Below are 53467 nucleotides of genomic sequence, written 5' to 3'. Positions count from 1 at the left end.
TTCTTATTTATAGATCTATCCGTGTATAACTGTATATAAACATTTTCTTCCTGAAACATTTGAGGGTAAGTTACGTTGTCATGGCCCCTTATCCCTCAATTTTTCAGTGTGTACTTCCTAAGTAAAAGGGATGTTCTTTTAACATAATCACACTACAGTTAGCAACTTCATAAATTTACTTTATCACAACATTGTATTTAACCTAGTTTGTATTCCAGTTTTGTCAGTTGACCTAATAATGTCCTTCTTAGCATTTTCTTTTCTCCAGTACAGGATCCAGCTAGGGTCAATGTTGCATGTTGCCTCCTTTGGTCTGGAACAGTTCCTGCAGCTTTTCTTTGTCTTTTATAACACTGATGGTTTTGAAGAATACAGTACTCCATGCCACTTTTTAGAAAAGAGAACTTTCTTATTTTTGTGTTTGTCTAATTGTTCCTTGTGATTTGCATCGAGGTTATGTACTCTTGGCTGTTATGCCACGTAGGTGACATCATATTCTTCCTAGGGGATCAACTCTGCAGACACATGGTGTTCACCTGTTCCCCATAAGAGATTAATTTTGATCACTTGGCCAAGCTGCTCCCTGCTTTCTCCACTGAACATTTAGTTGTTTGTTTCTGACAACGAATAAAGTGTCCATGGGGAGACACTTTAAGACTGTGCTTCTCATCAAATTTCCCCCTAGATTTCACCTCCCCTCACAGCAGCACTTGCTTAGGAACTGTTGACACTGTTGTCCCAATGCCATGGGCTCTCTCTAACTAGCTGAAGCTGATAAAAAGCCATACACTTTGAATGACCCTAGGATGCCAGGCCTTTAGCAGACCTAAGTGAAGACCACTTCCTGACCATTGCTCAGTGGAACTTTTTTTAACATAGTAGTTCTCAACTGGGGAACATTTTGTCCCAAGGGTGGAGAGGCATTTGGCATTTCTGGTTGTCACAACTGGGAAGGTGCTACTGGCATCTAGTGGGTAGAGACCAGAGATGTTTCTAAACATCCTACAGTGCACAAGACAGCCCCTACACCCTCTAAACACACACACACACACACACACACACATACACATAATTATCCAGTCCCAAATGTCAATAGTCTGGTAGTGCTAAGCTTGAGAAATCTTGCCAACTATGTACATACCTATAACTCATTTCTTCTTCTTTTTTAAAAAATATTTATTTATTTGGCTGTGCCAGGTCTTAGTTGTGGCAGGTAGGATTTAGTTCCCTGACCAGGGATTGAACCAGGGCCCCCTGCATTGGGAGCATGGAGTCTTAGCCACTGGACCACCAGGGAAGTCCCCCTATGACTTTCCCCCTATGATTTCTATTCAGAATGTTAACTTTTGATGCATAATTAACACAAGTTTCGTGATCATCTCCTTTCTTTATAACACTTAGAAACTTGACTTTTCTTCTCGGTGAACTACTCAATGTTCTCAACCCTGGCCCGGTTAGTAGTGCCAACTACATACCAGGTGATGTTCTAGGTGCTAGGAATACAGCTCTGAAGAAAACAGATGAGATCCCTGCTCTCATTAAGCATATATTCCAATAGGACAGAGATTAAATAAGTAAGTAAGTAAGTAAAGTAGGAAAAATATCAGATAGTACTAAGTGCTAGGCAGAGAATAAAAAGAAAGTGATGCAAATAGAGTGATTTGGTAGCTGACTTAGACTTGGTGGTCAGGGATGGTCTGAGAAGTTGACATTTAAGCTGAGGTTTAAATGACAAGAAGGAAAACATTTCAGATAAAGGAAATAGTCTGTGACAACCCAATGATAGTGTTGACCTAAAATAAATAGACTTCCAGTTATTTCTCTAGCAAAAATGGGTTTATTCAGGATCAACAAAGAATTGCAATTTGGGATCTGTACCCTTGGCAAGCCATGCAAGTCCCATGCCACAAGGAGAGGGCTCTTATAGAGAGGGGAAAAAGCAGTTGGGAGGGCTATAGTAAACAGAGTCCTTTGGAGGAATTGAGAATTTGAAATATAGTGGCTTTTTATTGGCTGAGCTCTCGCCAGGTAAGAAGAGGAAGTCTCTCTTTTTCTTGTTGGGCTCTGCCAAAGTCACAGGGCATGAAAGCTCCCCTTTCTGACCTCCCGTTCTATTTTAATTGAGCTTCCTGTTTCTTAATTTTTGTCATAGGAATGAGCTTGTCATGTTCAGAAAAGCTGGTGTGGCTAGAGTATGGGGGGAGGAGGGGAGTAGAGATGAGATTAAAGAAATTGGAAAGGGTAAAATTACACAAGGCCTTGTAAACCAAGCTATGATTAGTGCAGTGGAAGGCTTTGGAGGATTTTAAGTCAAGGTGTGGCATAATCTATCATTCTGAAAGATTACTGTAGTCACTGTGAAGAGAATACACGTAGGTGGGGAGGAGACAGAGGGGGAAGCAGGAGGAGAAGAGAAGCAGAAGAGCCATTAAGAGGCTACTGTAGCAGGCAAGCCACAAGGTGATGGCTTTGATGGTACTAGTAGTGGTAGACAGAATGGGATAGATTCTGGATATATTTTGGAGGTAGACTTGCTGGGTCTTAATGGTTTACATGCTTGGAGTGAGAGAAAAGGGGTCAAGGATGACTCTTAGGTTTTGACTTGAGTAAATGAAACAGAACACTAACAGATGAACAGCTTTTAGGGTGTAGCAGGACATTTGGAATGCCTAGAGATAGACAAGAGGTGAGGTCTACTAGGCTGAGGCCAGGGTGGGAGCTAAAGCCTCCTTTGCTGAGATAGTATTTAAACTCTGATGCAGATGAGGTCATCTAGAGAAGGAATGTAAAGAAGAGTAGATGCCCAGGAGCAAGCCCCAGGGCCCTCCATTTTAAAGACTGAATAGAGAGGGAGAGGCCCTCTCTGTTAGGAAGTTAGGAAAATTGGACAAGAACACCAAAGAGGTAGGAGACCGAATAGTGGTGTCTCAGAAAAGAGAAGGCAGTGTTTGTCGGAGGGAGTAGTGGTTTAACATGGCAGAGTAAATATACATATTTATCTCTGTTTCTTCCTGAAGGCAGTAAAGGGATGTTTTTTTTTTTTTTTTTTTTTTTTTGCTGTACGCGGGCCTCTCACTGCTGTGGCCTCTCCCGTTGCGGAGCACAGGCTCCGGACACACAGGCTCCGCGGCCATGGCTCGCGGGCCCAGCCGCTCCGCGGCATGTGGGATCTTCCGGGATCGGGGCACGAACCCGTGTCCCCTGCATCGGCAGGCGGACTCTCAACCACTGCGCCACCAGGGAAGCCCGGGATTTTTTTTTAATGCATAAACTCTCAAAGATGGGTGAGGAGACAATAATGACACCATTTTAGAAGTAGGAAACACATTGAAGAGTATTAATGGAAATGCCAGACCAGGAAAGTTGGAATCTAAGCTGGCAATGGGAAGTAAAGAAGCAAACTGGTTCATGCTGTAGACACCAGCAGTCTTGGGTATTGGAGGCACCAGGAGTCTATGAAACGGGTGGTGTAGGTAGAGCTGAAAACAAGATTGCTTGATTTCCTCCTGCACTTAGGAGTGCAGTGAGAGTGCAACATCTTCTTGGTCCTGGCAGATGATTAGAGGTTTATGTTCTGGAGAGGCTGAACTAATGGAACTCTGGATTTCAGACGCCAGGCAAGCTGAGCGGGGATGAAGTGAAATTCTTCATCCCAATGGTGAGACCCAGTTCCCTCTTCCACTCAGTCCCCTAAAATGCAGGCAGCTGGGCCTCCCTGGTGGCGCAGTGGTTGAGAGTCCGCCTTCCGATGCAGGGGATACGGGTTCGTGCCCCGGTCTGGGAGGATCCCATATGCCGCGGAGCGGCTGGGCCCGTGAGCCATGGCCGCTGGGCCTGCGCATCCGGAGCCTGTGCTCCGCAACGGGAGAGGCCACAACAGTGAGAGGCCCGCATAACGCAAAAAGGAAAAAAAAAAAAAAAAAAAAATTGCAGGCAGCTGTACTTATAACCTCCTAAGTGAGATAAAAGCATGCCTCTCTGAGAAATGGACCAGCCCAAGAGAAAAGCCTTAAAAATACAGACGGTTAAGAAGGGTTACCAATGAAATGGATGGATCATGTTTAAAGTGACACTCACCGCCAAAACAATCTTGAGGGAAACAAACGGAACTGGAGGAATCAGACTTGCTGACTTCAGACTATAAGGCAAAGCTACAGTAATCAAGGCAATATGGTACTGGCACAAAAACAAAAATATAGATCAATGGTACAGGATAGAAATCACAGAGATAAACCCATGCACCTATGGTCAACTAATCTATGACAAAGGAGGCAAGGATATACAATGGAGAAAAGACTGTCTCTTCAATAAGTGGTGCTGGGGAAACTGGGCAGCTACATGTAAAAGAATGAAATTAGAACACTCCCTAACACCATACACAAAAATAAAATGGATTAAAGACCTAAATGTAAGACTGGACACTATAAAACTCTTAGAGGAAAACATAGGAAGAACACTCTTTGACAAAAATCACAAGATCTTTTTTGACCCACCTCCTAGAGTAATGGAAAAAACAAAACAAAACAAATGGGACCTAAAGAAACTTAAAAGCTTTTGCACAGCAAAGGAAACCATAAACAAGACAAAAAGACAACCCTCAGAATGGGAGAAAATATTTGCAACGAAGGAACGAACAAAGGATTAATCTCCAAAATATATAAACAGCTCATGCAGCCCAATATTAAAAAAACAAACAACCCAATCAAAAAATGGGCAGAAGACCTAAATAGATATTTCTCCAAAGAAGACATACAGATGGCCAAGAGGCACATGAAAAGCTGCTCAACATCACTAATTGTTAGAGAAATGCAAATCAAAACTACAATGAGGTATCACCTCACATCAGTCAGAATGGCCATCATCAGAAAATCTACAAACAACAAATGCTAGAGAGGGTGTGGAGAAAAGGGAAACCTCTTGCACTGTTGCTGGGAATGTAAATTGATACAGCCACCATGGAGAACAGTAAGGAGGTTCCTTAAAAAACTAAAAATAGAATTACCATATGATCCAGCAATCCCACTACTGGGCATATACCCAGAGGAAACCATAATTCAAAAAGAGTGATGTACCACAATGTTCATTTCAGCACTATTTACAATAGCCAGGACATGGAAGCAACCTAGATGCCCATTAACAGATGAATGGATAAAGAAGATGTGATACATATCTGAGTAATGGAATATTAGTCAGCCATAAAAAGGAATGAAATTGGGTCATTTGTAGAGATGTGGACCTAGGTACTGTCATACAGACTGAAGTAAGTCAGAAAGAGAAAAACAAATATCGTATACTAGCACATATATGTGGAAGCTAGAAAAATGGTACAGATGAACTGATTTGCAAGGCAGAGATAGAGACACAGATGTAGAGAACAAATGTATGGACATTTGAACTGATTTGGTACAGATAAACTGATTTGCAAGACAGAAATAGAGATACAGATGTAGAGAACAAATGTATGGACACCAAGGGGGGAAAGTGGGGGTGGGGGGTGAGATGAATTGGAGATTGGGATTGACATATATACACTAATATGTATAAGACAGATAACTAATAAAAAAAATTAAGTGACACTCACCATTTGACATACTTGTACACTGACAAAGAGCTTCTAATCAATGTTTTAAATTTCTTACTCTTAACTATTAACAGCCAGACAAGGAGCACTGGACATTTGAGGAAATCCTCCAACTTAAAAGAAAGAGACCTAACAAACAAATATAAAAAGAAACTCCAGGGGACTTCCTTGGTGGCACAGTGGTTAAGAATCTGCCTGCCAATGCAGGGGACACGGTTTTGAGCCCTGGTCCGGGAAGATCCCACATGGTTCGGAGCAACTAAGCCCATGCTCCTCAACAAGAGAAGACACCGCAATGAGAAGCCCGCGTAGCACAATGAAGATTAGCCCCTGCTCGCTGCAGGTAGAGAAAGCCCTCACGCAGCAACGAAGAACAGACAATTCAAGGAGAAGAAAGCTAAAAAATAAACATAAAAGTTATTTATATCATCAGAGAAAGAAAAGGTAATAATGCATCCACAAGCAAGTTTTAGTAAGAGCTCTGGGAAATTAAAAATATGATAACAAACATTAAATATGCAATAGCAGGTTTGTAAAAGAAAATCAAGAAAATTTCCCAGAAGAAAGGGCAAAAAGACAAAGAGATGAACTATAGAAAAGATAAGAAATTTAGAGGATTATTCCACAAGGTCTGACATACAACAAATAGCAGAGTTCTAAAAAAAAAGACAAGAGAAAATGCAAGGACGAAATTATTAAATAAATAATACAAGAAAACTTCCCAGGACTAAAGGACATGAGTTTTATAAATCCATGTCTGAGTGCCTTGCACAATAAGTGAACCAAAGACTCATCTCATGGCACACTGTGCTGGCGTATAACATTTAGAATAAAGGGAAGACCCTAAAAAGAAACAAAATCAGATAGCATACAAAGGATCTAGAATCAGAATGGAATGAGACTTTCAATAGCAATGTTGAAAGCTACAAGATTCTGTGGGAAAATGATTTTCAATCCATAATTCTGTACCCAGCCAAACCATGAAACAATCATGAGGTAGAATAAAGGCATTTTTAGATTTGCAAATTCTAAAATTATCTCCCATGTACCCTTTCTTAGGAAGTTATTGGAGTGTGTATTCTCCTAACAAAGATGGAAATTTTAAAAGAGGAAGGGGAATTCCCTGGTGTCCAGTGGTTAGGACTCTGTGCTTCCACTGCAGGGGGCATAGATTCGATCCCTGGATCCCTGGTTGGGGAACTAAGATCCCGCATGCTGTGCTGTGCAGCCAAAAAAAAAAAAGGAAGATCTGGGATCAAAAAAACAGTAGTTCCAACACAGGAGAAAGGCAAAAGGAATTCCCAAGGCTTTAGGTGATCCTAGGCTGACACTTTTTAGTTGGCCTGAGGAGCAGTCAGTGCACGTTGGAATAGAATTATAAGGAAGGTGGTTTCTAAGTGGGACATCTCCAAGCAAAATAATGAAATTGATAACTTACTTGAGGTATTTGAATGTACTGAGAAGAGATTTACACTTCTGGTGGAGTTGGAGATTAATGAGCGATAGGTACAGAAAATCTAGGCAAATCAAAATAAGCAAGGCACTATTAAATCTGGAACAAACTAGCTGTTAAAAGAAAAATTGGAAATCTAATCATAATACGGTACTTAGGGCACTTTGGTAAATCATATGGTCATAAAATAATTAAAACACTGAATACTGATTTAACCCCAAATTAGGGTTCAATTATATTGTAACGGTGGGGAGAGAGAGGGGGGTTGTGTTTGAGTGTGCATATGTGCTGATGGTATAAAAGAGCTAAACCCTCATCTTCCATTGTTAGAAGTTAGTGGGTAATGTTTAAAACTGTATAACAGCTACCAAAAAAATAGCAATAGAAGAAATTTATTGAGAATTATGACTGTAAACAGAAAATCACACAGTTAAAAGAATAGAAAATGATTCTTTTTAGAGAGCAGGGATGGGAGACAGGGGTATGTTGACTTTGTTATAAGTTTAAAAGAACTATTTGACTTTTTTTTTTTTCCCCCCGGTACGCGGGCCTCACACTGTTGCGGCCTCTCCCGTTGCGGAGCACAGGCTCCGGACGCGCAGGCTCAGCGGCCATGGCTCACGGGCCTAGCCGCTCCGCGGCATGTGGGATCTTCCCGGACCAGGGCACAAACCCGTGTCCCCTGCATTGGCAGGCGGACGACACTGCGCCACCAGGGAAGCCCCCTATTTGACTTTTTAAAACAATACACGTATGTAACTGAAAAAAAAAATTAAGTTTAAGGACTGAGAGTGGTTGATTGTATTGAGTGAAAATCAGACACATTCACACTAAAATGTTGATAGAAACAGGAGTAGAAAAAGATGACAGTATACATAAGAACACCATAAAATAACTTCCTCAGTTGCATACATTGACTGTATACATTTGTAGAGCTGATGTATATTTTAACCCCTTACCACTGTCCCTTAAATTGTTGATAGCACTGGGGGAGTTTTGCCTTTTTTTAAAAATTTAATTTAATTTTTTTTTAGGTTTTAGGTTTTAGATGCTATATTTAATATTCAAGGAGGCTATACAATAAAGAGTTAGTCCACCTCCACAAAGGAAAATATATTAAAAGATTCTTGGGTTTCTTTCAAAAATATTCTATGCACATATAAGAGTACATACTTTTTTTTTTTGGCCATGCCACGTGGCATGTGGTATATTAGTTCCCTGATCAGGGACCGAACCCGTGCCCCCTGAAGTGGAAGCACGGAGTCCTAACCACTGGACTGCCAGGGACTTCCCATATAAGAGTACATAGATTGCCTCTCACTGTTGTGGCCTCTCCCGTTGCGGAGCACAGGCTCTGGACGCGCAGGCTCAGTGGCCATGGCTCACGGGCCTAGTTGCTCCGCGGCATGTGAGATCTTCCCGGACCAGGGCACGAACCCATGTCCCCTGCATCGGCAGGTGGACTCTCAACCACTGCGCCACCAGGGAAGCCCAAGAGTACATAGATTTTAAAGCTTCAAGATGCTTCTGCTCCTACTCCTACCCCACCATGGGTGTGTGGGCATGGAGAACACAAGAATTGGTTTACAGAGGTAAGGGTATTAAAGAATTGGTATTTGAGAAGGTAGTGAAAAATTATTTTTGTTATATTTAGAATGTGGTCTGTATATATTTATTTATTTTAAAATTTTATTTATTTATTTTAAAATTTTATTTATTTATTTTTGGCTGCGTTGGGTCTTCGTTGCTGTGTACGGGCTTTCTCTCTAGTTGTGGCGAGCAGGGGCTACTCTTTGTTGTGGTGCACGGGCTTCTGATTGTGGTGGCTTCTCTTTGTTGCGGAGCATGGACTCTAGGCGCACGGGCTCAGTAGTTGTGGTACACGGGCTTAGTTGCTCTGGGGCATGTGGGATCTTCCCAGACTAGGGATCGAATCCATGTCCTCTGCAATGGCAGGTGGCTTCTTAACCATTGTGCCACCAGGGAAGTCTGTCTGTATATATTTAAACTTTTCTTGAATTGGCCCTCATGCAAAAACATCCTATCGCTGAGGCTCTATTTATTGTGATGAAACAAAATTTACATTTTAAGGCAGGGCAAGAAAATTTAAACATAAAATTCTCCTTTCCTGTCTGTTTGGGTCTCCTCCCTCCCTCCCTAATGTGCAGTGTGCATATGCATTACACATTAACTAGAACTTCTTAAAGATAGGAGTGTCTGCTCAACTGTAAAGATCAATTTTCTTCCTTTCTTCTGACCCTAGCAGTGTACCTTCAGAAAAGAACAGCGTTCTTTCCCGACTGTGTAGGGGGTCATGGTGACTTGCTGCTCACTTTGTAGGAGCTTACCTGGACTATGTATCTTTGGTGAACTTTACGTAGAATATCAGTATGTCACTTTCATGTATGATCTTTTGTCTCGAAAATATATATGATTGTGGCTTCGACTTCTAACTGCGCAACAGTTCTCAGAGCTTTCTGAGAGTCTGTCTCCCAGGTTATGATCCTTAGTTTAGCTCAAATAAAATTCCCTTTTTTCTTCTTGACTGTAAATTGAATTTTTGTTGACAATTGTGATTAATTATAGCAGTCCAGCAAGGGAAATATATATATATATATATATATATATATATATATTTTTTTTTTTTTTTTCCTACAGACACTACTCTGGGAATAAGTTATGCCCCATGAGGTGAAGTATTTCACAACTAGATGTCTTATACATGTGAGAAATCGACTGTAAAGCCTAACTTCAGACCTCCTAGGACCTTCAGTTTGCTGAGTTAAGTGATAGTAAGAAGATGGAGACAAATAAAAGGGAATGAAGAAGAAGGGCAAGTTATACAAGAGGTCCAAGAAAAAAGTGATGGAGAATGAGAGGGCCATATACTGGTGCTGGAAATTGAAGAAAGGATTCTCTTCCACAAATCACTCCTGCTGTATCTGTCCTTACTCGGTTTGCAGAGTAATTAGTCTTTGCACAGTGAGTAGTCTTTCTAGAAGGCTGAATAGCCTGAGATTCTAAGACTGGGGCTGAGTCACGTGGGCTACAGTACAGAGCAAAATTAAAAGCACAGTTTAATAGTCTTTTGTTGGTGCCCAGCTGTACTTTACAGTTGGCTGTTTGGTAGGGTCAGAAGTGGAAGCAGATGAAAGATGCTGCTGATGCCCCCAGAACTCCCTGGTGCTCCTAGCTGATAAGCCTGAAGTTCAGAGTTTAAGCAGATTTAATTTTTCATGTAGCCAAGATATGGACAAGTCAAACTTCAAAATCACAGTAAAGTGCACTGATTTTTCCCGATTATTGAAAATGTATGTCCCCTCCTCTGTAAAGGTTTTTGTAATCTTCCAAGAGAAAAAGTTCTCTTCCTCCTCGGAACTCAGAGCAATATTACATTTACCTTTCTCTCAGCGTGTATCTCTTTCCTGCTTTTTACATATTTTTATATGCTCAGTAACTATTGCCTTCTTGTGAGGGCAGAGACTGTATCAGACCTCTTTGTATCATCCACCCGGCTTTGTACACTTTAGGCATTTAATGCATCTGTTGCCTTTAACAAAAATGGTTCCCACAGATTAATTTAGGACTATTGCCTTGGGACGGTGATTAGGACTCTGTGCTATCACTACAGGGGGCTCAGAACTAAGATCCTACATGCTGCGCGCGTTGTGGCCAAAAAAAAAAAAGGACTATTGCCTTGATTGCATAGGACTGCAAGGGCTTGATCACCTTATATTCACTGGATCTAAACCCTATCATTTTAAGGCAGAGAATAAGCAACTGGCCCTTAGACCACAGCTATGGGGGAGAGTCTGACTCCTAGGCCAGCCAGTGTCCTGCCCACTATATCAATTGCAGTCTTTCATATTAGGCATTCCTATCCTGCTCCTAGGGAAAATCAAGGCAACCAACAATAGGAAACCCTACTTGAAATAAGGCGTTTGAAGAGTATAAGTCACTGTATCTTACCTGATGATTTTTACAGAGCTGGACAATGAACCCCCATATGATTACCTAACAGGTCTGTGGTTAACTTTTCCTTCCTTCCCCCCTCCCTTCCTTCCTTCCTCCCTCCTTCCCTCCCTCCCTCCCTCCCTCCTTCCCTCCCTCCCTCCCTCCTTCCCTCCCTCCCTCCTTCCCTCCCTCCCTCCTTCCCTCCTTCCCTCCCTCCCTCTCTTCATTTTGGTTGTGCTGGGTCTTAGTGTGACAGGCAGGCTCCTTAGTTGAGGCTCCAGGGCTCCTTTATTGTGGCATGCAAACTCTTTTTTTTTTTTGCAGTACGCGGGCCTCTCACTGTTGTGGCCTCTCCCGTTGCGGAGCACAGGCTCCGGACGCACAGGCTCAGGCCATAGCTCACGGGCCTAGCTGCTCTGCGGCATGTGGGATCTTCCCAGACCGGGGCACGAACCCGTGTCCCCTGCATCGGCAGGTGGACTCTCAACCACTGTGCCACCAGGGAAGCCTGCATGCAAACTCTTAGTTGAGGCATGCATGTGGGATCTAGTTCCCCGACCAGGGATGGAACCTGGGCCCCCTGCATTGGGAGCGCGGAGTCTTAAGCACTGCGCCACCAGGGAAGCCCCATGTGGTTAACCTGTAACCTGGTATTCAAATAGTCTCAATGCCCTGCTCCTAACCTTCGTAATCATAGGCCTACTAACTCCACACCCACACCCGAGAGCCATGCTTGTGCAAAACTGAACTACTGATGGGTATACACACTTTACTCCAGAGGAAACTAATCCCCTTGCCTTCTATTTCCAACCCCACTGGTCTCTTTGATCTATCAAATGCCACCTCCTTTGTGAAGCCTCACCCTCTTCCCTTCAGCTAAAAGTAACTTTTCCATTCTCTGAACTTTGCCGCTCCCTTACGGCACCAAATCTAAATCTTGAATTATAGTTACATACATCTTATCTTCCCTACTGTAATAAGCATAGTGAAGGCAGAGTTTGTGTCTGATTTTTTACCTTAAACAGTGAGCTTATGGGTAAGAGGCAATGAACATGCTGCTTAGTCTACCCAAGTCCCCATCCTCTCTCATTTAGGCTTGGGCAAAAGCCTTCTAACTCTTCCTTGGATTCCACTAGGCTCTTCTATCCTGATCCTTTTGAAACACATCAGCTCGAGTTAGTTCCTTACTCAAAGCCCTTCACAGACTTTCCATGTCCTCACTACACCACTTGACTAATTTTGCTGCTATCACACTGGCCTTCTTGCTTTTCTTCTATCATGCTAACCACCTCCTGCCTCAAATGCCTTACATTTGATGTTCTTTCAGGATAGAATAGTGGCTATTAATAGAATACGGGACTTCCCTGGTGGCACAGTGGTTAAGAATCCACCTGCTGACGCAGGAGACACGAGTTCGAGCCCTGGTCCGGGAAGATCCCACTTGCCGCAGAGCAACTAAGCCCGTGCACCACAACTACTGAGCTTGAGCTCTAGAGCCCGCGAGCCACAACTACCGAGCCTATGTGCCACAACTACTGAAGCCCATGTGCCTAGAGCCCATGCTCCGAAACAAGAGAAGCCACTGCAGTGAGAAGCCCACGCACTGCAACGAAGAGTAGCCCCCACTCGCCACAACTAGAGAAAGCCCGCGTGCAGCAACGAAGGCCCAACGAGCCCAAAATAAATAAATAAATAAATAATAAATTTATTTAAAAAAATAGAATACGGTCTAAGATACTAGGTACCATTTGCTTCCTTACTCAAATCAGGTTGTCTTCCCCCCCTAGAGATCCTTTTTGGCCATTCTCTAGCACCCCTGTTAAGGGTGAAACCAGAGTGCCTGGTTTGGACAGTTGGCTTTACCACTTACTGGGTGTATGATGTGGGGGCAAGTTAACCTTTTTCTTCCTCAGTTTCCTCATCAGTAAAATGGGGATAATAATTACACATATTGATTGCTTAGAACACTGCCCACCTGGTACACAGCAAGGGTTCAATAAGTTATTGCTTTTCCTCGTAGTGCTCATCACCATCTGACATTTTTACATATTAGTCTGTCTCCTACACTTGAAAGTAAGCTCCTTTAGGGCAGGACTGTTTTATTGGTGATTTTATCCCTAGCTCCTAGAGCAGTGTCTGGCTATAAAGAACTTCAATGAATTTTGTTGAGTATGAATGGATTTATTCAATGTTTAAAAAAAAACATAACCTACTGAATTGTATTATTTTCTTAAAAAGGCTTTCCATACTATGTGAATATTAATATTGACAGATCTATGTATTGTACTTTGTTGCAGAGGAAACCTCCTTGGCCTTTAAATTCAAGTGGAAAATAGCCACAAAGAGGAACAACGTATCTGAAAAAAATCTAGTCCACTATACTGTGTTATTGAACTAGATCAGTTATAGCTAACTTATTATGTGATAATACCAGAGTACTAGGAGAAAAAATGGATAATTGTGTGCTTACCACACAGTAGCTTCGAATGATTACTAGCAAATTACAAAAGCACTTGAAAAAGAGAATGCAGAAGTTATACTTAAGATTTTGACAATTGTATACACCTATGTAACCACCACTGTGCTCTAGATATAGAACACTTCCATCACTCCAAAAAGATCTCCCTGCCCTTTTTTTTCTAACAAACTCCCCGTCTTTGCAAGGCAAACACGTGGCAGGCAAAATAACGACCCCCAGAAAGATGTCCTTGTCCTAATGCCCAGAACCTGTGAATATGAACATACCTGTGACTATGTTATACGGCAAAAGGGACTTTGAGATAGGGGATTATCTGGTATATGGGTAGGCCCAATGTAACCAAAAGAGTCCTTAAAAGTAGAAGAGGAAGGGCTTCCCTGGTGACGCAGTGGTTGAGAATCTGCCTGCCAATGCAGGGGACATGGGTTCGAGCCCTTGTCTGGGAAAATCCCACGTGCCGTGGAGCAACTAGACCCGTAAGCCACAACTACTGAGCCTGCACGTCTGGAGCCTGTGCTCTGCAACGAGAGGCCGCAATAGTGAGAGGCCCGCGCACTGAGGTGAAGAGTGGCCTCCACTTGCCACAACTAGAGAAAGCCCTTGCACAGAAATGAAGACCCAACACAGCCAAAAATAAATAAATAAATAATCATATTAAAAAAAAAAAGTAGAAGAGGGAGACAGAAGAGTGAGTCAGAGAAAGGTGCTACAGTGGAAGAAGAGGCAGGAGAGATTTGAAGTATAAGAAGCACATGACCTACTCTTGCTGGCTTTGAGGATGGAGGAAAGGGGCCACAAGCCAAAAAGTACAGGTGGTCTCTAGAAGCTGGGAATACCGGCAAAGAAACAGGGACCTCAGTCACGACCATTAGGACTGAATTCAGCCAACAACTTGAATGAGCAAGGAAATGGATTCTGAGAGCCTCCAGAAAGAAATGCAGCCCGGTGGCAACTTGATTTTAGCCCAGTGAGTCCCATACTGGACTTCTGACCTACAGAATTGTAAGATAATAAGTTTGTGTTAAGCCCTAAGTTTGTGGTAATTTGTTATGACAGCAATTGAAAATTAATGCTCTACTGAAAATTTCTATGCTCTATCACTATAGAGTAGTCTTCTCTGTTTTTGTACTTTATATACATGGAACCATATAGTAGACTTCTTTTGTGGCTGGCTTCTTTCAATTATATGTATACACACACACACACACACACACACACACATTTTTTTGTCGCACCCTGAGGCATGTAGGATCTTAGTTCCCCGACCAGGGATCTAATCCGTGCCCCCTGCATTGGGAGAGCAGAGTCTTAACCACTGGACTGTCAGGGAAGCCCCTCACTTATAATGTTTTTGAGATTCACTTATATTGTTTGTAACAGTAATTTTTAAAAAACTGCTGAGTAAGTAGTCCATTGTAAATACACCATAACTTACTTATCCATTCTCTCGATGATGGACATTTGGATTCTTTCTGGTTTTGGGGTCTCATGAAGATGTACATTCTTGTACCACTCTTTTTATAGACATGTTTCCATTTCTCTTGGGTAAATACCCAGCAGTAGAACTGCTGGGTCACAGGAGAGCTGTATGCTTAATGTAAAAAGAAATTGCCAAACGGTTCTCCAAAGTGGCTGCGTCATTTCAAATTCCTACTGGCAGTGTGTGGGTTCCAGTTGCTCCGTATCCATGAATTTGAGCAGATTGTATTCTCATTTTAACTTTTCTTTTTTTTTTTTGCGGTACGCGGGCCTCTCACTGTTGTAGCCTCTCCCATTGCGGAGCACAGGCTCCGGACGCGCAGGCCCAGCGGCCATGGCTTACAGGCCCAGCCACTCTGCAGCATGTGGGATCTTCCTGGACCGGGGCATGAACCCGTGTCCCCTGCATCGGTAGGCGGACTCTCAACCACTGCGCCACCAGGGAAACCCTGTATTCTCATTTTATGTATGAGGAAAAAAAAGATACCCAGAGAGGCTGATTTGCCTAAAGCCATATGGTTTGTATGAGCCAGAACCAGCACCCTGGTGCTCTCCATACTGGAGTTTCCCTACTTTCTATCTGCACTCCCTCACCCTTCAGTGTTGCGTTCTCTCTCATCTTGATAGTTGTCCATCACATTAGTTTAATTTTCTTGCTATTTTTATGCCTTCCAAGGGAAATGACAATTTAAAAAATGATGTAATATTTATTGTACCTATCTACTTAAAATTTTTTAATGTATAAAAATTACATTAAAACATCAATATGCAATTATTTTCCCACCACTCAAAAATTTTAATATGTATTGAAGATTCTGGACCAGAAAATGTGTAAAGAGAAGACAAGGAATATCAAAATAACTTATAACAAATTTCTAAAACCTCTCACATTTTAAAATTTGTAAGACAAAAATATGATTTAAATACATGTTTGCCATTATGGTATAGATAAGAAAATAGTATCCATACTAAAATTAATTCATCCTACTTATCAAAATTCCTAGTATAAGAGTGAAAATACTCAGATGCTTATAAATAGGTATTCAAAAGTTTCTCTTGGTCAACATTCTTTGGTGTTCATAAAACTGCATATATTATTATGTATCTATTTATCATACAGTCTTTTCAGACTATACATTCAGTTTAAATTGGAAATGAAAAAATATACATATTACTATAGAAAGTAGTTATAGAGTAAGTATTTTGATTTCATAGTGCCTAAGGGTTTATGAACAAGATTTACTTATTAAACTTTAAAATAACCACCTAATTCTTTGATATTTCTTCTACATCTACATGTTCCAGAAATTAAAAAAAAAGTTACATCTATAGGCAGAAAATTAACTCTGAGTTGACAATTATTTATGACTCTCTCCACTGGCTGTTCTACAACATAGGAAAAGATGAAAAGCCTAGCATTGCTTGGATGCCAGCTTAATAAGCAACTTGGAATGCCAGATGCATAACAAGAAATGGAATATTCTACTTTAGAGGAAGAAGACAGAGTGAATAACATGAACACAACTTAGTCTAAGTTCTTTACCCTAATAAAGTAATTATTCATGTGCAAATATTACCAAAAGTAAAAAAAATTTATTTTACAGAGTGGTTGGCTTTTGTAATACATCAAAGACTGTCATGTTATCCTTCACTATTCTCACTGCTGCCTCGTATCAGTGGTTGAAGTTTCTCCCAAATAATTTAGTTTACATTTAAAGTGGCAATACAGGTTTTACTTAATGGATTTAAGTTATAATTAGAAACCAGTTTTATATACAGAAAATCCATAAATATAGAACTTTTATTCCTATTTTACCCTAGGGCTATGCAAAAAATTGACTAAAAATTTTTCATTTGGGTCTTTGTAATAAACATGTAAATACATTATTTACAATGGAGATGCTTTCTTACAGAAAGTAAACACACAGAAGTTATTTTGGTCTTCACTAGAATCCATCATTATATGTTCACTTTTGAAGATATGATACATCATGTTCACTTAAATTTTAAGTTTCCTGTTTTACACATAATTTAAACAATTATTTTATACAATTAATGCTTCATTCTGTATTTAAATTTCCTTTAAGAAAGATTCCTTGATCCAACTGTAGGGAGCTTTTTTTTTTTTTTTTTTTTTTTTTGCGGTATGCGGGCCTCTCACTGTTGTGGCCTCTCCCGTTGCGGAGCACAGGCTCTGGATGCGCAGGCTCAGCGGCCATGGCTCACGGGCCCAGCCGCTCCGCGGCATGTGGGATCTTCCCGGACCGGGGCACGAACCCGTGTCCCCTGCATCGGCAGGCGGACTCTCAACCACTGCGCCACCAAGGAAGCCCTGTGAGGAGCTTTAAAATTTTTTTCAAATACCACAAAATGTTTCTGTACAATTATGTGCAATTTTCTTCTGGTGATATTATAAATACCCGGTCATTTCATCTTCATTGTTCATACCCCAGGGGTAATTCCCAAGTTATCTCACATGATGTAAGTACCATCTTTGTAGTATTTCATGGACTCCATTTGTTTTGTCATAGCCAGAACATCATGAAATCCAGTACTTAGGCCAGACATATGTTGAAAGTATGCTTCTTTTTCCACTTGAATTGTTAAGTTGTTTACTCCAGCATCTTTAAGTATTCCTGTAACCTGTTATAAAAATCCATACATTTAAAAGCATTTAGATTAATGCATTTAGTGCATTTGGATTAAATAATAGATATCACATTTTTTTGAATAGCCATAGATAGTCAATGATAAGTCCTTAAAGTAATGTTTATTATTTAGCTGGTCAAATATTACATAGGATCTTTTAGAAGGCCAGTAAATCACTGACCTGACATTCAAGGTAGAAAAGGAAAACAGCTACTGTTTCCAATTTGGTAGGTCTAGAATAGGGATACAGGAACTGTTTTGATCCTTATCTCCAACCATGACACATACCTGCCAACTTTATTATTATTATTAACTTAGGACTATATTTATAATACCTTATTTCTTGACCATCTATTGGGAACCAAGGTGGATTACAAATGAATTTTTTTTTTTTACATTAACTTAAGCTTGTTCTCCACATACTAAAACTTGACTTTATTTTTTACTACTTTTGGATATAAAACAAATCTAGATGTAAAAAAATAACTTATCCTTGGACAGCTGTAAGAATGATATTTTTAAACAATTAAATGACTACTGAGCTGTATAACTTACAATGTGTGCAATTACCTCAACTGAAATTATTTTAAAAACTTAGGATTATTACCTGCTGTACTATTCTTTGTTCCAGCACATCAGATGTCACCTGTATATGAATTGTTCCTGCCACAATACTGGCAGAATGACGCCAAAAATGTGGGTCTCGGTATGATATTATTCCTTCAATTTTCTGTAGCTGTCAAATAAAAGGAGAGGTGATATAAATGGATTTGAAGGCTAATTTACTGAACACAAAGCAGTCTTTTTAGTCCAGAAACCATTATTAACCTGATTTAAAAAAAAAAGTAATAAGGAGAGCCCAGAAATGAGAAAGGAATGGGAAGGACAACTAACTTCAAGTAAAGGTGTCTAAAATATTTTGACCTGGCAGTGATGCCAGGGAAGGAAGTTTGGAATAGGAAGTGAACAGGGTTACACAGGTGACTTTACACCCATTTTCACCGATATAAGATGTACTTTGCCTAGTCTAAACATTGGATACGTTCAATAAACCATGTTGTTTCCTTTATATTGATACAAACATTCCAGTATTATTTGTTATATTTGAGATAACACATGCAAAAGATATCCTTCATGTTCAACAATGGAAGGCTAGTCAAATAAATTATAGACTATCCACACAATGTAACACTACCCTGTCATTAAAAATGTATTAGACGGGCTTCCCTCGTGGCGCAGTGGTTGAGAGTCCGCCTGCCGATGCAGGGGACGCGGGTTCGTGCCCCAGTCCGGGAGGATCCCACATGCCGCGGAGCGGCTGGGCCCGTGAGCCATGGCCGCTGAGCCTGCGCGTCCGGAGCCTGTGCTCCGCAACGGGAGAGGCCACAGCAGTGAGAGGCCCGCGTACAGCAAAAAAAAAAAAAAAAAAAGAAAAAAAAATGTATTAGACTATTTATCAACATGACATAATTAAGTGGGGAAAAATTTACAAAGCAGTACATTTTTTTGGCCATTTTTATTTAAAAAATATTTTTATACAGAAAAACGACCCAAAAGCGTTTCTGGGCTTCCCTGGTGGGGCAGTGGTTAGGAATCCACCTGCCAATGCAGGGGACATAGGTTCAAGCCCTGGTCCGGGAAGATTCCACATGCCACGGAGCAACTGGGCCCACGCGCCACCACTACTGAGCCTGCGCTCTAGAGCCTGCGAGCCACAACTACTGAGCCCATATGCCACAACTACTGAGGCCCGCGTGCCTAGAGCCCATGCTCTGCAACAAGAAAAGCCACCGCAATGAGAAGCCCACACACCACAATGAGGAGTAGTCCCTGCGCACCACAACTAGAGAAAGCCCGTGCGCAGCAACGAAGACCCAACGCAGCCAAAAAAACAAACAAACAAAAAAACCAATAAATAAATAAAGAGATAAATTTTTTAAAAAGTGTTTCTTTCCAGGTAGTGAAATTATATGTGATTATTATTTTTTTCTTTTTTCTACTTTGAAACTTTCTGTAATGGATATGTATTATTTTTGAAATAAAAAACTTTCTTTTTTAGTAGGATGTATTAGTTGCCAATTATGAGAAAGTGAGAAAACTTTACTAATTTTATTTATGAAACCAGTGGGTTAAGATGCTATACCTTAAGTGTTCAAGATGCCAACTGTTCATCAACAGATCCTAATTACTTTAATATGATATGTCAGGGACTTCCCTGGTGGTGCAATGGTTAAGAATCACCTGCCAATGCAGGGGACACAGATTCGAGCCCTGGTCCGGGAAGATCCTACATGCTGTGGAGCAACTAAGCCCATGTGCCACAACTACTGAGCCCACGTGCCACAACTACTGAAGCCCGTGTGCCTAGAGCCCGTGCTCCGCAACCAGAGAAGCCACCGTAATGAGAAGCCCGCGCACCGCAACAAAGAGTAGCCCCCACTCACCACAACTAGAGAAAGCCCGCGCACAGCAACGAAGACCCAATGCAGCCAATAAATAAATAAACAAATAAATAAATAAATAAGATATGGCAAACCACAAGCTGAAATAACATTCTATTCTGTGTTTGGTTTTTCTATGAATTGCCTGTTTATGTTATCAGTCCATTTTCCTACAAGACTGTCATTTTCATTTCTTATTAGGTCAACTTATTTAATTTCAAATACTATTTTAAAAGGAAGAAGACTAGTAAAGAAATTATACACAGTACCTTTTCTAAGGCAATATGTAGTTCTTTTTCATATTCTGGTGGCAGTCTCAGAAGGAGAACCTGACAGGCATCCTTAATCAGTGGGACAACACTGAGAAATATTAATATAGCGATAAAAAGAGAACAGAGGGGATCAGCAATGAACCATCCAAACTGCTCTATAAGAATGGTGGATACGATCACACCAATACTGCCAAGTGTGTCTGCCAAAACATGTAGAAATACACCTACAAGTAAGATACATAAAATATTAAAAATTAAAGCACATTTAATTTAGTTCTTTTATTCATTGTACTGATATTACGAGGTACCTATTATTCACCAGGCACTCTGCTAGGGGCTGGTACTTCAAAATGACTAAACATGGTCACTTCCATCAAGGAATTCATGGCATAGTGGTGAAAGTAAGGATGTGGGCAACTATTACCAGTGTGGTGAGTTTTATGATGGTGTCTGGGAAAGCTTCCTAGAAATCATACATGAGCCAAGTTTTGACGTTACCTAAATTATTTCTACTAAATATCAGAATAGGGAATTCTCTGGTGGTCCAGAGGTTATGACTCTGCACTTTCACTGCTGAGGGTGAGGGTTCAATCCCTGGTTGGGGAACTAAGATCCCACAAGCCATGCGGAGTGGCCAAAAAAATAAATAAAAAAATAAAACATCAGAATAAATATCTCAACATAAATGATACTTCCCCCATATTTTTTTTCAGTACAATAAAAATTTCTTAGGTCTTTTATAGTGAAAGTGCGTAATGCACAGTTTCCCTTGCAACTAATATTTACTCAAATGTCACCATGAAAAGGACTCTATAATTACAATAATTTATTTTAAAAATTTGACATTTATGAACAGTTGTGAGCATTTTCTGTAACAGATGACTTTATACCTCTTTTTAGTTACAGGTTGGTTTTTTAAAATAAAATTGTTCCAAGAACCCAATACTTAATACAAATAAACAATGTCAATTCAGAACACAGTTGAAAGGTAGGACAGTATCTGGCAAGGACTCACCCCTCATGTTAGCATTCATGCCTCTGCCTGCAGATCCGTGGCTGTGACCGTGCCCATGGTCACTGTGTCCATGCACATGGTGAGAATGGCTGTGATCAGATGAGTGACAGCTTCCTTGAGAAGCTCCATGGGTATGGTTATGGGCATGGCTAAAGGCACAGATACCAATAAGGTTTACTATCAGCCCTCCAACTGAGACTGGCTAGCAAAAAAGAAAAAAGAAAACCTTTAAATTTGTAATTAAAAAAATAAACTTGTTATTTAAAAGTTATTATGTAGCTATATATGGTTTTTGGTTTACAGTTTTGAAAATATTCATAGTAAAACCTCATTAAATTCAATAAGAAAATTTTAAGTGTGAATTTTAGAATATTTTAGAAGAAGCATTTAACTTTCAAATACCAAAGTGTTGACAAGTAAAAGGATTTAGATTTGCTTTAATTAAATGATTAAGAATAAAAATGTACTTGATTCAGGGTTTATGAATAAATAAATGATGCTAAAGTTTTGTTTTGTTTATTTAAATAAAGAGTTTGAAAGTACTGCTTACTAGAGCAAGTATACATTGTACCTGAAATCTCATTTATATTACTAGGTAAATATCAATACTTTAAAAGGCAATGATTGTAATTTACTAATGAGTGGATTACAAATAAACACAGTCTTACTGTTTCTTAACTATAGTAAAATTTCCCAAAGTAAAAAAAGTACAATGGAAAAGCACTTTTTAAAAAACAAAGTAAATGAGATTATCTTGATTTAATGGTGCCACAGTAACACCCCAAAGGATACTTACCCTTGATTATCCCCTCTTACAAAAATGATTTTGAATAGTAGCTCTAGCTCAGGGCACTATTTAATTTACATACATCTACAATTTCTCCTTTAGAGAAATCCATTTGTTTTATTTTTAATTTTTTAAATTAAAAAAATTTTTTTAACATCTTTACTGGAGTATAATTGCTTTACAATGGTTAGTTTCTGTTTTATAACAAAGTGAATCAGCTATACATATACATATATACCCATATCTCCTCCCTCTTGCGTCTCCCTCCCTCCCACCCTCCCTAGCCCACCCCTCTAGGTGGTCGCAAAGCACAGAGCTGATCTCCCTGGGCTCAGTGGCTGTTTCCCACTAGCTATCTATTTTACATTTGGTAGCGTATATATGACCATGCCACTCTCTCACTTCATCCCAGCTTACCCTTCCCCCTCCACGTCCTCAAGTCCATTCTCGATGTCTGCGTCTTTATTCCTGTCTTGCCCCTAGGTTCATCAGAACCATTTTGTTTGTTTTTAAGATTCCATATATATGTGTTAGCATACGGTATTTTTCTCTTTCTGACTTACTTCACTCTGTATGACAGACTCTAGGTCCATCCACCTCACTACAAATAACTCAATTTCATTTCTTTTTATGGCTGAGTAATATTCCATTGTATATATGTGCCACATCTTTATCCATTCATCTGTCGATGGACACTTAGATTGCTTCCATGTCCTGGCTATTGTAAATAGAGCTGCAATGAACATTGTGGTACATGTCTCTTTTTGAATTATGGTTTTCTCAGGGTATATGTCCAGTAGTGGGATTGCTGGGTCATATGGTAGTTCTATTTTTACTTCTTTAAGGAACCTCCATACTGTTCTCCATAGTGGCTGTATCAATATACATTCCCACCAACAGTGCAAGAGGGTTCCCTTTTCTCCACACCCATTCCAGCATTTATTGTTTGTAGATTTTTTGATGATGGCCATTCCGACCAGTGTGAGGTGATACCTCATTGTAGTTCTGATTTGCATTTCTCTAATGATTAGTGATGTTGAGCATCCTTTCATGTGTTTGTTGGCAATCTGTATGTCTTCTTTGGAGAAATGTCTATTTAGGTCTTCTGCCTATTTTTGGATTGGGTTGTTTGCTTTTTTGATATTGAGCGACACATATCTTAATTGTGGAAGAATGAAAAACTAAACAACAGTTACAAGTCAATGTTGCTAAAAGAAGATTGCACAAGATACAATGGGAATATTCAGAAAGGGAAATCTAACACAGTTTAAGGTGGGAAGAGAGGGACTAAGGGAAAGTATCCCACCAAAGGCAACTTTAGAAGCAAAGCCTAAAAGGGCAGAAGTGATGGAAGGGCGTGAGACCTATAAGGAACAGCGCATGTAAAGATTTGGAGGTACAGGGAAAACATTAAAAGTTGCCATAGCAGTAATTTAATCTAGAGTAAAGCCTTTGAATATTTCCTCAGGTATTCAAAAACACATCTTCAAACAAAAACGTTTAATAAGGCAGAAAAGAAACTGTTTTAGAATATTATCTAATATTTGACTACTAGCGTATTAGAGAAAAGTATATTAATTAATTTCGAAGAGTCAGCAGTGTAAATGTAAATAGCAAGATAGGAAGTTATGTTAATTTAAATCAAAAAAAATAAATAAAACCTTCCTAGGTCAATAACTACAAGTAGTTAAACTTTTGCAGGGAAAAAGCTGTATGAGTTTGAGTAGAAATTCAAATAGGAAAATGAAAAGACTTACTGTTAACATGTGTGTGTCTAATTCCGGAGGATCAATTAATCTAGCCACTGATTCCATAAACACGAAAAAAGCTATTACCACTAGAAAAAGCCCATTAATAAATCCAGAGAGAATTTCTATTCGGCCATACCTAAAAATGTAGAATATATTTTTAGAAAAGGAAAATGACAAATATTTTTAAAGTATAAACATTATTATGTTACAAATGACGAAATGATTTTCAATGACAGATTTTCAATTACGCAAATAGTAAGAGTAGGAAATTACCAAGATTATAAATATCATACTAATGCTGGAAGGTTCTTTCCATACATATATGTTTGTTGAAATTTTATATATTTATCAAAGTCCTTCGTCAACGTCCCTTCTTACACAAAGCCTGTCCTAATTTCTTAGCAAGAAGTTATTTCTCTCTCCTTTAATCCTTTGTCGTTCTCTGTATCTCTGTCACAGCACATAGATTTGGCTTTGTATCAAAATTTTTTGTAATTTTGGGTCATCCATCTTTCAAAATATAAACAGCTGAAAGTAAGAGCTGAATTTATTAACCTATTTACAATAGTTCTTATCAAAATATCTTGCACAAATCAGGGATTCTAATATTCTCTGAACTGAATGATGACTTAGTGAAAGGATACTGCATCATTTCACTAATGATGACTTAGTGAAAGGATACTGCATGCATAGCCACTTCAAATTTTGAATTCTCTAACTGCAAAGATGTGAATGACCATGAACATTCCATTCCTCAAAGAAACATTGTTGGCCAAATAGCTCACTGTTTAACTGATTTTTTGCTATCTACCTATGAGAGGGATTTGTCAGGGAGTATATAGTCTTAAGCTTACTGTCATTCAGTATTTATCAAATGCTTGGTTTAGTTTCTCTTATCTACTTTAAATTAAAGAAAAATGAAGCTCTGAAAAATTAAATTTGTATTAAAAGTAGTAAAATTTTATACTATAAGATGGAATTTGCTACAAGCCTTGACAGTCAGTGTACCTACCCATAGGAGAAAATCCGAGTTGCTTTCCATCTACTCATCAGGGCTGCAAAAAGTCCCATGACCAAAGCAGAGCAGTCAAAGAGCATGTGAAATCCATCTGAGATCAGACCCAGACTATTGGTCAACACGCCATAGAATAATTCCACAAAGGTAAAAAGCTAAAACACGTTTAAAAACAAATAGGAGAGGAGTATGTTGGGAAATACTGTTTCAAGAGAGATTTATCAGAATTTAATCATAAGGATTTTAACCCTTAGTTACCCAAACCTTACTTGAAGATATTATATAACTGTCTCTTTCGTTATTTAACTGGTTCTCATACAAGAAACCTCATTTCATATAAACTATAAGAAATCAAGCTAAATCAGATATGTCTATCTTATAAACTATTTAAAAGGAGATAGTTTTATTTATATGTCTGTAGAACTAAATAAACTTGACTATAAAATGTTAGCAATCTGGTTGGTAGTGAGATCTTATAAGGAGTAGATAAAAATCTTTTTTTCTTTTTGGCTGTGCCGTGTGGCTTGTGGGATCTTAGTTTCCCAACCAGGGATTGAACCTGGGCCCCTGGCAGTGAGAGCAAGGAGTCCTAACCACTGGACCACCAGGGAATTCCTGATAAAAATCTTTATAAACTACTATATCTACTAATTTGAAATAGCACACTAAACCAACATTTTAAAAATACTTCAAAAAATTGTTTAAGTAGTATGAATATGATCCTGTAATCTTTCTAATACTTAGAGAAAATATCATTTTAGCCCATTTCTAATTACTAAAATTATTTGGGAATTACTAAAATTATACCAGAACTGTCAAAATTAAAAGATTAAGCTTTTAAGATATGCCACTAATATTTAAAACTCTTACCAGATTCAAGCACAAGAAGTAAAAGATCTGCCTAGAGTCATTCTCCTCAAGAATTTGTTTTAGTGATTCCTTAATAAACCTAGGGATTGACTGGGAGCTATGCTGAAAAGCATCACCCATGAAGTTATAAAGAGGTATTCCTTCAGGAGAATATCCAATTAGGGTACCTTTCTGTCCTCTCTTAGAAGGAGATGATAAGATGTTGGCAGCTAAAAACAGAAGAAAAAAAAAAAAAGATATTATAGAAGTTCAAAAAATTTAAGCCACCAAAACCCAACACGGTATCTATCAGCACTAAATGTATGAAGCATTGAACAAATTCCCAAATTTAGTAAATGACTGAACATCAGAATCCATAAGATGAAATTTGCTAAGGGGAAAAATGCTTACACAATATGAAGAATATAGCGCTCACTACCACTCCTCCAGAAAGGACGTGTTCCGTGCTCTCCTGGTGTGCTGCTTTGTTCATGGCCCGAAGCTGGTCTGTTATTGGATGCGTCCAAAAATTTCCAAAAAGTAGAGCACTAATAAAAATGGGAAAGGATCCATATCGGGCACATTTGGAAACTTCCACTTTGACTGAACAAATGGAATCGACATAGAAATCCAGGATCATGACAAAAAAAATAACCGTTGTGAAAGGTGTAATGAGAGAAAACCAAGACTCGACTTTACTCTAGAAATTAAAAAAAAAAATTGTTAATACCATATGCGTATAAAGTTCACATCTTATATTTTAGTTAATCCCTTTATGTATAAACAAATATTCCCATGATTCAATATGATTTGTAAAATGCCAAAATATGAGTTATAAGATATTGGCACATTTTCCTAGTATTCCCCAAAGTATTAAAAAAAGGAGCATCTGTTTAATAATTTTATAAATACTTGGTGATACACAATCCTTGGGTTTGTGGGTAGGTATTAAATTATTATTAATATTATTATTAGTATTTATATTAATATTAGTATTTAACTGATTCCTATGGGCCACAGGAATGGGAGGGATATATAAATGTAATAGTACTTGATAATTTAAAGCCACTTGCAACATCAAATTGAAATAAAATACAATGTACTGAACTAAAATCTATAAATAACAGCAATTTATTTTGCTTATTACCAATAAATTCCTGCTCTTACCTCAGTTGTCACAGAAAGAACAACGACCCATGGGCATAAGAGAAGCACAGAAACAAGATGGGATAAAGCTTGAAGACGTTTGGTTCCACCAACATCTGTAGAGAGTTTTCTGGAAGCTGTATGAAAACCAACTTTACAACACAAAGCCAGTACTAGCAATAATACTCCACCCTATGAGTAAAAGTAGATAAGTTGCATTAGAAACACACAGTTCAACACTCAAGCCTTAAATACATAATATTTAAAGAAATGGAGCTAGCATGTTTTTTCCATAACCCAAATTACTGAACAATTTAAATGGCTGGCAGTACTGTAAATTACTGATAACTTATTTTAAATGTACTTTTAAAGTTACAGTTGCTGTAACTTTTCAGAATCTCTTGATCACCTTAGGAACAAAGAAAAGAACATACCTTGTGATCTGCCACACCTAAGAAGGCAATGGCTGTGTAAAGCATGTGAGTTAGAGCACTGTCATGATGTCCTTCAGCTAAGTGAGTTGGAGTGAAGGAAAAAAAAAATCCAAATATTAACTCTTTGAATCCTGAAGTCCTCCTGGAATTTTAGCTACATTATTTTGGGTTGACTATACACTAATCGGAGGGCAAACCTGACTATCCTCAACAATATGTTTCCCTTAAAAACAAAAGAAAATAATTAAAAATTTAATTTTGGGACATGATTTATAAATTAGAATGGCCTCTATATATTTCTTTTGTTGTCTCTAAAACAATTATAATAGTGCTTAAGGCACAGTTGTTAACTTTTAGTACTTAACCTCCAAAAGACCTATGCATGCATACTCTAAAGAGGACAAAGGGACAAGAGCAAGGAACCTCCTTAGATCACTCTTATCCAATGGAATTGGATATGCCATGTAAAAATCAGTCCTAAATCTGTTTCTAAGCCACTGACCACATAAGCCTCAGCAAAACAAGCAGCAAGCAAAAGAGGGTACAGTGGGCAACAATTGTCTAACAATCAACCTGGAGTTCTGCAAAGTCATGCTGTCCTCTTTCACTGTCTGTCCTCTTTCACTGTAACAAAGTAAACTGACATTAGTTAACTAATAGGTTTTACAGCAGTATCAGTAACCAGAAGAATCAAAACTGGTGTTCTGAGTCCTGCTAAATGGAGTGGGCAAGGGTATGTGGATAGGAAGGAACAGTGCATGACTGCAGAGGAAAATGAGTAGATATATTTGATTGGAAAGTTGGGTTTATATAAGAGATGAGTTGGGGCTGAGTTGGAAATAATAATTTACAGCAAGAGAGTGAATACCAGGTTAAGGGATTTGAACTTCTTCTTTCAGGCAAGATGCCAAAGGTTTTTCATTTAATCTCAAAAAAGTTTACATTTAATAATTGCCACTGACTTCTAAAAGGAGCATTTAAATTGTTAAATTACAAGAGAGCAAACAGATTGATTGTGTTGAGCGGTAAATCACCTATTTTTTTTTTTAAATAGCATCAGGACATTCTAAAATATTCTTTCATTGTCCCTAAATTTCTGAAAACTTAGGGTGCTGTAAGAGATATTGAGATGCTATAAAATATTTAATTTAGAATGAATTTATTCATTATTTGAATACTGATTTAGAATACCTACATCAACCTATGAAAGTTTCATTCATGATTGATCAGTATAATTCAGTCACTCCTTCATTTCCCATTGTGCCAGACTAAAAAATTCCGATCTTTTGCAAAAGGATACGGTGTTCAGCCATTTTAGCCATGAGATCATCATTGTCGAAAAGCAATAGGCAGATCACAGCAATAATGAAAAAAGCAGCCCCTCTTGTCTGAAAATGAAGAAAATAACAGCAAGAATAGCTTTTTCAAGTGTTGATTTTTAAGACCATGACTACACAAATGCTAAAGAAAATTTTTTTCAGATAAATATTTAAAGAAAAAAATAACATCTGACATTAAAGTCCTTATACTGTACAATATAAATTTACAGTATTAACAGTAAGATACAGTAAGATACAAAAGTAAAGAGCCCCAACAAATTCTGTAGGGTAATTTTAGGGCACTTGACAATTTGACAACTTCAATTGTCTCCTTGCTAGTACTGATAGGCATGTTACCATGCACAAACCATTAAATGTTCACAGAACTAATCTTCCTAAATGTTACTTTGCTTCTGTTTGAAAAGCCCAAGTAACTAAGGAATAATTAGTAGTGACCTAATTTATTATACAACATGCAAGTAACAGAGAAGACAGCTGATTTATAATAATGTCAGTAACCTAGTTACCACTCTTCTAGGGAAAAAGAACTAAGAGGGCATGTTAAGAAAATTAGCAAAGTCATCTCTAATAGCTAGTAAAGGTATTAAGAGCTGAATACACTTCTTATGTTCTCATTCCAGGGAAAGGATTTTGACAAGAGAAAATTATAGAAAGGACATACTATCCACGTTTATGCAAATACTTCAGAATTTTTGGTACAGAAGCAATCTAAATAGCATTATTATACATTCTCTATTTACAAATTTACAGGTGTAATACCAGATACTTCGATAAAATAAAAATTTTAAATGAAAAATGAGGATCCTATTTTATTCATTATACGACTACCACTATATTTGATAAATTCACTATTAGTGTGGTAGGTATTTTGACAAAAGTTAGTATACATAAACCACATAATTTAAAATTTCATAATTTTCATTGAATCAGGACATGGTAACATTAACAATACTCAAATATGGAGAATATAACTTAATCTTTTCTTAGCAAAGGGGGCAATTGAGAATTTTGTGATGCTTCAGAGTCAGACTAAGAAAAAAAAAAAATCACAGTCCTGGCGAGATGCCCAGATTCATTATTGACACTATTGACAGGATATTAAGATCCATACTCTCATTTCTGATTAGTGCAGTAAAATGTTTGTTTAATGTTTTAAAGTCATTTGTATTTCTTTTGTGAGTTGTCTTTTCCTGTCCTTTGCTCATTTCTATTGAGGATTTTCAGCATTTTTTAAAACTATTTGAGTGATTATATTAAAAAAAAAAAAGTAGGGGCTTCCCTGGTGGCGCGATGGTTGAGAGTTCGCCTGCCGATGCAGGGGACACGGGTTCGTTTCCCGGTCCGGGAAGATCCCACATGCTGCGGAGCAGCTGGGCCCGTGAGCCATGGCCGCTGAGCCTGCGCATCCGGAGCCTGTGCTCCACAACGGGAGAGGCCACAACAGTGAGAGGCCCGCGTACCGCAAAAAAAAAAAAAAAAGTAAAACTTTTATCTGTGGCAATTTGTTATTGTTGTTAGTTTGTTGTTTGCACAATGATTTCTGTTACATAGATGCTTGTAATCATTATGCAGTCAAACATACGTGGTTTCCCCTTTGTGATTTTTTTCTACTGGTTTTATGCTCAGAAAGTTCCTCTCCGTCCACAGATTAATTATCCATCTATATTTTATTCTATGCTTTTACAAATATCTTTTTTTTTAACCACAAAAATCTTCAATCCACTTGACATTTATTTTGGAGTACTCTGTGAGTGAGGGGAAAAGATTAAATAGTGGCATATGCTTTAATACCCAAGGATCCAATTTGAAATCTACAGGCTGGGTAGACTCTGCTCTACTTGGCATGTTACTTTGTTCACTTTATTTTATTCATCTGCCTCCATTATTTAGCCTGAAAGCCCCTTTCAGAACAGAAACTATTAAACCTTATTTGCCTTTATTTCTCCTTTCCTCTGTAACGAGCACAATGCGTCATGCATAGGAAGCATTTAATCTGGTAAATAAAAGTATTGTAGCTTTAAGTTATAATTGCACATTGGTGATGCATTTACTGAAAAGAAATTAATACTTAAATTATGGAAGATGAACAGGGTCACCTAGTTGGCAAAACATTCATCAGACTTTGAATATAACAAGTTCTTAGGGACGTATTTCCCAAAAATGATGTATAGGAGTTAAGAATGAGAGAGGGGAGGGATCAGGTATAGCATGAAGGAGATGTCTGTGGTGATCAATCAGTCCTGCAGCTTGACTGTGGTGATGGTTACACAAATCTACACACACACACATATACACACGAGTGTATGTAAAACTGGTGAAATCTGAATAAGGTCTATGGATTGTACCAATGTCAATCTCCTGGTTTTGATAGTGTAAGAGCTGGTTAAGAAGTTACTGTTGTAGGGGTAAAACAGGAATAAAGACACAGACCTACTTGAGAATGGACTTGAGGATATGGGGAGGGGGAAGGGTAAGCTGTGACAAAGCAAAAGAGAGGCATGGACATATATACACTACCAAACGTAAGGTAGATAGATAGTGAGAAGCAGCCACAGAGCACAGGGAGATCAGCTCGGTGCTTTGTGACCGCCTGGAGGGGTGGGATGGGGAGGGTGGGAGGGAGGGAGATGCATGAGGGAAGGGATGTGGGAACAGATGTATATGTATGACTGATTCACTTTGTTATAAAGCAGAAACTAATAAAAAAAATTAAAAAAAAAAAAGAAGTTACTGTTGAAACTGAGTGAAGGGCACAAGGACCTCTCTGTACTATATTTGCAGCTTCCTAGGAATATACAATGATTTCAAAATAAAAAGTAAAAAACAAAATGTTTGTGAGAAAAATTTATAATTAGCAGAAAAAGCCTCTGCATTCTTTTAAATGGTAAAGGATACTATTTTACTGCCTTAGATAGTATTTTACATGTACACTTTTCCATTTTCAAGTAACGAATAATGTAAAATTCTACCTTTGCTGGTCCTCCTCCAGAACTAGTGAACAAAACACTGAGCAGTGAGATGACAACAGTATCACTGTGCTCGAATAGCAGCAAAGTCCTACAAAAATAAAACGTTATCGTTCATGAAATATATCTGATCGTTATCAGGAAGCATGAATTCAACTAGAGTAAGGGAGAAGAATCCTCTTGATTTTCATAAAACATTATGGGAAAAATAAACATGTACAGCTGTTTTGGAAAATATTCTGGCATTATCTGCCTTAGGAAGGTTGAAGCTACAAATATCTAATAATACCACTTGTAGGATTATATCATACAGGTTTCTTGTATATATGTACCAGGAAATACTTATAAGATACCAGCATTGTTTGCAATAGCCCCAAACTAGAAACAACCTAAATACCCACTGATGAGAGAATGGATAATATAGTTTAGAGTATATCCATTCAAAGGACTATTATAGAGTGGTAAAAATGAATGAAATTCTATGAATATATTAAGAAACAGAATTGTATACTTTAAAAATGCTACAAACTGAATGTATGTGTCTCCTTCTCTCCCCCATTCATACATTAAACTCAGTCACCAACGTGACAGGTATTAGGAGGTAATGAACACCTTTGAGAGGTGCTTAGGTTATGAGGATGAAACCCTCATGAATGGGATTATTGTCTTTATAAAAGAGACCACAGAGAGCTCCCTCGCCCTTCTGCTATGTGAGGTTACAGTGAAGAGACAAGACGGCTGTCTATGAACCAGGAAGCAGTCTCTCACCACACACTGAATCTGCTTTGCCTTGATCTTGGCCTTCCTAGCCTCCAGAACCATGAGAAACGAATCTGTATTTTTTAAAAGTCACCCAGCCCATGGTATTTTTATTATAGCAGTCCTAATGGACTAAGACAAAAAGAGTGAATTTTATTGTATGTGAATTACATTTCAAAAAACTAATACAAAAGTGAATGAACTATATATATATATATGTATACACACACACACACACACACACACACCACACACACATACTCTACATGCATCAAAATGGGCAAATCTCAAACACAACACTGAATGGAAAAAGTATGCTGCACAAAAATACATGCAATGTAATTCTATTCATATAAAGTAAAAAACTTGCAAAAAAAGAAATGTGTACCTATATGGTAAAACTATAAAGAAAACCAAGAAAATGAAAATCAAAATTTAAGATGCTGGTTACATCCAATGGTAGGGGGAGAGGGGGATACACAGGGCAACAAAGGAACTGGTAAGGTTTTATTTGGGGGGATACATGAATGTTCATATTTATTTATATTTATTCTTTTATATGTATGAATATTAAAAAAATTAAGAACATTACTGCCAGCTAAAGGGAGCTTATGGGATCTACATGGGAACAGATTTTCAGCTGCTCATTAGAAAAATTTTCATTTTTCCTCCTTATTCAAAAATCTGTAATGAGAACACAGCAGTGATTATTTTAGTTCTGTTAATATTTGGGAGATTACAATTAAAAAAATATATATCAGCAGAACGATACTAACTTAAAATAAGACAGGTTATGAAACACCAAAGGAGTCTTTCTAATCAAGAAACTGCATGACAATTTTAGTAAAAGAACGAGAGGGACAGTGTTGGCAGAGGAGCTGGTGGTGGTGCGTGGTTGTAAGGGCAGAGGTAGATGACTAAATAAGGAGCCAAGGAAGAATTTAACAACTTTCCCCCTTCCTTCCCTAGCCTAACACACAGGGACAGTGATTTAGTAACAAACAGACCAAAAGATCACGTCATGAATAAGAAATTACCACTCAGTCGTATTCAAGCATAAACTGGAAAGGTTTTCCCCAAGCTGAGAAATCCCAGCCAGCTTTCCCACCACGCCAGGAAGCTGCTGCTGTCACGGACAGGGATATGACATTGGAATTATATACACCCCTCCTTTGACAAAGCACAGAGTAAACAAGCCAAAGGGAGCCAAACCCAGAGCTATTCTATTGTCTGGGAGAGGAGAAAAGACTTTTCACAAAGCATTTCCCACTGATCACTTTCTACTGTCCATTCCATCATCCTCAGTGAGATTCTTCAGAACACCCTTCATCTTATTCCTTACTTCTTGTCCCATGTTCCGCCCCCGCCTCATCAATGGCAAGGCACTTCTGCTTATAATTTTGAGATAGAGAAATATTAAAAGAAGACTTATGCACAGTTGCACCTGTTATAATTCCTATTAAATTAAGTGGGCCTAAAGCATTTTCCCCCCCCCGAACCGACCAATTTACATAAAAAGATCTATAGAGACTTAAGGGAGTATGAAATGAGAGTTAAACTTATCTTTGATGATTGGTACACTATTCCTAAGACATCTGTTTATAACCATATCTTTCAAGCCATCTTCTGTGGGCAGTAGAGGACTTTCAGAGTTGGTGGGGAGGGGGAAGCATTTTTTAAAGATTTTCCTTTCCTCCTGATTGGTTGATTTTATTTACCATTTCAGACTTTTTATTTCTAAAATCAGCTGCTAAAAGGGATCACCAATGAAGAAAAAGTCACGTATCTTAAATTTTTCTGAAACTGTTTGGACTCTAACTAGTAAAATATCTATAACAGATCATGAACAATATATTAATGGTATTCACCAAAGAACTAGTCCACAAACTAAACAGGTCCTCGATATATATATACTCAATGAGCTGTACCCAATGCTATAGAAGTGAAAGAAGCATTTGTACATAACTGACAAACAGTTGACATAAAACATAATGGCATAAAAACTAATACTCAAAATGAAGAAACATAAACATTCAAAATATGCATTTCTATTTACCTTAGTGGTCCACAAAGAGTGAGGCCAAAAAACCACAAAAGTGAAATGATACACCCAGCAATTGCATGTTTAAATATTTTGATCCACTAAAAATGGAAACAAAAAATAAAAAATTTCAGTCATATGTTTTGCCAAATATCTCAAAATCTTAAATAAAACACATAGGGAAAGATAATGGTAACACAAACATTTTAATGGCCAAATAGTTACATATTTTAAAATTAAATAGAAATTATTAAGATCCCTTGACTAAATCTAGATTTGAAAGATAGTATTCTGTTTTTCATTTTCCATATTCTTGTCTGTTGCTAGATCCTGAAATCTTTTTCTATAGCATACAATTTTCTCTGTTTTTTACACTAGTTCTCACTAGTTTGCTAGGAACACTTAATGTTTTAGTTTTTAAATTCTTCTCCAGCAGGGATATTCAGTCCTTCAATTATTTGAAAAGAGAGGGAAAAAAGTTAAGATGGGGTTTAAAATATTAATCCTGTTTTAAAAAATGTTCTTGGTCTCTAAAACAGAGGTACTTAAATTCGTCTAATAAAAAATCATGGCACAGTTTTCTAAGTTGTGGCATAAAGCAAATATGTAGTAGGGTGTAACTATTGTCCAAAGAGGTGATAATACGAGATGATGCAGAATGAAGGACATTTCTGGTATGCATCCTGAACCTCAGATGCTTAAAGGGAATAATAACCATGAAGAGGGTGACAGCTGATATGTACTGCATACTCACTATACGCCACGTACTATTTTAAGAACTTTACATGTATTAATTCATTTATTCCTTATAGCTCCATTAGGAAGGCATTATTATCTCCATTTTACAGGTCAGGAAATGAAGGTAGAGAAATTAAGTAACTTGCTTAAAGTAAGGTTTGTAATTAGAACAGCCATGAATTTGTCTGACTCCAGAGGCCTTCTTCGTAACCCCTATGCTTTATCTGCTTCCCAGTGACATTTATCCTAGGCTTGTGGGCATGTCTACATGTCTGATTTGTAAATCTTTTCAGCATATGGATCCTGTATTAAAAAAATAATTATATGCATGCTTGAAACATTTTCTACCCTCATCTACATTTTTAAACACTTCATTATCTTAGCACTTTAGCATTTACTCTTGAAACCTCAGTTCTGAAATGATAAGTCAAGGGCAAGTTAACTCTGGAAATGTTCTGCTGAGCACTTAAAATCATTCAGTAAGTAACCCTGATCAAGCAAAGAACACTGCCTCCTGGTCTACTGCTAGGACAAAAGGATTCTGCAAAAGACTTACCTGGCGTTTGGTAATACTTTTCCCAGAAGAAAAAGGCTTTTGAGACAAAACCATAAAAAATGCAGTCCTGTGAATATTGAAACATTAATATATTAATATTAATTAATCTTACATACAAGGTGTGGTTTTAAGTAAAGACACTTAAACAAATATACTAGAATTTGAAGGGTATGTTAACCTTTAAAGAAAATATACTAGAGAACAATACTTATTTTAATAAGGCTTCCACTACAATATTTTGGGAACTCTTCTTTCTTTTGTATCTGCCTTCAGAACCAGTTTACAAGCCACAAAAGAAGTCTCAATATTTTTTATACTTTACCAAAGAAAATAATTCGTATCTTCTCTAAAATTTAGTAATAACAAATCTTGAAATAGAAATGAAGTACTAATCATATATCCCTACCTTTCATATTCCCAAAATAGTTATATAAAAATATATTCAAGTGGTGCTAAAAATTTCCTAGTCAAGAATCACTTTCCATAATTACTAAAATTGCCAGGAGTCTAACAGATTCTTTTCTTTTTTTTTTTTTTTGTCTGAGTTGGGTCTTTGTTGCTGCGTGCGGGCTTTCTCTAGCTGCGGCGAGCGGGGGCTACTCTTCATTGTGGTGCGTGGGTTCTCACTGAGGTGGCTTCTCTTGTTGCAGCAACTGGGCTTCAGCAGTTGTGGCGTGCAGGCTCTAGAGTGCAGGCTCAGTAGTTGTGGTGCACGGGCTTAGTTGCTCGCAGCTTGTGGGATCTTCCATGGACCAGGGATCGAACCCGTGTCCCCTGCATTGGCAGGTGGATTCTTAACCACTGCGCCACCAGGGAAGTCCCTAACAGATACTTAGTAATACAGAGGTTGGTCACTATCAATCTCAAGGTCCAGAGAATCTTTACTTAGACAGAATTTCTTACTAGATGCAGAATAGTGTAAAATTTATACTGTAAGAGGACCCTATACCATGAAGGGACATGTAGTGAACATAGCCCAGCATGGTTTAACTTGGAAAATAAGGAACATCTGTGCCAAGACAAGTCTCAGGTGACATTCTATGCCTGCTGGAAGGTTAGACTACGCCAGTAGGATGGTCTGGGAATCCCTAGGGCCCCTGAGGCCCTTTTAGGGAGCTGTGAGATCAAACTATTTTTTTCTTAAACATTAAACAAAATTATTTAAAAAATATTTATTTATTTTTATTTGGTTGCACTGTCTTAGTTGTGGCTCATGGGCTCCTTAGTTGTGGCATGCATACTCTTAGTTGTGGCACGCATACTCTTAGTTGTGGCATGCATGTGGGATCTAGTTCCCTGACCAGGGATCGAACCCGGGCACCATGCATTGGGAGCTCGGAGTCTTAACCACTGTATCACCAAGGAAGTCCTGAGGTCAAACTATTTTTACAGAAGTATTAGGATATTATTTGCCCTTTTCACTCTTATTCTCTCAGGGGTGTATATTAGAGCTTTTCAGAGGCTAGTTCATGTGAGATACTGCAACAGACTGAATACTGACTCAGATATGGGGATCCAGCTGTATTCTATTAAGCCAGACATTAAATATGCAAAAACCTCATTAACACAAACTAAAGCAAAAGCTGATGTTTTGGCAAGCAAATAGAGTATGATAATCCTTTTTTTTTTTTTTTAAATCCAGTCTCTTGGTACCTCTAACCTTAGGTATTCTGTCTTTAAAAAAAAATTATCAAGTACTTGTCAGGAGGAATAAAATGCACAAAATATTCTATGTAAAATATCCTAAAGATACTCAGTTAAAACAGGATTTTCAAAGAAATTAAAAAACATTAAGGAAAAAAAGAACCATACACACTCACCCAAGTTTTAATATAAAAATAAACTGAACAATGTGAACTACTTTTAGGAGGTCATATGATTCAAAAAGCCCCACAGCCTTCAAAAATTTAGTGACACATAGTAATACAATATATTTCGTTAACCTGAAAAATAAAAACAGAAACAAGTTTCAGTATCATTGAAATCACAAAGAACTCTGTAATCCTTTTTTTCTTATTATACAAGTAATAGGGGTCTTTATGAAAACCATAAATATAAACAAAACATGAAACAAACAAACACTCAACTCACCCCTCCACGTGATAACTACTATTAACACTTTGGTAGATATACTTTCAGATTTTTTTTTTTTTTTTGCAATATACATGGACATATTATGCATAGATACAGTCTATTAAAGCAAAAAAAGGCCAAACTAAAAATAAAAATGTTCTTGATTGAGTTGCCTCAACTATTTTCTAATGTGTTTTTTAAACAATTACTCCAAACAAATAAAGAGAATAAAAACAGAAACCAAACTATCTGTCATGAAATGAGACTATGATATAGGAAGGGAGGGGGGAATGGTGAATGCCTTAGGTTTACCTCTCCTCTGCTTCGCTAAGTGACTGCAGTGAGTCACAGTTGAAGTGACCTGACCTACAGAGTCCTGAGAAGGCTCAGGAATCTGAAGCACCTCAGAAAGGGTGTAGAGAGCTGAAAGAGGTGGATCATTAGGAAGTCTGCCAGGTAGTTAGGTCCCCAGAATCCCACCCAGCACAGCCAGGCAACCATCCCTCCTAAATCATGACAGGGCAAGAGCTTAGCCTTTGGAGAGGTCTAGACATAAGGCCAAGGGGAAAAGAGGGATGAAGTGTTGGACTAAAATCATGGAGACTAAAAGGAAGTTTCCCTTCTTAACCCCACCCCACCTGCCTTCCCCCATTTAACTCTAACATCCTAACTGCCAGGCTTCAATCTCCCAGCAGGAGAGCCCTTCTTTGGAGAAGGCCACCAGGGGGCAAGCCCCATACAGGTCTTCTAAGTAGCTTTTTGGGCCTCACTCAAATAAGAATGGCCAAATATGGATAATCAATCCTTTACGATAAGCCTATAATGAGACCAAACAAACTAAAACAGCAAAGAAATTTAAAAGATTCAGAGATCATAGGGAATAGCAGAAAACAATGAAGAACTATAAATAATATTCTTGGATAAGAAAGAAAAGTTCATCCATGAAAAAATTAGGCTGCCATAAAAAGAAACAAAAAAGAAGCTCCTGAAAGAGCAATCAGAAAACAGTGAAGAAATTATCTCAGTTTTCCAGCTTAGTAGTTTTCTTTGGTCATATACCTCTAGTAGTAAAAAAAAATTTTGCACCTGAAAACCGATTATTTGTACATTACAAACATGTACTACTCTCCTGATATTATGTTATAAAACATACACAAATTAGAAATGAAAAAGAATGAGATAAAAAGGTGAGAACTTCTAATATCTCCCCGCAACAGATCATCTTTGCAAGTCATTCAGGAGACTACTTTCTAAGTTTATATCTAACAGGTGTTAATATATTAAAAAGGAGATATAAGGGATGTCCAAAGCCAGCACACCAGCAGGAATGAGAAGTCTCTACCAATGGGAGAAAAATACAAAAAAGCAAACACAGAAGTTTAAGGGAAACCTAAGTCATTCAAATAGCAGTTAAAACAATTTGATATGGAATGATATCAATGTATGTAGGATGGTATAAAAATCAATGAGTGTGAATCATTAAGTCCCATGGCACTGAATCAACAAACAGCAATCTGCTTAAGAAGGCATGAAAATATATATTTTTGGAAGATTTTGATGCAACTACGAAAATAAATTTCAGTCCTTGAAAGAATGAATCTCAGCAATTCCAACATCTTCACTGTCCGATGGCTCATTTTCTGTTTTAGTCCAAATATCATAGTATATTAAAGAAAATCAGATTTGGAACAAAGTGGTTTTTCTTTTCATGAACATAATCTGGGGGGCTTTTTAATAGTACAATCTGGGAGTTTTAACAATGTGACAATTAATCACCAAGAAGCTAATAAAAATGTTATTGTGGAATAAAGTAAGTCAAATCCTAAAGCACAGAAGTTCCTACTTAATCTACCTGTAGAATAGTATAGACACTGAAACTTCTGTTTAAAAGATCAAGCAGATTTCTGGGGTGATAAAAACGTCCTATAGCTTGACTATGCTGAAAGTTACATGGGTATGCATTTGTGAAAAATGAAAACTGGTACCTTTAAAATCTATGCATTTTATGGTAGGTAATTTTATCTCAATGAAAAAAGGAGTATTGGAAAAAATAAATAAAATTAAAATTATGGCTATGATAAAAAAAATCGAGTGTATTTTCTTTCTGGATTGTTTGCAGACTGGCTGAAAACACACAGTACAACATGAAAAATCTACCAAATTTCTAGTAATTGTCTAGGTATTTACTAGAAAGTAAATGTATATATGCTAGAAGAAACAGAACACTAATATTTAAAAGCTGAAAAACACCTTAGAGATTCTCTAGTCCAATTCCTCTCATGTCACAGATTGGGAAGTTGAAGTCCACAGAGTTAGCTAGGGTTAAGTCCATGTCTCTTAAGTATGCTCTTTTAATATGTCACACAGAAAACCAAAGTTCATCCAAAAGGCTTTGAGGATTCCCATCTTCTAAACTGTTCCCAATTATACACTCACAGTGGCCCACATATAGGGTAAAATAATCTTTAAATATGAAAAACAAAATGCATATTAAAACCTAAGATTAATGTCGATTTTGGCCCATTTAAGCTAGAGAAAAAAGTCAGATAAACTTAAGTAAATTAACTATATTAATGTTAATTAAATACTCCAGTCATGGTAGCAATTTATAATTAGCAAGTAAAAATACTACTCTTGAGCTAGAAATCTTCTGTTTATTCAGTTCTTAACCCAGGGACTTGCATAATATGTGCTCACCAAATGTTTACTAAATGAAAGAATGCAAATTCTACAATTACACTTGTGTGATACAGTAATATCTAGCACAATAATGTAGACAGTGCAGTAGTACAGTACATAGCTGGCAGTCAAGCTTCTGGCAATTTAAACTGTCATCAACCCAGTTATGAATTCAGAATGAAAGACAGACATCAAGTAGAGAGAGGAAAGCTCAAAACCTCAAGTGCTTCACTGCTAAAGTTCTTAACTAGGTGTAAAAATAAGGCAGCAGGATAGAAGCAAGGATACAAAAAACAACACTGTCAACAAGACAGGGAGGGAGAAAACAAAGACCAGGAAAAACTGACAAAGGTACATTAAAAATCACAGCAATCTGGGAATTCTTGAGGTCAGCAAAGAGCCTTGTATACCCTCATGGGACTATTAAACCATTCTTCAAATATTCCCTGCTCACTTACTATGTGCCAGATGTCATCTGTGGCTAATGAGACCTGTCTGTCAGGGTGGTTTCAGGTACTACAGCCTTCCCTCTTCCTGATAAAAGGGCCTGATGCAGCTGGAACTAGTTCTGCATTCTTTCTGACTTCAAAGGAGGACTTTTATCGAAAATTTATCTTAAAAATGTTATCAACATGTTAACATTCTCTAAAAAATGTCATCCATTTTATAATAAGCCTGAATATGAGAGCCACACTTGGGATGGCAGAGAGCAAAGACCAAGAAACTGGTCCCAGATGGTACTGTTGAGGGGCTGAACAAATACCAGCAACCTCTGGTTTCTTTTATGTGAGAAGAATATATCCTCCATATGTGCTTAAAGCTCTCTCAGTTTGGTTACTCACAACTAAATGCATTCCTAGGTGTTATCCAAGAAACTAAATGTGTAACAGAGGCCCTGCCCTCAAGGAGTTTGAGGTCTAAGGAAGACAGGCAAGAAACAAGTATTTATGTGACCCAAGTAAGTAGCAGAGATCTAAAGGAATAGATGTGGAAGTAACTAATTGTAACTAGGGAAGCAAAAGTCATCTTCAGAGTCTGAGATGTCTAAGTGTGTTTTAAAGACTAAGTAGAAAAAACAAACAACCCAATCAAAAAAATGGGCAAAAGACCTAAATAGACATTCTCCAAAGAAGACATACAGATGGCCAAGAGGCACATGTTATCGCTAATTATCAGAGAAATGCAAATCAAAACTACATGAGGTATCACCTCACACCAGTCAGAATGGCCATCATCAAAAAGTCTACAAATAATAAATGCTGGAGAGGGTATGGTGGGGATGTAAATTCGTGCAGCCACTACGGAGAACAGTACGGAGGTTCCTTAAAAAACTAGAGTTTCTGGGGAATTCCCTGGTGGTCCATCAGTTAAGATTACAGGCTTTCACTGCTGGGGGACCAGGTTCGATCCCTGGTCAGGGAACTAAGATCCTGCAGGCCACATGGTGTGGCCAAGTAAATAAATAAATTAAAATGTAAAAAACAAACAAACAAACAAAGTTGCCATATGATCCAGCAATCCCACTCCTGGGTATATATCCAGAAAAGACGAAAACTCTAATTGAAAAGATGTGTGCACCCCAATGTCCACAGCAGCACTATTTATGATACCCAAGACAAGGAAACAAGCTGTGTCCATTGACAGATGAATGGATAAAGAGGATGTGGTATGGGCTTCCCTGGTGGCGCAATGGTTGAGAGCCCGCCTGCCGATGCAGGGGACACGGGTTCGTGCCCCGGTCCGGGAAGATCCCACATGCTGTGGAGCAGCTGGGCCTGTGAGCCAGGGCCGCTGAGCCTGCGCGTCCGGAGGCTGTGCTCCGCAATGGGAGGGGCCACAACAGTGAGAGGCCCACATAGAGCAAAAAAAAAAAAAAAAAGTATTAACAAAACTTAAAAATTTGGCACTTTAATGGCATGATTCAGTCACATGGAACATTAAGTATAATACTTCTTGACAATATTACTATTATGAAATTTCTGACACTTTATTCCCTTTTTAATTTTTAAAAAACAGATTACGAAAGTAATTCCTGAGTGTTGGTTGTTATCAAAGTTTTAAAGAAAACCATTCCCAATTTCCTCCTCATAGGTGACCAACTGGGGACATCCTTCCACACCTTTTCCTTTGCATCTCCATGTATGGACAAGCACTTATTTTAGATACAATCACGTATTCACCATTGTACAGATATTTTGAAATTGTTATGTGACTTTTCATGTAATATATAGTGAAGATCTTTTATCATTATTAATTAGGAAAATTATTTTAACATTTAGCTAAAAGGTAAATACTTTGATTTTTAAAGTGTCAATTAATGAAGTCTTCCTGTTGGGCTAAAGACAAAACACTACCTAGCTAAGGCCAAATAACCATATACTAATAAGTACACAATCCTAGTTCATGTTGTGGCGGAAAACATACTAAGGGGGAAAGTTGGGGTGTGAGGAAGGGAGGCTCTTAAATGGGGGCAGTGGCCCCTGAGCCACTCACTGACCCTTTGGGCAACTTAGCGGGATCCAATCCACTTCCCCTTAGTACCTGACATGGCTTATATATCATTATCTGCCATTAACTAGTCTCATCAGAAGTATCACTGGTATTTTCTGTGAAGGGTTAGAAAAATCTCTGGTTCTTTAAATCTGAAATTACTGAAATTTGAGTTTGGGTTCAAACCTGTTTCTTGGGCTTTGCCCACTGTAGCAGCTCACAGTTCTCCAGTTAAAAAAACAAATTCAGTGTATGTAATTCAAGCTTGATACATTCAATAAATATTTAAGTGTCCACTGTGTAGAAGGCGCTATAAATGAAGTTTGAGGTAGCTGACTCCCAGATTAGTTACTAGGTGTGTGACCTTGGGAAAATTACTTTTCTATGTCCCAGTTACCTGATCTGAGACAAGGATGCAACTAATGAGTCTGTAGTGCTGTTGTAAGGATTAAGTGAGATGCTGCACGCAAAGTACCTGGAACATAGGAAGTACTTAATAAATGCTGGCTGTCACCCTCTGCCCTTTCCTGCAAAGAGGACTTATTGAAGCCAGCATAGAAACATTTTTTTTTTTGCGGTACGCGGGCCTCTCACTGCTGTGGCCTCTCCCGTTGCGGAGCACAGGCTCCGGACGCGCAGGCTCAGCGGCCATGGCTCATGGGCCCAGCCGCTCCGCGGCGTGTAGGGATCCTCCCGGACCGGGGAACGAACCCATGTCCCCTGCATCGGCAGGCGGACTCTCAACCACTGCACCACCAGGAAAGCCCAACATAGAAACATTTAAAACAATTCATATTTGTGAGTTCAGGAATAAAAATATCCACAATTAAAGGATCTGTTAATTAGCTTTTGTTGCAGATTATAACCATACTTTGATTTTTAGTCTACATAAAGGAAAACTCTTGCAACCTGGAATCTATTCAAAATTCAACCAGTCCTGATTTGAATTTGATTCTGCAATGAACTACAATAGGAGGGCAGCTCTGCTAAGCAAATAATGAAAATAAGACGGCAAAGGACTGTTGACCACATCCAAGATAATGAGCTCTTGAGTAAATAAAAAATTTGTATTACTTGTTTAAAAATAATTTCAAGTTACAGAAAAGGTGCAGGAATAGTACACTCTTTACCTAGATTCTCTAATTGTTACATACTACCTTATTTGCCTTATTATCTCTCTCTAAATACAAACTTTTTTTTTCTGAACTATTAAAGAGTAAGTTACATACATCATCCTCCTTTTCCCCTAACTACTTGTATTCCTAAGCCCATGAACATCCTTTTATGAAATCAGTAGAGTTACCAACTACAGGAAATTTAACATGGATATACTTTTATCTAATCTATGGTCCACATATCAATCAGTTTTGTCAATTGACCTAGTACTATCCTTTACAGCATTTTCCTCACTATTAAATCTACACCAGAATCACTTATTGCATTTAGTTGTCATGTCTCAGTAAATAATACCTGATAGGCATTGCTTTTTGTTTGTTTGTTTGTTTGTTTTTTGCGGTACGCGGGCCTCTCACTGCTGTGGCCCCTCCCGTTGCTGAGCACAGGCTCCGGACGCACAGGTCCAGCGGCCACGGCCCACGGGCCCAGCGGCTCTGCGGCATGCCGGACCCTCCCGGACCGGGGCACGAACCCGTGTCCCCTGCATCGGCAGGCGGACCCTCAACCACTGCGCTACCAGGGAAGCCCATAGGCATTGTTTTTTACAAAATGAGTTGCTCATAATAGACTAGAAAATTAAACTTGTAACTACAAAAATGCAGCTGATTTAACTTCTGTTCCAGCATTTCACACAAAAAGTTATGTTAGAAATGCTATTTCTACAGTTCCAAAGAATTTACCGAAACAACCATGTCTCAAAAGGAGGTATCCAGGAACAAAAAATACTGAACTAATCTCATTAACCTTATTAAATATAAAGGCAATGAAAACCAGTTCCAACCAAACTGTTGGGCCATATTTTATACATCTTGCGACACTACCTCAGAAATTAGGACAGGTCAAGAAGGACACAATGGAAAGTGATCACTGTAATTACTTACCTCTTGGGGGTTCGTGGGAACATTGCGGGGAGGGGGGTAATGGAGACTGTTTCCTTTTTTATTCTACGAATTTCTGTACTGTTTGAATTTTTTGACAATGAGCACACATGTCTTACTTAATAATAAAACAAAATAAGCGAAGAAAGGAAAAGAAAAACTAGATGGCGGGGTGGATTCTTGTTTTGCGAGGTTAACCTGAACATCAAAGTCCATCTGTTTGTACTTTTGGTTTCTTCGCCTGAAGAGATGAGGGTGACCCTTTCTCTAACTTACACAGGTAGACATCAGAAAGGTTAAGTATCACCAAACTACTATTTCAGGGACAGAGAGCTAACAGAAATGCTTCTCATAGGTCAGAAAAACCTCTCACGTGAACTTGCGGCAGCTCTAAGGTTAACGGTCTGCCCTGAAAACCAGAAACTCAAGCAGAACCTTCCCGGATCCTAGAGCATTCATTCTGCAGCGGGGAATGGCGGAGCCAATGAAAGCTGTCGCGGGAGGGAGTACGGAACCGAGGAGGGGCGTTCCGGGCTGTCAGCCGGACGGGAGGGACGCCGGGCCCCGCGCGCACCCGGGAGGGTCCGGGCAGCGGCCGGGGAACGTGTGTCCGGAGCGGTCGGGCAGGCGTGGGGAGAGAGCGGCTCCGGAGGCAGGAGCCCGATCGGTCCCTTACCGAGCGCTGGGCACGTCCACCGGCCCGAGGCCGCCGCTGCCGCCGCCGGGGCCGGCTAGCACGTCCCCGCCGTATTTCTCCTCCATCCCGGGGATCAGGAGCCGCCGCCGCTGCCCCCGCTGCGGGGTCTCCTCATGTCTCGCCGCTGCAGCGGAACACCGGGCGCAGGCGCGTCACTCCCCCATGCCAGCGGCCCCGTCGGGTCCCCGTAGGCCGGGCCGCTGCCGCTGTCCCCGGCTCCGGCTCACAAGCACACGCGCGTCGGGACTAGGCCGCGGACAGTTCCGGCGCCGCCGGGTTTCCCGGAGGCTCACCGGATCGGACGGGGCCAGGCCACGTCATCGGGCCCAGCAGCCCTCACTCTCGGGGGAGTGCCCGGCCCTGCGCCTGCGCACAGTACAACACTCGCCGTCCCCTCCCCTTCCTAAGGCTCTTCCTACCGCTGGGCTACGGAAGGAATCCTCGCCCCGTATCAGCTCCCCCCACTGACGAGGCCTGAGCACATACCTGTCCCTGCAGCGCCACCTATGGGATGTCAGGAATACAGCGGGTTCTTCTGGAGCGGAGGTAGGGGACATAGAAAATACACAACTTGCGATTAAATCGAATAGAATTTCTTTTAAATTCTGGCTCCTAAACTGTATTACTTAATCCTTGCACATCAGTAAACCTAGGCAGGTAGGACCAGGCTTTATTAGAGTTATTTGTCTGTTGCTAAAAAGTTAAGAAGGTGGGCTCCTGTGTCTGTGTTGGTTAGAATCCCAAATCTGCCACTTACTAACTGTGTCACTTGGCCTTTCTGTACCTCAGTTTTCTTATCTGCAAAGTAAAAATAGTAATATCTATATCGTAGGGTTGTTGGGAGGATTGCATGTGTTAAAATGTGAAAAGTGTCTATAACAGTGAACGATACATAGTAATCAATAAATGTTAGCTATTATTATTTATAGGGAAATTTGAGGACTGGGATATGGAGATGAAAATGGGGTTTTGAACAGTGTAAATTATGATTAGTTTACAATACTCCACTTAATTCGAATGTACATAAAGACTCTTGGTAACATATAAGAGAATGAGGAGTCATAGTCTCTGCCTGCTGGGACTTCATAATCTCTTGTGGAAAATATTTAACAATTTGAGAGCAAGACCTAGTTGGCAACATTACAAATTAAAGGCACAAATGCTAAGGTTTCCCAAATAAGGTGTGATATGGGTATAACCAGAAAAGACTCACTGATAGAAGCTGACCTGGAATTTGGATAAGGTTTTGGATATTGGAGAAAAGCATTGTGGGAAGATGTATCCTATGTGTAGAACACAGAGGAAGGCATGAACTTTAAAAGCTAAAGATACGTATTTTGCCGTTTGAGGCAAAGAAGAGAGCAAAGATACAATACGCCATCAGTATGTTGGGGTTTTAAATTCAGGATGTTTGCTTATTGAATTTGTACAGAAATGTCCATATCTTTTGCCTGCATTAGGTGATAGTCATTGACTTAGAGTGGAGTAGATCAGGTAAAGCCTAACAAAGAGTGACATTTTTGCTTCACTTTCTTGAAGTGACTTTTTTGTAGCATTTTTTTTTTTTTGGTAGCAGTTTCTTTGCAGAATTGCTATTTTCTAACCCAAATGGCAGTGGTAACAACTAACTATTGTGTTTTTCTAGAGCTAATTCCATTCCTTTGGAGTTCAGAGAACTAGTTAAAATAACATGTATACATTGAGGTTAATTTTTATCCCCAGTGGAGCTTGAATTCAGTTGATACTTGATTTGGTTAGAATTAAGACATTTTTCTTTTAGGCTAATATGTTTCCTGTTTTTTTGCAGTGGAAGGAAAAGTGTCTCTGTTTTCTTTTTTCCTACTCACTTCTCAACCTGGCTTCTACTTTCTTCATTCTTCTGAAGCAGCTCTCTCGTGAGCTACATATTACCTTATCTCTCTATAGCTTTCAACATAGTTGATCTCTCCCTCCTTCTTGAAACATTCTCTTTCCTTGGTTTCCAGAACCCCACATTGGGTTGTCAGAGGAAGCTCAAGTTCTTTATGTCCAAAACTCATATCTTTCCGCTAAACCTGATCCTCTTTTAATGTTTCTTACTTCATTGGATGACACCATCTATTCAGTTTAGCAAACCAAAACGCAGGTGTCATCCTTAACACCTCCCCTTCCTTATGGGTCTATATCCAGTCCATCACCAAGTTGTGTCATTTTTTACCTTCTCAATATTTCTTGAATCAATCCAAAATTTCCCATCCTCATCTCCACCATCTAGTTTAGATGACCCTCATGTTTTATTTAGACAACGACAGTAACCTCCTTACTAGGCTTTCCAAGTTCACTCTTTCCCTTTTCTACAATCGCTTTTCCACATTCTGCCACAGTAACGGTAATCTATTCCAGTTGCCAATCTTATCATGCACTGCCTGCCCCACCCCCACTCTACTCTCCAGCCTTCCAGCAGCTTTCCATTACTCGTACAACAAACTCAAATCATGAACATGGCCAACAGCATCCTGTATGGGCTTGCCCTAACCTATCTTCTCAGCTTCATCTCATATCAAGCTGCCTTCTCCTCTCTGGATTCAAGTCATCCTTTTCCCCCTTCAATTACGCTGTCTCTCTTCTAATACAAGACTTTTCTCAGGCTACTTTTCCTGTGTAGAATGCACACCGTCTCAACCTTTGCTTGTTAAGATCCTACTCACTCTTTTTGTTTCAGGTTGAGAAAGGAAGCAGACTCTGAGATGGAGTTTAATGTGCAAGATATTTATCAAGGAGTGCTTTTGGGACTAACAACTGTAAAAGAGAGGGAAAGGAAACATAATTGGGCAGAAGGAGAAGTTGAGAAATGGTGCAGTCCAACAAAAGCCACAGTAGACCTCATGGAGACATTGGGAGCTAAAATGATCCTTGAGAAATATCTTACATTTTTTTCCCCCTAATACAGTCTTTTATAGGTCCAGGATTCATCCAAGATCATGTATTGCATTTAATTGTCATGTCTCATTAGTTTTCTTTTATCTGGAACAGTTCCTGGTCTCTCCTTTTTTTCATGACCTTGACGTTTTTGAAGTGAACGGGACAATTACTTTGCAGAATGTCTGTCAGTTTGTGTTTGTCTGATGTTTCCTCATGATTGGATTTTAGGTATGCATCTTTGGCAAGAATAACACAGAAGTGATTCTATATTCCTCTCAGTGCATCACATCAGAAGGCACATGATGCTGACTTGTCTCATTAACTGGTAAAGTGAACTTCTATCATTTGATAGAAGATGTCTATCTGCCAGATTTTTCAATGTAATGTTAATGAATAAGTATTTTGTCTGGAGATACTTTGAGACCATGTCAAGATTCTGTTTCTGATCACACTTTCACTCATTTGTATTAGTATCCATTTTTGCTCCTTGACCAAAACAATTATTACTATAAAGTTTTCCAAATGCTAGTCATCCCTTCCATCATCTCTTCTACATTTATTAGTTGACCCTCTACTGTCAGGTAAAACTTTCCTGTCCCCCCCCACCCCCAGCCCTACCATTTATCTATCTATCTATCTATCTATCTATTTATCTTTGTATGAGCTCATGGGTTCCTATTTTATTAAACAGATTATAATCAACTGCTGTCATGCTTTTGATGCTAAAATTGTCCCAAATTTAGCCAGTGGGAACCATTTGGCTGGTTCCTGTGCCATTTTGACATATTCCTATCATTCTTTCAGAATTTCCATACTTTCTGGTATAAGATGTTCCAGGTTTATTATATACTTTCCCTGCCTTAGCTCTGGAATTAGCCATTTCTCCAAGGAGCTCTGGTTCCTTTTTAGGAGAATGGTATTTAGAAACCAAGGTCTATAGATGCATCTAGAGATTATCATACTAAGTGAAGTAAGTCAGAAAGAGAAAGACAAATGTCATATGATATCATTAATATGTGGAATCTAAAATATGATAAAAATGAACTTCTCTATGAAACAGAAACAGAATCACAGACATAGAGAATAGACTGGTAGTTGCCAAGGGGGAGGGGGGAGGGAGAGGGATGGTTTGGGAGTTTAGGATTAGCAGATGCAAACTGGTATATATAGAATGGATAAACAACAAGGTCCTACTGTACAGCACAGGAAACTGTTACGGTGATAAACCATAATGGAAAAGAATATGAAAAAGAATGCATATATATATACATGTATAACTGAGTCACTTTGCTGTACAGCAGTAATTAACACAACATTGTAACTCAACTATACTTCAATAAAACAAAAACAAAAACCAAGATCTAGGTGTTGGGTATCACATTGCTGCTGGTGTACTCATTGCTTCTTTGACTTCTCAGTGGACAGAGTTAGGAATTATATATGCTCAACTAGGTGTGTGTGTGTGTGTGTGTGTGTGTGTGTATGTGTACATAGGTATATCTTTCTATTTATCATCTATCAGAAACCAAAAGTTCATACTGATACCTTCAAGTACAATCCAATTTTAGATGTTTTATCCTAGACTTTGCCCTTTCTATGTTTGTATCTCTCTTCCCTGGGGTGAAAAATCTGGCTCCCAAAAAAGGTTAGGTAAATTGTCCAAAATTATATAATTTATAAGGCAAGCCTCCCCACTAACTGGGCAAAGGGCACCTCAGTGTCAGCTGTTTTGCTCCTCTCTTCCTGATTGCCTTGGTGATGCCTGTTCCAGTGATGTAAGGGAACCTGATGGGGAGGGCCTGTTTTGTAAGCCACCTCCAGGAATCTGGATCAGAGAATATGGTGGAAATTGTCATGAGTAGCAACTTAGTGCCTTCTTCCTTCCTTCTAATGAATACTTGTTGAGTGCTTACCATGAGCTAGGTCCAATTCTAGGTAAATGCTGGGCTTCCCAGAAGCAAACTCTGAGATGAGGATTTGTGTGAAAGTAAGTGTTCCCAGGACAAACTGGTAGGAGTGTGGGAAAGTGGGACAGGAAAGAAGGGTGAGCAGGGATGTGATATCAGGTTCACTCCCACTGGGGAGCTTGGATTCTGCGAAAGTCCCACCTCAGAGGGTCCTGATCTGGGGTAAGGTGTCTTAGTTCATCTGGGCTGCTACAACAAAAAATACTGTAAACTCAGTGGCTTATAAACAACAGGTATTTATTTCTCACAGTTCTGGAGTCTGGGAAGTCCAAGGTCAAGTGCTGGCAGATTTGGTGTCTGGTGAGAGCCTACTTCCTAGTTTTTAGACAGTGCCTTTTCGCTGTGTCCTCACATGGTGGAAGGGGTGAATAGCTCTCTGGGGTCTTTTTTTTTTTTTTTTTTTTGCGTTACGCGGGCCTCTCACTGTTGTGGCCTCTCCCGCTGCGGAGCACAGGCTCCAGACTCGCAGGCTCAGCGGCCATGGCTCACGGGTCCAGCCGCTCCGCGGCATGTGGGATCTTCCCTGACCGGGGCACAAACCCACGTCCCCTGCATCGCCAGGCGAACTCTCAACCACTGCGCCACCAGGGAAGCACTGGGGGCTTTTTTTTTTAAGGGTATTAATCCAAATCATGACCAAATAATCTCCCTAAGGCCCGCCTCTTAATACCAACACATTGGGGTTTAAGATTTCAACATGTGAATTTTGAGACCAAATATTCTGACCATAGTATAAGGCTATTTTGGGAGCAGTTCTTCAACAAAGAGATGAAAGCACTGGCTGGCTATTAGGAGTGCTCCTGGCATGTGTAAAAATGTGAAAAGAGTCAAGGGGATATTGGCAAAGGACTTATTGATGATAATGTCCACTACAAGACTACATATATTTTGATCATTTCCTACATTACATGTTCTACCTTCCCAAGGTTGAAACCAAAAACCTCACATTCCCAGACTTCCTTGCAGCTGGGCATGCAGCCTGAGGCATGTGACCTGAGTTTCACTAGTCAGACATATCCAGGTGTGACATGACTTCAGCTGAGGAGCAGGAAGTTGGGGCATTGATTTTTCTACTCTAGAAAAGGATCCAGTATTTTGGAAATAGCAGTGGCAGAGCTTCTGTGGTCCATTTCTGGGGGTCATTGGTGATAAGTGGCACTGGCAGTGGTGTTTTGGGCAGAGTGGCCTTCATGGCATGGTTGGACCTTGTTTTTGGCTGCCTAGCTTCAGAGCCTGGCTCTGTGGTCCTCTAAGAGATTCTTTGATGTACCCAATGCCCCTTAATAAATTCCTGCCTGAACTAGTCAGAGTGTAGGTTGCTGTTTGTAATTAAATCACTGAATGGTACAGGTGATATGGCAGCAAACCTTCAGTAGCAATAAGCAGCTAAAAGATTTTGTAATTGCATATTTTTTCAGACCTAGGGGCAGTATGACAGTCATGAAAATCAACTCTTAAAATGTTGCACCGTAGTGGAGAAAGCTACCCCAAACTCATCAGATGACTTCACTTGATGCCAAACATATTCTTATCCTCTATTTGAAAGTAGAAAAAGAAAACGAGACAATGTTCAATAATTCCTTATCCATCCTGACCAGGTAGGAAGCAAAATGGAGGTGTGTATATACCCTGGAATTCTCAGAGGGATACTGGGCTTCACAATACAACTGCAAAACTATAAAGGGAGCTGAATAGTTTTAAAGGTTTGAGCTCTTAGCAGTTAGAGACTCTAATGTGTGTAATTTCTTTAGCAGACATTAAATGTGGGCAGTTAAAAATGAAAAACACTAATTATCTACAGGACGGTCAGGAGGATGCAAATGAGGAAATGGAGGGAAATAATTGATAGACATTTTCAACTAGCAGATCAGTATTTTGCAGTGGATCTTGAAGTTTCATTATGATTGCACCCCAAGTTTTTCAAGAATTTATCTTGCCATTCATCCATTCATATACCCAGTAATCAAAAAGGAAATATTCACTGAAAGCCTACTATGTGCCACTGCCAATTATATCCCAGAATGGAGGAAAACACGTTGCTACCCTTCTTCTCAAATTGATTAGAAATTTAACTGGTAGCAACACACTGTGGAAAAAAAACTTAAAAAAAGAAACTTGTTGGAAAACAACTCTTTATGGGTCTCTTGTGTTTCTGCATGTCTTCTGAGCAGAAGCATTGATGGCTTTTGCTCTAGACTGTGTTTTCAAAGATGTTTGTATAGCAAACAGCCTTGGAAGATAGAGATAATACCTCCCTCTGGAACAGAGGGAAGATTTGTTTGTTGATCAGGATAATAAAGATAATGCCTCCCTCTAGGACAAAGGTTGGGCAGGTTTGCTAGTAGCTTCTTTAAAAGTTTGGGGTTTCCTAAACCCTCAGCTGCATGCTTAGCATCCACCTAGGCTGCCATGCCTCACCCCCATGGGATTTGGGGGTGGAAGGGGCAAGGCAAAGTGGTGGAAACTTGAGTTTCGTGCTGCCTGCATTTTTGCATACCCCCAAAGAAAAATAAAATAAAAGGACAGAGATTTCAGACAACTTTATGAGTTAAAAATTGTATATCATTGCTATTTAATTAATTTATTTATTTAAAAAATTATTTATTTATTTGTTTAGTTGCACCGGGTCTTAGTTGTTGTAGGCAGGCTCCTTAGTTGCAGCACGTGGGCTCCTTAGTTGTGGCATGTGAGCTCTTAGTTGTGGCGTGCATGCGGGATCTAGTTCCCTGACCAGGGATGGAACCCGGGCCCCCTGCATGGGGAGCATGAAGTCTTATCCACTGTGCCACCAGGGAAGTCCCTCACTGCTATTTTAATAAAAACAAAAAAATTTTTTCACCATTGAGTTTGAACATCTGTTGACATATTTCTTGGCTTTTCTGCCTCATTTTCAAGTGTGTG

The 53467-nt window shown here is 39.0% G+C and overlaps 1 protein-coding gene across 1 annotated transcript; it reads right to left on the bottom strand.

Moving 5' to 3' along the window:
• Nucleotides 1-16729: 16729 nt before the first annotated feature.
• On the bottom strand, nucleotides 16730-46045 carry SLC30A5 (solute carrier family 30 member 5). Its single transcript, XM_060092985.1, has 16 exons — nucleotides 45678-46045; nucleotides 37526-37648; nucleotides 35706-35772; nucleotides 34427-34512; nucleotides 31615-31702; nucleotides 28606-28693; nucleotides 27306-27382; nucleotides 26893-27063; nucleotides 26137-26425; nucleotides 25747-25955; nucleotides 24874-25031; nucleotides 23868-23997; nucleotides 21324-21525; nucleotides 20306-20532; nucleotides 18203-18331; nucleotides 16730-17589 (listed from the first exon to the last, which is right to left on the bottom strand). The coding sequence occupies exons 1-16, from the start codon at nucleotides 45761-45763 to the stop codon at nucleotides 17419-17421; spliced, it is 2301 nt and encodes a 766-aa protein (XP_059948968.1). The 5' UTR covers nucleotides 45764-46045; the 3' UTR covers nucleotides 16730-17418.
• Nucleotides 46046-53467: the final 7422 nt, after the last annotated feature.

The sequence above is a fragment of the Mesoplodon densirostris genome, chromosome 3 (genome assembly GCF_025265405.1).
Source record: "Mesoplodon densirostris isolate mMesDen1 chromosome 3, mMesDen1 primary haplotype, whole genome shotgun sequence".
Classification (NCBI taxonomy): domain Eukaryota; kingdom Metazoa; phylum Chordata; class Mammalia; order Artiodactyla; family Ziphiidae; genus Mesoplodon; species Mesoplodon densirostris.
The sequence above is the reverse complement of the archived record's forward strand: the minus strand, read 5'-3'. Positions and strand labels throughout refer to the sequence as shown.

Excerpts from the sequence above, each read along its gene's own strand:
- SLC30A5 (XM_060092985.1), bottom strand. The coding sequence starts at position 45,763 with ATGGAGGAGAAATACGGCGGGGACGTGCTAGCCGGCCCCGGCGGCGGC. Across the intron at positions 27,383-28,605 it reads GGCTAAAATGGCTGAACACC|CTGAAGGACATCATGACAGT; the intron begins GTATCCTTTTGC and ends CAACTCACTTAG. Across the intron at positions 23,998-24,873 it reads ACTCGGATTTTCTCCTATGG|GTATGGCCGAATAGAAATTC; the intron begins GTAGGTACACTG and ends CTACATTTTTAG.